Source organism: Lycium barbarum, chromosome 7 (assembly GCF_019175385.1).
Source record: "Lycium barbarum isolate Lr01 chromosome 7, ASM1917538v2, whole genome shotgun sequence".
In the NCBI taxonomy this organism is placed as follows: domain Eukaryota; kingdom Viridiplantae; phylum Streptophyta; class Magnoliopsida; order Solanales; family Solanaceae; genus Lycium; species Lycium barbarum.
The window spans coordinates 1,594,081-1,666,169 of NC_083343.1; the positions used below are offsets into that span (position 1 = coordinate 1,594,081).

The 72,089-nt window shown below is 33.9% G+C and overlaps 2 protein-coding genes across 2 annotated transcripts; both read right to left on the reverse strand.

Annotated features, from left to right (window-relative positions):
- Positions 1 to 12,581: 12,581 nt before the first annotated feature.
- On the reverse strand, positions 12,582 to 15,827 carry LOC132602862 (defensin-like protein). Its single transcript, XM_060315651.1, has 2 exons — positions 15,703 to 15,827; positions 12,582 to 13,025 (listed from the first exon to the last, which is right to left on the reverse strand). The coding sequence occupies exons 1-2, from the start codon at positions 15,764 to 15,766 to the stop codon at positions 12,769 to 12,771; spliced, it is 321 nt and encodes a 106-aa protein (XP_060171634.1). The 5' UTR covers positions 15,767 to 15,827; the 3' UTR covers positions 12,582 to 12,768.
- Positions 15,828 to 33,611: 17,784 nt separating this feature from the next.
- On the reverse strand, positions 33,612 to 34,729 carry LOC132602863 (defensin-like protein). Its single transcript, XM_060315652.1, has 2 exons — positions 34,570 to 34,729; positions 33,612 to 34,081 (listed from the first exon to the last, which is right to left on the reverse strand). Exons 1-2 carry the CDS (start codon positions 34,631 to 34,633, stop codon positions 33,807 to 33,809), a joined length of 339 nt encoding a protein of 112 aa, XP_060171635.1. The 5' UTR covers positions 34,634 to 34,729; the 3' UTR covers positions 33,612 to 33,806.
- Between the last annotated feature and the right edge of the window lie 37,360 nt (positions 34,730 to 72,089).

A 72,089-nucleotide genomic window follows, 5' to 3' on the forward strand; every position in this document is an offset into this window, starting at 1 on the left:
CAGTGTACAGGACTAAACTATTGAGTTAAGCTAAGATGCTAAAAATACAATAGACAAATTCTGAATAGTCAACTAAGACTCAGATAAAAGATTAGAAAGAAAAGGAAAGTTTAAAGCAGAAGCAATAGTAAGAAAGTCCTAGCTTTAATTAGTAACTGCATAACCTAGAGCAAGTAACCGAATAATACTCTAGATACTTAAAACATGAGAGACAACGTGAAATTGTAAATCCAATAAAGTTTTGACTCGACGCACATATAGTATCTCACTTGCTTCAAATATTATCCATTTAATGAGAAACAAACAACCCCTTTCATGTAGAAACTTTAGCCAAATAGAATTGATGTCCAGACAAATCTAAAGGGTGTATGCTACTGCCTTAGTGAACTGGCTAAATCAACTTGAGCTATGACAAAGAAATGGAGTAACCTATTTAGTTATTTACACTTCTACAAGAAGGAGAGAACAAATTTCAACTCTTGTTTTGAGCAGGTGACATAAAGCAACTTCCAGATTCGATATTCAATTTAATTAGATTCAAACCCTTTTTGATCCCTTGGACAACCTCAAATCTTAATCAAACCATATGGGGGGTAATGCAATCTTCATACTAATTAACCCATTTTAAGTATAATTAGCACATGGAATGAGTTTCAACAAATTTAGAGATCAAAAGAGGTAAAACAACCTTTTTCCATCATTTATTAATAAAATAAAAATCAGCCACCTTGATTTAAGCACTGGTTAACACAGCAACTCAACAAATTCATCATCTTCACGTAGTAAAAAAAAAAAACTCAAACAGACTCTTCAGATGAATGCAACTATTCCTAGACTTGTGAAAAAAAGATTACTGATCTTCCTATTTCCAATGATCTGACAGCCATGAGCTACCAGAACATAAAAGCTCAAGTTTATAACATGCTTTAATGCAAATGTAAACCTTTTGCAAAGTAAAACACAATTTGACATGTACTTTAACAAATTCAACCCGAGAGTAAGTCCCTAGTAAAAGGAATTCTAAACGAAAGCATAACAGGACTGTCGTGAGCGTAAGCTCGAATCTGTCCAACCAACTTATTCTAAAGCTCCAGAGCCAACACGAATATCTCTTCGCCAAAATAAATAGAGATGAACTAAACTAGACCAAAAGGTCACACTAAGTTCACAACTACGAAACTCGCAATGGACTCACACAAAACTCTATATGTGTACAACTGGTTCTAACACAACAGGTCTTGATAGTATGCAATAAAACATAGCGATCCCAAAAAAAAGAACTGCCTACTACCTTATAATTTTCAATTCAGTTTTCATATTATAAAATCTCAAATTTGATCATCTGAACTTTATAGGAAGCAAAGTTTTTAGACATAAAGCTCAAAAAATGCTACACAAGCAATCATAGAATGTAAATCCACAACGCGCCTTCACTACTTGGGAGGATTCAGCTAAAGAAATATGTTACTAAGTTAAAAACCTTTCCAAAATCTTATAGTGGTGATTTTAAAACAAGCAGTAACGAGAAGACTAAATTCACAACAAACCTACTCAAAATTTTAACATGAACCAATTACCACATTCCTAACACAAAAAGAAGATTTTAAAACCAATCTTGGGATTCTTACTACTTCGTAACACCATTTATATTTCAATATTGCAATATTTTAGAATCCATGCAAACACCGACTCAGACGCAGTTTTATATCCTAAAGGGTCAACAAGTTGGATTTTGAAAACTCACAACTTACGCCAAAATCTTTATGTACTGTTTCTAGCTAGAATTATGATAAAAATAGTCCATCCAGATTAATGGATGGAGTTTAAAAAGACAACAGGATGTTGGTATGTTTGAGAAGTTAGACTGCCATTTTTACCGAAGTGTTGTTAGCTCATCTCAACCATTCTAATAACAAACAGAAGACAAGCAGGTTCAAACAAACATAACTGAATAAATAATAAGAAACATCACTACGTTTTCTTTTTAGTTTGATAACCCGAAAATGAAATGTAAGATGAGGACGAAGATGATTACTAACTTAGTTAGTCATATAATGAGAGCAACTCGCAAAACAGAGAAATTAGCCAAACGACGAAGTCAAACATAGATTTGGCGAATTTAATCGCCTTACACTAATTTACAACAAACGAGAAGAGAACACATTCCAGCCAACCAAACCAAGTAAACGACGAGAAATACTTGAACGACTACATTTCCACTTCTTATAAAATGAAAGACGAAGAGAGGACGAGTGTGATTACCTTCTCCGTGAAAGCGAACTGAGGCTATTATCGTCGTCGAGTCTTGGAATCCGTTTGAAGTAGTCTTTGCTCAGCCGAGAACTAAAAGAAGGGATTTCGACAATCAAAACTTAGAGTAAAAAATAAGATTTTAAGAGAATCCAAGTTTTTAGCAAAGGGAATTTTATGAGGGAAAACTTGAAAAAATAAAAGGGATTTTTTTTTGTGGTTCTTCAACCTTGTCCCAAAACAGCCCATGGAGGCAGGTATTTATAGCCAAAGTCTTAGGGGATTTCATCAGCTTCTCCAAGAGGTTGAAAAATTCGGAATTCAAAAAAAGAGGGGGAAAAGGTGACTTTCTTTTTTGATGGGAAGTTTTGAAAAAAAAAAAGATTTTTGATAGATAATATCAAGAAAAAGAGGGTGAAAAATCTCACCTTTTCAGTTCGATTTGAGAGGAGAAGAGCCGTTGGGGTCTAATACATGGTAGATTCCTCCATTATCCACTGAATCGAAGGAGAGTTCGAGCTTGAAACTAACGGTTCATTGCACTCCTCTTCTACAGAGGTTGAAACGACCTATATCTGCTCCTTTCGGCTCTACCACCACGTCAATCAAAAGGACAAGAGACGTGGTAGCAGTGGAGGCGACTATGGCTTCAAACCAATGAACATAAGGTTTTTGGGTTAAAGAGAGAGTGGGGTGTTTGGTTCCGTGGTCTGATGGGCGTGGTGGTGGTGAGGTGACTGATACGAATTGGGGATTTGAAGCTTATTAGAGTGGTACGTTGAGCTAAGAGAGTGGGACTTGACCGTTGGGGAAGTTAAAAGAATCAGATGGGTCCCAGAATAAAAGCTAGACAGTTCAGTCCCTTAGTAATTAAATGACAAGTTTCGATAATTACAGATTGCACCCTTAGTTTACTATTTTAGGACACTTTTGGTCCTTGATAGTTAGTTAGAATATGTCAGATGTGTAGTGGGATCCATGCCAGGTATTGTACTGGCATTTCCCTTATATTGTACTGATTTGCTCAGAAGAAGATAAGAAATATTCCCTATCTTAATTTACCCTAGCTAGCTTCTTCTTCTTATTTCATTTTTAGCCTTATTTCTTCTTTTTTTTCTTAGCTGTTTTTGTGCACTGCTATCAGTGGTATCAGAGCAAATCTCTGGCTCTGTGGTGAATCAATGGTAAACGAAATGCAAGAGATGATGAAAGTTCTTCAGAAGCTGTCTCAAGACATGAACAGCTTTGCTAACAGACAAGAACAGCTGGAGGCAAACCAGGAAAAAGCAGCAAGGAATCATGAAAGAGCTCTTAAGGAAATTGGAGATGCTGTACAGGGTAAAAGGAGATCAGATAGGGGTAAAAGTACTATTCCTTTGGGAGAAGAGTTATATTCACCTTCAGATACACCTTTGCAACTAGGAAATTCTTCAGACTCTCATTTGGTAAGACAATCTATTCTTAACAATTATCAAATTTCACAAGGGTTGACATCTCATAGTCAGCAGATTCCTGTTTCATCCACTCCTCTGTCAATCCCTACTCCTCCAGCACCCATATCATCTAGTTTCACTAGTCAAGGAATCTACCCACAAATCTTATCTAACTTGCAAAACCATGCCTACCCTTTCCCAAGTCAACAAGCAACCATTCCCATATTTTCCTCTCAACTCTCACCTATTCTAGGAATGCAATCTCACTTTCAGATCCCTTATTCTCAGTCTGGAAATCCTTCATACACCCAATACCAAACTTATCCATCATATTACCATCAGAATACACAAATTCCTCAACCAATATACCACCATACCCCTTTTGTAGCCAACACTCACCCCTTACCTCAACAATACTTACCAAATCAAACCATTCAGTTCACACCCAACCCAAGCAATTTCCACTCCCACTTACCAATACCCAATTTTACCAAATATACTAAAATAGAGTTTCCTAAGTTTAATGGAGATGACTTAAGAACTTGTCTATATAAGGTGGAATAATTTTTTTCTGTAGAAGAAATCCCCATTCACCAGAGGATGAAACTTGTGGCAATTCATTTTGATGGTGATGCTTTACAGTGGCATCAAGGGTATATGAGGAATAGAGGCCAAACACCATTACCTAATTGGGAGGAATATATCAATGCTTTAGCTGATAGGTTTGGAGCTGAATACTCAGATCCCATGACTGAGATTATGAACATTAAACACACTGGATCTGTCAAGGATTATCAAAAATCTTTTGATAGTGTCATGACTAGGATTAACCTGTCAGCAGAGCATGCTATCAGTATATTCTTGAACAATTTGAAGCCTAAGCTGAGTAATGCTGTTAAAATTGGGAATCCTACTTTTTTACCTCAAGCCTACTATTTGGCTAGACTTCATGAGTCTAACTTTGCTGCCCAAAGCAAGGCCATAAAACTGACCACCTCTACTCACAATTTCACAGCCAAAGGAATTTTCAGAATCACAACACCAGTAACAAAGGAAATGCAGTAAGTTCTAGAAGACCTCCTGTTGCTAATTTCAATAATCCCAAGAAGAAGTGGTTAACACCAACAGAAATGGATGAAAAGAGGGCTCAGGGTCTATGTTTTCTCTGTGATGAGAAGTTCACCCCTGGTCACAAGTGCAAGGCCAAAAGACAATTGTATTATATGGAAATAGAGACAGAGGAACTAAGTTGTTTGGAGGATGAAGGAGCAGATGAAGAGATAATGGAAGAACCAAGGGTGGAAGGGGAGGATCCTATAGTGAATTGTGAGATATCAATTCAAGCTCTTATTGGAACTAAAGGGTACAAGACATTGAGAATCAGAGGTTTTACTGAGCAGAAAGAAATCACCATTCTCATTGATTGTGGCTCTACTCATAATTTCATCAATGAGAAGGCTGCTCAGAAAATGGGTTTTATATTGCATGCTATTGATCCACAAGATGTATCTGTGGCAGATGGTAGAGTCATTAAATCTATGCAGGGTAGTAAAGGGTTCAAATGGCTGATGCAAGGTACTATGTTTCAAGATGATTTCCTAGTTTTACCAATAGGAAGTTGTGATGTGGTTCTAGGAATACAATGGTTATGCAGGTTAGGAGATATACAGATGAATTTTGGGAATTTATTCATGCAATTTATGTATAAAGGGAAAAAGGCGACCTTACAAGGCATATACCCTTCTTTCAAAACTGTAGATGCAAAGGCTCTTAACAAAATCTCAGCTGAATCAACCCAGATATTCATGATCAAAGTGTGTGCAAAGAGGGGTGATGAAGAAGAGAATGACATAAGTGGGAAAGATAAACCAGTGGAGATAATGACTCTTTTAGAGGATTATAAGAGTTTGTTCAAAGAACCAACCAGTTTACCTCCTTCTAGAGGGGTATTTGACCATGGTGTTCCATTAATAGAAGGAAGTCAACCTGTGAACTCAAGACCCTATAGGTACTCACCTGTGCAAAAAGATGTAATTGAAAAAATGGTTCAAGAGATGTTGGACCAAGGAATTATTCAATACAGTTCCAGTTCCTATGCTTCACCTGTGGTTTTAGTGGGAAAGAAGGATGGCACTTGGAGGCTTTGTGTGGACTATAGGGCCCTTAACAAAGTAACCATCAAAGACAAGTTTCCCATACCTATTATATATTGAAGAGTTGTTAGAGGAATTGGGGGGTTCTCAAGTGTACTCTAAAATTGATCTAAAGGCAGGATATCATCAGATCAGAATGGCACCATCTGATGTTCACAAAACCGCTTTCAAAACTCATTCAGGTCACTATGAGTACCTAGTCATGCCATTTGGGCTGACTAATGCACCATCTAGTTTTCAGGGATTAATGAATCACATCTTCCAGAAGCATTTGAGAAAGTTCATTATGGTATTTTTTGATGACATTCTAGTGTTCAGCAAGAACTTAGAGGAACATGTACAACACCTTAAGATTACATTTGACTTGTTGGTGCAACATCAACTACTGGCTAAGATGAGTAAATGTGTATTTGCAGCAAAAAGAGTGGAATATCTTGGTCATTACATTTCTGCTGCTGGAGTAGCAACTGATCCTAAAAAAGTGGAAGCAGTGCAATGTTGGCCTGAACCTACAAACCTTAAACAATTGAGAGGGTTTTTAGGGTTGGCAGGGTATTATAGAAGATTTATAAGGGGGTATGGAATTATTAGCAAACCACTAACAGATTTGCTCAAGAAAGATAATTTCCATTGGACTGACAAAACCACTACAACATTTGAAGAATTAAAAAGAGTATTGACTACAGCACCAGTTTTGCTATTACCTGATTTCACAATTCCATTTGTGGTGGAGACTGATGCTTGCAATGTAGGCATTGGGGCAGTGCTAATGCAAAAGAACCAACCAATTGCTTATCTAAGTAAGGGACTCTCACCTAGCATCAAACACTTTCAGTCTATGATAAAGAGTTATTGGCTTTAGTGACGGCTGTAAACAAATGGAATCAGTACTTGATTATCAGGCCTTTTATTGTCAAGACTGACCAAAAGGCACTTAAGTTCTTATTGGAACAGAAATTACACACCGGATCTCGACTTAAATGGATCACCAAGTTGATGCAATATGACTTTGTTATTGAGTACAAAAAGGGCAAGGAAAATAAGGTGGCTGATGCCCTCTCTAGACTACCTTTAGTGGAGTTGGCTGCTCTTACATTATCCACAGTTAAGACAGATTTGCTGCAGATGATCATGGACAGCTGGTACTTAGATGTTAAATTGGCTGAAATCATTCAGAATTTGAAGAACAATAGTGCTGAAATTCATGGTTACTCATTCATTCATGAGCAACTAAGGAAGAATGGAAAATTGGTAATAGGACCAAATGATAAGCTGAGACAAGAGATGATACAGTTGTGGCATGACTCACCCATGGGGGGTCATTCTGGTGTAGAACCCACCTACAGAAGACTAGCTGCGTTATTTTTTTGGAGGAACATGAGGGAAGATATACAGAATTACATTAAGACTTGTGACATATGCTAGAGACACAAATATGACACCACTGCCTATCCAGGGTTGATACAACCACTCAAGATCCCCACAACTGCTTGGAGTAGCATTAGCATGGATTTTATAGAGGGGTTGCCTAAGTCTAAGGATAAGATTGTTATTTGGGTGGTAGTAGATAGGTTAACCAAGTATGCTCACTTCATTGGTTTGTCTCACCCTTATTCAGCTACTGACATTGCAAAGTTTTTTATGGAGCATGTGTATAAGTTACGAATTAGGGATTTGAAATTAGAGTGGTACGTTAAGCTAAGAGAGTGGGACTTGACCGTTGGGGCAGTTAAAAGAATCAGATGGGTCCCAGAATAAAAGCTAGACAGTTCAGTCCCTTAGTAATTAAATGACAAGTTTCGATAATTATAGATTGCACCCTTAGTTTACTATTTTAGGACACTTTTGGTCCTTGATAGTTAGTTAGAATATGTCAGATGTGTAGTGGGATCCATGCCAGGTATTGTACTGGCATTTCCCTTATATTGTACTGATTTGCTCAGAAGAAGATAAGAAATATTCCCTATCTTAATTTACCCTAGCTAGCTTCTTCTTATTATTTCATTTTTAGCCTTATTTCTTCTTCTTTTTCTTAGCTGTTTTTGTGCACTGCTATCAGTGACGGAAGTGACGTGATGGGGGTGGGGTGGCGGCGATGGTGGAAGAGAGATGAAAGGGGCGTTTGTTTTAGGGCTGTTTGGTTAGAAATGAAAGGGGGCTGTTTGGTTAGAGACTTGATTTAGGTGGATTTGGGCCCGGGTCGAGGGATTTTGTGCTGGGGCGTTTTGGTGTTGGGTTGAACATTTTGGGCTGCTGAATTGTGGAGATTTGAGAATTAGTTTGTCCCAATTCAATAGATGAATTTAATCATCCTAATTCCTTTTCATTTTGAACTAATTAAAATATGCTTCTTTGTCCAAATTAATTCTAAAAAATGTGTACATATGAAAATTATAATACAAGTAATTTAATATACGTATTTAGTTTATAATAGAATAACCGATGATTAACATAGTAATAAACAGGATTAAAGGAAAAATACCAACGCCAATATTGATACAGGAATATCAACACTATTTTTTGAGTGATTTAATTGTAAAGAATGATGTTTAGTAATTTTTATAATTAAAAATATGATGTTTGGTAATTTTTAAGAAACAATAAGAATGTTCTTAACTTTAGAAAAATATATCTCGAAAAATAGCGTAATAATTAATGAAAATACTCCAAGCTCATTCTGGCGAATTTTCAGGACTGAGAGGCATAGTGAAATTAATTAAACGAAAAAGGAGGGCCAAAATTGGGTGTCAACACCTAGTACATGCTTAATTATTAAATTAAAAACAGAAAAGGCTCAAATATGTCATCGAACTATCGAAAATGGCTCGTTTACGCCACTCATCAATAGTTTGGCTCATTTATGCCATCGAACTATCGGAACTGACTCATTTATGTCACTCATCAATAGTTTGGCTCATTTATGCCATTGCCCGTTATCAAAATGACTCATACATGTCATTTTTCAGTAACGCTGGTTTTGCAATATCAGATATGATACGTGACCTCCAACTAGATTATGGTTGTGGGTGGGTCGGGTGTATGGGTGGTATTTTTTATTAATTTGAGATTTAAAATTGGGCTGGTTTAATTAAACGTAGTAGACCTCTAATCATAGGCGGAGCTGGAATTTGAGGTTTGTGTGTTCCGAACTCAAATCTTTAAGTTATTGGGTTCTAAATTACTAATTTATGCATATTACACAAATTTCTTAAAGCAATATAAGGTTTGAACAAAAGCTTGCGGGTTCGACCAAACCTGTCTTTGACATTGTGGCTCCACCACTGCCTCTAATTGGAGGACACGTTTCATACCTGGTATTATAAAATCGGCGTCAATGAAAAATGGCTTGGATAAGTGATTTTGGTAATGGGCGATGGCATAAATGAGCAAAACTATTGATGAGTGGCATAAATGAACCATTTACGATAGTTCGATGGCATAAATAAGCTAAACTGCTGACGAGTGGCATGAATGAAGCCTACGCTGAAAGTGAAACTAAAGAAACCCATGCATGCACAATGCAACTCATTTAGCAAATAGAAAGCAGACAGCAACTGAAAGTACTAAAAATGAAAATTCCCTGAGAAATCATTCTATGCTCGTGTCACAAGAAGCAAAGAACGGTTTTAACTTAACTATTAACATACAAATGCTTGACTCCTCTTGATTCTAGTCCCGTGAAGCCCATGCTAAGCCCGGACCCAAGATCAAAATAGAAACATTTTTTTTGTGAGGATTGCCCTTCAAAAGCACTGATCTTTAATTTTTGCCTCTTAAATTGGTGGTCTTTAAATTTTGCCCTTCGCTAGAAGCCTCTTGCTTCTGGGTTCGAACTCCCAATCTGTCAAAAAAAAAAAAAAAATCGCAGGGCATAAGTTAGGATTCACAGGCAGAGTTTTGCACGCCTCAGCTAGAATTTTGAATGCAAACTCTACTTGCAGGCATACAAAACACTACCTACAGGCAGAGTTTGCAAAACTATGCCTGCAGGCAGAGTTTGAAACTCTGCCTGCAGGTAGAGTTTTGCTACAAACTCTGCCTTTCAATCTTTTATTTATTTTTTTGATTGAGTCGGGATTTGAACCCAAACTTCATGGTATTAGGTGAAGGGCAAATATTAAAGACCACCCCAAAAGAAGGGCATTCCTGCGAATTGCTCAAATAGAAAAGTACTGCACAATGATTTTAGTTAAAAAAGTTATTTATGTCACGTTCTTTCTTGGCACAATTCTTTTAAGATGGCCGTTTCTTAATCGTGTTTTGTTTATTATTTAAGTTTTTTTTATCGCATAGTTGAATAATTTACTAAAAGAATTGTTTATAAGGAAGCAAGTTTACCGGGGAATAAGCAGCTATAATAAAGGCTGAGATAACTTAAATTCAACCTTTTTAAACCTTTATAAAAAAAGGTTGAGAATTTTATAGATTTATGAACATATAATTTCTAGTTAGAGATAGAAATATATTTATAGATTTGCCACTCATATTTTATGTGACAACAATTTATGTTAGAAAATATGGTGACTAAACCCTAGGTCTAGATGAAATTCAAAATAACCTTAATTCAGTTTTAAAAAAATAATCAAGAATTAATTTAGTTGTTCATTGATACTTTATTCTTAAAAAGATTTTCCGTACCCAACCAAAACAATTTCAAGATTATTTGATTTCTCAACAAACTAAGTTGTCAACAATGAAACTGCATTTAGTTCGTCGGAAAAAAGAAGCTAATTAATATTGCGAACAATATCACTTGGTTCAACAATAATACTATAGTACACCATATGTCCATTTTTACTTGTCTTGTATTGACTTGGCACATATCTATAGGAGGCATAAATAGAATGACAACTTTAATATATCACATCTAATTATTACTAAGTCATCTAATTACTAAAAAAAAAATCAAGAGTTATAAAAAAGCAAACGTATTTTCCTTTCAACATGAATGTGAGAAAATGATATTTCTTTTCCTTTTTCTTAGTGTAAGTGAAACATTTTTTTAAAAAAAATATATTATGCTATCAATCCCAAATAAATTAGTATCGGCTAAATTTAAACAATTAAATCATATCCCATGGCAACAATGTAGCTAATAATTTTGTCCTTTCCCCTTTATTTTTTTGAAGGATCAATTTTGAAATCAATGTTTATAAAGTTAGAATGCTTGAATGAGAAAAAGATAAATAATGACATGTGAAATTGTGTTGAAGTGTTTAATGATTCTAATTATTTTAATAGGTCCATTAAACAAAGTCTTGAGTCATTAGTCAAGAGACAAGAGCTAGCTTAAGAACAATAATGGAGGTTTTGGGACTTGTAACCTAATGTTGAGGGTTGTTATTAATCTCAAAAAATTGGAGTTGATGTCGTATGATAATGTTACTGTAGATAATATTAGACATCACAGACTTGCGTTGTAGCTTACTTTGGCTCGAAGGAAGATTTTTAGGTGCGTTGATATGACCCTTTGTTACCTTAGATAAACCATACTTTTAAGGTGTTTGATAAAATGTAACACCTCGTACCTGTAAACTAGGTTACGTTCATATGAGAAGTGTGGAAATAAATTCATCTCAGTTCAGCAAAGTTCCATTTATACGATCAGTTATACGGACCGTATATTATTATATGACCCGTATTTTCAGTTCGTGTTACGCTGGTGGAAAAATTCCAATTTCTGCCAAGTTTTTGAAATGCTTTGATACGGACCGTATAATGATATACGAACCGTATTTTCAGTCCGTGAAACTCTTTTGAGAAATTCCAGTTTCTAGAATTTTATCATTTTTAAATATGGTCAGTTTATACGGACCGTATAACTTTATACGGACCGTATAAGTTGACCGTATAAATTCCCGACTCAGCTAAGTATAAATACGTCATGTTCAGTTCTTTTTCCACTTTTCACATTCACGAAGGTTTTCTCCTCCCAACAATCCAAAACACCAAGGTAAGCCTATTCCAATCACTCCAAGTCAATTCTAACATATATTCATGTAATCTAATAAGGAAATTATTGTTCCTAACCCTAACCTACGGTTTTCATTTAAAGGATTCAAGACCAAGGCTTTAGGGATACTTCTTCAAGTTCAGATTATTGATAAAAGTTGTGGAGCATTACTAGGCATGTAGGGCTTCTATCCACGTGTGGGAACATCTTTGTTCTTCCCCACACCACGTTCCTCCATGATTATATAAGAGTTCACCAAAACTAGGGTTTTAGATATGTTCATGATAATCCTAAGTCTATATACCATGATGTACCATGTTTCTATACGTAGTTCGTTATTGTGTTCTTGATAATCTATTATGGTTATTGAGAATCTGTCTGTAATCCATGAAAAGCCCTTCCTTTGCATTCCATGGGGTCTTACATGCAAGTTAGTAATTACTATGTTTATTTTCATGAAACACTCTACATGTTTACACGTTTTCATGCAAGTATATTATGTAACTACATCCATGTATAATGCAAGTCATGTTTATGAAAAATCATGGGCTCAGATGCCACCTATATTATGTTCATGCTTTTGGGAGTTGCACCGATTACCGAGAAGGCTTTAATAGTCTGAAACTACACAGCCACCGTAGGATAAGGATCGCTCCACCCATGTTTAGGACGATTCCTTCATGCTTTATTGATTGGATCCTTTCATGCCGTGTTTATATCTTATACCACAGTTCGTTTAGAAGACAGTTTGTGATAGAAAGTGCTTAAACGTGTAGAAATACAATGAAAAACTGTACACGATAATTTTTCATTAAAACATACATGAACTTGGTACAAGATTAAAAGAGGGTCAACGTGTCACAACTTATTTAGCGTACTAACGGCTGCTAGACGCCAAGAACACAACATTGTAAGTTACCCTTTAAGAAAGGTAACACTTTATTATTATGTGTGACACTAAATCCTTAATCTCTCTTAATTACTCCTTAATGATCTGTTCTTCAAGCAAAGCTTCAGTTAGAGTTTTTGCTTCTTCAGTGTAAGTTGTTTCAGCTTCATTTGAAATAGTCTCATCAAATACACATGGCTTAGTGCACATGCATCTTCTTTGGAGTTTGCTACAATGTCCATCAGTAAACTTCTCCTTGATGCAAGCTTTTTTGCATGGCGAGTTGGTAATGCATAATCCTGTGAAAGTGTTGCTTTTTGCTTTGCAAATGTTTTTAACTTGTACCTCTACAAATCATTCACAAGTACTTACAAATGTTAGAAGAAAAAAAATCAAAAAAAATATTCACTACTAAAAATAGAAATTAGCGATTGACAAATTTTGTAGTTAAACAACAAAATGCATTTTTAATCCTATTTAGCAACAGATAAACTAAAAGCTATTTAGTGACAGACTAGCGACGAACTTCGTAGCTAAATTTAATGTCCTTAAGAAAAATTGTCCGGAACCAAAATGCCCCGAAAAAAATCATGTGGAACCAAAAATACCCCAACAAAAAAAAAGTGACAAAAGTACCTTTAGCGCAGTAATTTACTGCGCTAAAGCAGTTCACGGAGACGAAGTCGTTAACTGCTTTAGCGCAGTATTTTACTGCGTTATAGAAGCAGTTAAAAAAAATAATCTATAACGCAGTAAAATACTGCGTTATAGAAACAGTACCAAAAAAAAAAATTGGCCAACTTTATTTTTTGCAACACTTAGTGTTTTTTTCCATACTTTGACCAATGATTAGTCGTGTGTCAAGGCTCCGAAACGTCAATATTTTATATAGAACCTGATATTTTTTTCTGCGTACAATAATGTAGGCTCAATACATCAAGGATACGTAAACGTTTGGATCGTCATTTTAGGGGTTGAAAAGGTGCCCGAAGTAAGTTTTGTTTGTAAACTTTAGGTTTAAGTGTTCTATATACATAGACGTCCATTTTTGTTTGAAGACTTGTTGTCATTAGCTTAAAGTTTTTTATTTTTAGGGTTTTGATTTAAGTGTGTTATTTTTTAAAGCATAACTTTATTTCGAATATACGTGGTTTTTTGCGCTCAGACATCCGATTTGCTCGCTTTTTTTTTCCAACATATTCGAAATAAAGTTACGCATTAAAAAATAGCACACTTAAGGAACACTTAGTGTTTTTTTCCATAAAAAGATCGCAACATCTTATTTTAATAAATCTTTTCTTTGCAGCACTTAGTGTTTTTTTTCATACTTTGACCAACGATTAGTCGTGTGTCAAGACTCCGAAACGTCAATATTTTATATAGAACTTGATATTTTTTTTCTGCGTACTATAATGTAGGCTCAATACATTAAGGATACGTAAACGTTCGGATCGTCGTTTTAGGGGATGAAAAGGTACCCGAAGTAAGTTTTGTTTAAGGTTTAAGTGTTTTATTTTTTAAGGTTTTGATTTAAGCGTGTTATTTTTTAATCACGACATAACTTTATTTTGAATGTAAATATAATTCTAAAACATATAGGGAGAAAAACTAGTTGTAAAGTGGTCAAACTTTAGATGGTCATAACTTTGTGCTCGGACATCCGTTTTACGCGTTTTTTTTTTAACTTGCGTATTTTTTTGAGATCTATGCGGACAAACAGCCGCAAGGCGGTTTAGCCGAGCCGATTTTAAAAAAAATATCTTTTATCCCATTCAATTTCAATTTCCCCCCAAATTGGCGTGAAATTTTCAGTTTTATTTACTTATAAGATGATGATACGCAATAGATTTCAATGTAAAAATCCCAGGGTAATGTAGCTATGAATGTCAATTTCACTTCTGCGGTTTTAATTTTTGAAAATAAAGCTGACTAATTTTCTCGACATATAAAGTTGACTAAAATAACCTTACAGTCAAACACTAAGTTTTTCCAAACAAAACTTACATCGGGCACCTTTTCAAACCCTAAAATGACGATCCGAACGTATACGCATCCTTATGTATTGAGCCTACATTATTGTACGCAGAAACAAATATCAGGTTCTATATAAAATATTGACGTTTCGGAGTCTTGACACACGACTAATCGTTAGTCAAAGTATGCAAAAACACACAAAGTGTTGCAAAAAAAAAAGTTGGCCAATTTTTTTTTTTAGTGCGCGCTATTTTACTGCGCTATACAAATAAAAAAAATCTTTAGCGCAGTAAATACTGCGCTAAAGCAGTTAAAAACCTTTTGGCAACGACTTTATTTTCAATAAATCTAACCCTAAAAATAAAAAACCTTAAGCTAATGACAATAAGTCTTCAAACAAAAATGGACGTTTATGTATATAGAACATTTAAACCTAAAGTTTACAAACAAAACTTACTTCGGGCACCTTTTCAACCCCTAAAATGACGATCCGAACGTTTACATATCCTTGATGTATTGAGCCTACATTATTGCACGCAGAAAAAAAATCAGGTTCTATATAAAATATTGACGTTTCGGAGCCTTGACACACGACTAATCATTGGTCAAAGTATGAAAAAAAACACTAAGTGTTGCAAAAAATAAAGTTGGCCAATTTTTTTTTGGTACTGTTTCTATAACGCAGTATTTTACTGCGTTATAGAATTTTTTTTTTAACTGCTTCTATAACGCAGTAAAATACTACGCTAAAGCAGTTAACGGCTCCGTCTCAGTGAACTGCTTTAGCACAATAAATTACTGCGCTAAAGGTACTTCTGTCACTTTTTTTGTTTGTTGGGATATTTTGTATCCACATCATTTTTTTTGGGACATTTTAGTTCCGGACTCAGAAAAATTACTATTGGATATTCTTTCGAGGAATACATAAAAGTTTGGTCATGATTAGTTCCTCAAAGCCAACACAAGAAACCATTGAAATAGAGTAATATTACGCATTATTTTTTATTATTTGTATGAGGATATAATTTAGAGGAATAGATAGAGACAAACCATAGGCAACAAAGAGCATCATTACCAAGACCAGAAATGACGTGAAGCAAACGGAGCGAGCCATTGTCTCTTTGGATGAGCGAAAGAGATAGGAAATATTAATAATAAGAAATATTTCAATTATGAGTTGTGAATAAACACTAACACAATAGAGGTATTTATAGGCAGTGAAATAAGAGTAGATAAGGTTATCTATTGAAAGAAAAAAACAAGAATAGATAAATTTAGTGGGCCAATAAATGTGTGGAGCAAATTATTATTGCACCGTAGTTGTAGGTAATTTTGATGTTTGGAGATATACAGATATAACACAAAAAACGTTTTCCTCATGCATATCAATTTTTTTTTAGCTTCTCACCTGGTGTACTCGATATTCGCTTTGGAGCTCAACGAATTCGATTTGTGTCCGGAAGACTCACTATAGAGAGTAAAGCGCTCTCTATCAAAGAACCTGAAACCTCCGATTAAGGAATAAAGAGTACTTACCACCCCACCACGAGTCCGAAACCAAAATGACCCAAAAAAAGACCTTTTGAACCAAAATACTCTAACAAAAAAAATAGTTACCATAGTACCTTTAACGCAGTAATTTACTGCGTTAAAGGAGTCTACTGCGTTAAAGGAGTCCCTCCTTTCTTTTTTTTTTTTTTTTTTTTTTTTTGTTTTTCATTGGGTTAAATTCCTCTTTTTTTTACATTTTCATACTTTTTACATACTTTAGCCATAGATTAATCATGCTTCGGGACCCCGAAACTTCAATATTTTATATAGAACCCTACTTATTTTTGTGCGATTAATAAGGTTGGGTCAATATATCAAGGATAAGAAAAACTTTGGATTGTCGTTTTAGTGGTTGAAAAGTGCTCGAAGTCTATTTTTGTTTGAAGACTTGTTGTCATTAACTTTAAGTTATCTATGTTTTAGGGTTTAGATTTAAGCGTATTATTGTTTAGTCAAAATTGCATCATTCATACCAATCTCAAAATAATTAAATTGCATAATTCTTAACAATAATATGAAAATACTTAAACTTGTTCATTAATAACAAACCCAAACTTGTAAAAATACAATCAACAAAGAAAGAAAAAACTTAAAATACATGAGCCTACACATGCCCTGAGTTGATCTTCTGCCACCACCGCGAGATGTGCCACTACTACTAGATCTGCCACCACCACGAAAGTTTCCTCCGCCACGAGAGCTACTTAATTCCACCGCGATATGTATTTTGACCACCATGCCGTAAGGGACACTTACGCTTATCATGACCAATATAATTGCAAAATGAGCATTTTTTAGTGTATCTCCCTCGTGGAACATGCACTTGAAAATGCATACTCCTGTATTCCTAATGAAATGGATGTTCTACCAGGGAGATACACTCGAAAATGCTCATTTTACAATTATGTTGGTCATGATAAGCGTAAGTGTCCCTTACGGCATAGTGGTCAAAATACATCTCACGGTGGAAGTACCTCTCTTGGCGGAAGAAACTTTCGTGGTGGTGGCAGATCTAGTGGTGGTGGCACATCTCGCGGTGGTGGCGGAAGATCAACTCAAGGGCATGTGTAGGTTCATGTATTTTAAGTTTTTTCTTTCTTTGATGATTGTATTTTAACAAGTTCGGGTTTGTTATTTAATGAACAAGTTTAAGTATTTTCATATTGTTAAGAATAATGCAATTTAATTATTTTAAGATTGGTATGAATGATGCAATTTTCACTAAAAATAACACGCTTAAATCTAAACCCTAAAACATAAATAACTTAAAGCTAATGACAACAAGTCTTCAAACAAAAATGGACTTCGAGCACTTTTCAACCACTAAAACGACAATCCAAAGTTTTGTTTATCCTTGATGTATTGATCCTACCTTATTAATCGCACAAAAATAAGTAGGGTTCTATATAAAATATTGAAGTTTCGGTGTTCGGAAGCATGATTAATCTATGGCTATAGTACGTAAAAAGTGTGAATGTAAAAGAAAGAGGAGTTTAACCACAAGAAAAAAGTATAAGAAAAGGAGGGACTCCTTCAACGCAGTAAATTACTACGTTAAAGGTACTATGGTAACTTTTTTTTTTTTTTGATATTTTGGTTCAAAAGGTCTTTTCTTAGGTCATTTTGGCTCCGGAACCCCCCCCCCCCCCCACCACAACCTTTAATAATCATGGTCATCAACTATAGAGACCGGAACCAAAATGACTCAATAAAAAAGACTTGAACCAAAATACCCTAGAAAAAAAAGTGGCACAAAAGTACCTTTAACGCAGTAAAATACTGTGTTAAAGGACTTAACTGTAACGGCACAGTTAAGTCTTTTAATGCAGTAGTTTACAACACTAAAGGATATTCCCTCTCTCCTTTAGCGCAGTAAAATACTGCGCAAGGACCTATTTGTTTTGGTTAAACTCTCTTTCTTTTACATTTTCAAACCTTTTCGCGTACTTTAGCCATATATTACTCATGCTTCGGGACTCTGGAACTTCAATATTTTATATAGAACCCTACTTATTTTTGTGCAATCAATATGGTAGGCTCAATACATCAAGGATACACAAAACTTCGAATTGTCATTTTAGTGGTTGAAAAGTGTTCGAAGTCCATTTTTGTTTGAAAACTTGTTGTCATTAGCTTTAAGTTATTTATGTTATAGGGTTTCGTGTTATTTTTAATTAATGCGTAACTTTATTTCAAATATGTCATGATTTTTTTTATTATCAATTTAGGATGTGACACTATAAGCGATAATAAAAACTAAGATAATATTTATAAATATAAATAGATACGCAAAAAATATATAATATTTACTTAAATTGTACAACACTATTGTATGTACACTATCGTGGATGGGTCCCACATGTGGTATGCCTGAGACTATCCTTAGGCCTAAGGCTCATACCATCCCCACCGCCCTCACCATCGTCTCCATCCTCCCTTTTCCTCTTAATAAAAGGGCGCTCTAAGCCATGATCATCCCTCGCCCTTGCGCCCTTCTGCATTACGTGCTTCTTCTTGGGATCTTGCCCCGCTGGTATGCTCGGAATCCGTATAGCACCAGTCCATAATAACTCGGACCTATGATTGTCCTACAAAGAAAGTACTGATCAATCATCGCGCCCCAGGTGAACAGCCAGATCCATGAAAGTGTCGTGTCTGTAGAAACTAAATTATTCATTATTCTAGAAATTAAAGTGAAATTATATTATCTAATTATAATTATTCTCCTAACTGCAATTAAAGAAATAACGAACTAATTTGTTTAACGATTAACATGGGATAAACAAATAATTAACATGGGATAAACATTTCACAAATAAATAACTTAACAATGCCATAATTAACAAATAATAGGAGATTACTATATTTTCTCTAATTAAACAATTAATAAAGAATTAAAAAAAATCATAAACAATTAACAAAATAACAATTCATAATCAACAATTAACAACTAATATATTAACAATGACATAATTAACAAATAATAGTAGATTCCTATATTTTTTCTAATTAAATAAGTCATAAACAATTAACAAATTAACAATTCATAAACAATTAACAAATTAACAATTCATAATCATTTAACAAATAATAAATTAACAAAAAACAAAAAAATTGAAAACAGTAGCAAAGCTACTGCCAGCGATCAAAAACACCAAACAAAATATTCGAAATTCACGGCTACAAAACGTTAAACAGGTTTAGGATATAATGTATTTAATAAAATAATATGAAAGTTCATAGTATGATACCTTGATCGAAGCTTGTTGTAGGGTTATTTTTAATCGAGTTGTACGTCGGTTTTTTTCAAAATTCGACCTTAGAATCTTGCTCCTTGACTTGAATATACCGAGAATCTAAACTTTCCAAACGAAATTTGAATAGAAAATGACGTTTTTTGAAGTGAGCCCAAGGTGTTTTCGACCTTTAATGGAGGTTTTTTATTTTTTTAAGAGTGGGGGAGGGGGGGGGGGGGGGGGGGGGAACAGTGGTGGAACCCGGTGGGTTTTATGTTAGGGTCCCTAGCGCAGTATTTTACTGTGCTAAAGGAGAGATGGAATATCCTTTAGCGCAGTAAAATACTGCGTTAAAGGACTTAACCGTTCCGTTACGGTTAAGTCCTTTAACGCAGCTTTACTGCGTGAAAGGTACTTTTGTGTCACTTTTTTTTCTGAGGTATTTTAGTTCAACTCCTTTTTTATTGAGTAATTTTGGTTCCGGACTCTCAACTATATGAACTAGATTTTTCTCCAAAAAACTAATTAATACATTAAATTCGCCTTATCTTACTTCTAAGATTATTGTAAACAAAAAGGATTCCATACCCTTAGTTATGAGAATGAAGTCAATGAGCCATAGTAATTCTTACTTGTTTAACATAATTTGATTTGGCATACAATTTATTAATTATTAATTTTTTAAAAAAAATATTGATCTTAAGTATGTCATGATATATGTGCGGTAATAAAGATTTTAAAATTTGTGATCTTAAACAACCATAGCATTTTGCGACTATAAAAGCTTCTCATTAAGAAAATATAATGTAACAGCTCAAACTCATGGCATATATTGTTCACTTTGGCTCAACAAATCTTAGGAATTTGTCACTCAAGCTACGCGGAGTCCAAAATACACTTACTATGCATTTAAACTCGTATATATCTTATAAAGCTTTTCAATTTAGTTATTCTCTTATTACGGTGTCATGCATGTGAACCCCTACTGTAGAAAATGATAAAATTATCAGCCTTACTTTCTTCATGAAAGGATTGTTGCCAAATGGCAGAGTAACATGCCTGCATTACCTTGATTTTTGAGTTTCGTACAACCAATAATGGCTTATTAATGGACACGTTTTCCTTTCTAGTACAAAATCATTTACCCTTGTTATACCAACAAAGAACATGAATATACATATATTATAAGAGCCTAGAAGTCAAAAGTTTATAAAGTTAGAATGCTTGAATGAGAAAAACAAAAATAATGACATGTGAAATTTTGTTGAATTTCGTAATGATTCAAATTACAATAATGGAGGTTTGGGACTTCTAACCTAACGTTAATTGATGTTGTATGATAATGTTACTGTAGGATGTAATATTTTGACGTGATAGAATTGCGTTGCAGCTTACTTTGGCTCGACAGAAGATTTTTAGGTGAATTGATACGACCCTTATTACTAAAATAAACCATGTTAGATCGACGTCATGCGAAAACTTATAATTGCAAACCTCAAACGATGATAAATCAGACGATAAGAAAAACTATAAAAATGACTTTATTATTATAGACACATGATTTTTGACTCTCCCGAGGTGTTTCACCTCTTAGTGTCTAAATATTTTTTTTAATTTTAATTTTAATGTGTCGATTTTATACTATATTATTTAGTAGGTTTAATTAAGGAAATTAAAAAAAAGAACAAAAATATTCACTATTTTTAGAGTATAAGTTTTATGTTTTAATGAAGGAAAAATAACAAAAAATAGGTTTCTTTTAATCTAGAATTTTTAGTTAATTACCTTTTAAATTTTTCCTTAGTATAATGATTTTCTTATTTTTTTTAATTTATTTAAAAGTAGTTGATTAATATTTTATCTTGATATTTTTATTTAATCAAAAGAAAAAGAAATCGAACTAATGATAGTCTACCACATGGCAAAATTTCACCATATCCATATTCATATCTATGGCATATTCTATTTTGAAAAAAAGAATATCCAAGCATATTTTGGAAAGGTTAAACTAAAAGTGACACAACATAAATAGAAGCTAGATCTAATTTTCTAACCCAGACTAAAGAAGACAAAAACATAATAGGGACTAACACCTGGGGAACAAAAAAAAAATCATCAGCCGCAGTCACATTTTCACCTTTTTCAAGCTTCACCACTTCATTGAGTCACTGTTGTGAAAACATCAAGACCCATTTTTAGTCTATTTTAATCTCCTCCAACAATAGACAGAAACAGAGTCAAGTTCAATCACATCCCTTTTAATCATTTTCCAGTTCGAGTTTTTTCGGGGAGGTTTCCTGAGTTGCGCATCCGTTCGACTATGAAGGTCCATTGAGGAAATTCTTTTTGCTGCTTCGATTTCTCTGTATCAAAGGTTCGAATTCAACAATAAGGGGTCGTTTGATGTGAGGGATAAGCAAAAATAGTCCCGGGATAAAATTTTAGTGTCTCCTTATCTCATGTTTGGTTGGAATAAAAATCCGGAATTAGTTATCCCGGAATTATAGCCTTATTTTATCCCACCTTAAGGGTGCAATAACTTATCCGGGGATTAGTTATCCCGGGATAAGTTGTTTCCCAACCAAACGAGCCGTAAAAGTTCAATCTTCCATTTCAATTACTACTTCACAAAATATCTCAATGTTTCTTTGCCTTCTCGTAAGTATACTTTTGGATATTTGGAATGTGCATGGTTGTTATTTTGTTTGAATATTTATTTCACGTGGGTCTAGTATGGGTTTTCATTGCGGCCACTAAAATTGGAGTCTTTGGGGTTATGACCATAGATTCCGGGCCAAGATTAATTTAAGGCCTAACTAATTAATGGTGAGATGAGACGCGAATTATTTCAAATCTCGTTCTCAAATATAAAAGAAAAGAGTGGTAAAAAGGGAGCGAGATCGGTTGCGAATTTATTCAAAATTCGTTGTCTAAAGAGTGCAAATTAGTAATAACCAAATAATTTTAAGTCTCGAATTTTAAAGACAAATAATCGTCTTTAACACTAAATGAGATTTAGGCACGTTTCAAGATGTTTGTTTCGATTAAGAATGCGATTACGCATCTTATTTCGAGACGCTTTAAACAAATCAAGGATGTGGGTACGCACCTTAACCAATCTCGGGTTTATATTTTGAGATATTGTTCTAATGATTGATCTTTCAGCATGTAATATGAGCTTTCTTTTTCTATTTTTTCCAAAAAAAAATGAGTCTTGTGATGCTCCATTTAAAAAAAAAAAATAGTTTTATGTCAGTAATCATTTAGGCTATGCTTTCAGCAGGTACTTTGAAATGCTATAAACTCAAATAAATTGGAAAAGAATGTAACATTATGAAGGATCAAGCTCTCTCAGTGTCATCTGTCAAGTTCCTCATTATGCTTCCATAGGAGCTCCTGAATGTTGATGTACTAGTTCAACTGGACTTCTTCGATACACAAAGGATGGAAATTGGATAGACTTGAAGGCTTTGGATTCATTATAGATATGACGGGGGGAAAATGTGGGTGAACTTACTTCTTAGCATAAAGCTGAAAGTTCTAATTCCTTTTAAAAAAATAAATATAAATGTGCTCTTAAGTTTTCCGAGTATTGGAAATATTGTCCAACTTCTACTGCCTTATTCTCCAATAGTTGAAATGTATATTCAACAGGTCTAATATTCTATGTGGTTATGTAAAGGACCAAATGACTCGGGTCTTGCAGAACTGAGAGAATTTTTTGTAAGCTTTTGCAGTTTATAATTTATTTTTTAAAAAAACTAATAAAGCATTGGAAGTCTGATTATAAGCTCACTAAGAAAATTGTTCTTGATCTATAGCTTCAATAGGTATGTACCTTTTTTTCAGTTCTCATGGATCTATGAAAAAATTAAAACTAATTTGCTCTTTACTTACTCCCCTTTTCAATATCAACAGTGAATTTGAAAAGTCACTCTGATAAGTCTTGCTATTCTTGATTTATTTGTAGGATGTGCTTGATACTCCGCTTCAAAGATTCGTGGCTCAAGTGAGTTGTTTTCAAGAAAAAAACCTGGGAGGCATGTGTAAAGGAAATTTAATCAGATCAAGTTTAGGGTTTCTCATTATATAGTTGAACAATATTCTTGTTTGCGAAAGTTGGTTCCTTTTGTGGAAAGTGAAGATAATATCGCTTGCCACAATTTTGTCTCTACACAAACAAAACATTCTGTTGTTTCTCTACTGTGTAAAATAATGTGATACATTTACTTCCAGATGCTATTATTATCAAGTTGTATATATATCAGGACCTTCTAGCACCAAAATGATATTGCTATCTCCAAAGCTTTAAATTTATGTATGTCAGTTCTTGCTGGTGTGTTGTTTTCTATCTTTATTTTAAAGGGATGACATTTCATTTTAGTCGGTTCAGGGGAAAAAATGCACATTTTATCCTAACGTTGTCATCTCAATATCACCCGTCAGTTTATTCAATAGTGCATGCAAACCAATCACTTGAATATAATTTCTGTTCTTTACATTGACTTACACGTTGGCACGGGCATACTTATCTAGTAGGAATAGGTACATCGATTTGAAGGTCGACATAAGACATATGCCTTAGGAGGGCCCTGTGGGGCCGTGGGAGATAGGAAAGGTTAACAATAACTCCAACGTGGTGTCGTTTGATACAAAGACAGTTAATATAGGGATTAATAATGCAGAGATTGTAATGTTGGATTATTTATTATCAAGTGTTTGGTTTTTTGTATTAAAAATTAGATATACAATGTATAATTTAAGCTTGTGTTTGGTTTAAAACTGTACAAAATTTTCTTTACAATTATACCCTTGAATATTTGTGAGATTTACTATTTCATCTCATTGGGAAAAAGGTTTGAGGGGTAGTTTAGTCATTTTAGGGGTCTTTTTTTTCCACCTTCTTTCATTCACTGATTTCTGTAATTCATTTCTCTTTCATGAACAGTTGGTTGTGTTGGATAATTGATGGGTAGTTTGAAGAACGAATGCTGGCGGGCGCTCTGTGCAGTATTTCTGAAGTTTATGTTTGTATTTGTTCTGTAGTTGATCAGCCATTTTCCTTAGTTAGTATGTCGAGGGTGGATTAATGAATGGCTGTTTTAGCTCATATAAGTAATCCCTTGGTTTTCTCGGTATTAGATAAGCTCCCCTATGGTGTATAAGTAATTCATGTATTAAGTATGATTAAATTGAATTGAGTAACCAAACATTGTATTGGATGGACTAAGTTTTATTACAAGGACTATTTTTGATTAGTACAGCCTACCAAACGACCCCTGAAGGTTTCCAAAAATCTGGAGGCTATGCATATAATATTGAGGAAACACCGTTGAAATTAATTTTTTTAAGAAAAGAAAGGTCCACATATGGAATACACTTCTTCCGTCGCAATTTACGTGGCAAGCTTCTCTTTTTAGTTTTTTCAAAAAAAAAATGTCACCTTCCTACCGTTAGAAACAACTTAACCTTAAAATTTTCCTTTTTATTCTTAATGGAATGATTAAAAGTCAAAAGTCTAATGTTTTAAATTTTCCTTCTAAACAATTTTCTTAAGCCGAAAGTTTATCGGAAATAATCTCTCTATCCAACAAAGGTAGGAATAAGGTCTGCGTACACACGATTAATCAATTCAATTTTTTTTTACTATATATAATGGGGTCAATCTAACTTTTATGTAGTCCTTAGTTACAATTCTTGGTTAAATTGCAACCAGGGTTGCCAACTAAAGGCTTCCTCTTCCAAATTTGCTCTTATATTTGTCTTTTATTGTTTCATCTATTATAGGTTATTATAAAATATTAAAGCACTTTCAAGTCTTTTTTGGCTACAAAGGCCAAAGTCATAGATAGTCCCCTAAATTTGTTCACATATTTCTCATGACCACCTAAACTGACGTTTGTTCTAATTTGACACCTAAACCACTTTGAATTTGAACCACTTAGACACTTTTTTAACAATCAGTGGAAAATGTAAGTCTGTGTAGTCCACTCACGGATGATGTGGCAAATGACAAATTAAATGATGACACATGGCATTTAGAACTAAAAAATCATTAAAAAAATGAATTGTGGTTTTTTTTTCAACTATTTTTAAACATATTAATTTACATATTTAACTATCCCCACCACCAGCCGCCCTCCTCCCCCCACCCCCACCCCCACCCCCCACACCCACCATGTTCTTTTCAGATTTGTCATCACCGTCAACACCACGCCATTTCTTCCATCGGAAAACGGCCACCACTATTTTCTTCTCCTTCAAATTTGAAAATCACCACCACTATTTCTCACTGTTACACTTTTAGAATCTGAATTTTCCATTGTTGCTGATTTATGACTTTTTTTTATTAGACTTATGCGTTAGTTTAGTTTGGATTTATGTGTTGATAGATTTCAAGGTTTGAATTGATTTTCACGTTTTCAGTTCGGCGTGGCGGCGTTGCGGAGTTGCTACCATGAGGAAATTAAAAAAAATGAAAAAAGAGAAATTGGAGAAAGGAAAAGAGGAAATGAATTAAGCATTTTGTAGTTGCTGGACGCACTCAAGGAGAGTGGAACCCACCCACTTAGTCATATCATTTAGGTATCAAATTAAAACAAGCGTCAGTTTAACCGGCCATAAGAATTTTGTGGATAAGGGTTATCTAGACTTTGGCTACAAACCACTTAGAGACAAACTCTTTTGGAGGTGATGTGACATATCCTATAACTTTTTCATATGCCTCATTTTTATTCCTATTTTGTTTATGACATATCCTAGAGCCTATTTGGATGGACTTATTTTAAGCAGCTTATAAGCTGCAAACAGCTTATAAGTTAAAAAAAAATAAGTTGGGGTAGCCCAATTTATTTTTTTTGGCTTATAAGTTGTTTTCAACTTATAAGTTGCTTTAGATAAGCTAAGTCAAATGAGCCAAATTATTTTTTTGAGCTTATTTTAAGCACAAAATGACTTTAAGCTGGCTAACAAAACATTCAAAAAAATTGAAAACAGCTTATAAGCAACTTGTAAGCCAATCCAAACGGGCTCCTAGTCATATGCCTCTATTATGACTTTGGCTGCAAACCACTTATAGACTAAGGGCTCGTTTGGTTAGAAAACAAGTTATCCCGGGATAACTAATTTCGGGATTAGTTATCCCGGAATTGTTATTCCACCCTCAATGTGGGATAAAAATAACACTTAATCCCGGGATAACTAATTCTGGGATTAGTTATCTCGGAATTTTATAACAATCAAACATGAGATAAGGTGACACTAAATTTTTATCCCAGGACTATTTTTGCTTATCCACTGTACCAAATAACCCCTAATTCTTTTGGAGATGATGTGACGTATCCTATAACTTTTTCATATGCCTCATTTTTGTTCCTATTTTGTTTCTTTATTGGGAAATAACAACACTGATAGTGTTGTTATAAAAAGCTGAAATAGAATCCCACTTTACCCCCTAACATTTAAAGGTTGGGAAAAGATAACCCCTTCACATATTGAATGGAAACGATAACCCCCCTATCCGATATTTTCCGGTGAGAATCTTTTATTTTTAATAAAGGTCTTTTTTTCTTTTTCTTTCTAGAATTAAATACAATATATAACTCTTGTTATTGTCCCATTCACCTATTCTTTTGAAAATAGGGAAAAGGACACTGTGTGTCCACTCTGCCAATCTAATCCCACATTTAATCACTGTTTGGGCTTAATTCCATTAGGTGTCCGTTCGGCCCAAAATAATGCCAAAAAATGATCGATCGGCCCAAAATAATGTCAAGGCTGGCCGGCCCAACAACCTAGGCGCTTAAAAAAAAGACTTTTTGTGGCGACTAAGTCGCCACTAAAGGCTGCTACAGCATAGATACATATGTTAGAATTATATATACACTTTATATACAAGAATTATACAGTTTATATACATATGATGGAATTAATCATACATTTATTTTACATAAATTATACGTTAATATACATTTATTATACGCATATTATACAATAATGATATGATTTTTTTTTACATATACAATAGTGATACATATTATATACCACAATGATACGGTTTCTATTATACATTTTTTATACGTATGGTACACTTTCTATACAAGACTGATACAGTTTTGGGTTAGAGAGTGGGATTAGTTTCACCCCACCGGCCATTTGTGTCCTTTTCCCTTGAAAATAATGTATAACAACTACTTGAAAAATTCTATTAATAAATTTCAAGCTATATTATTATTATTATTATTATTATTATTATTATTATTATTTATTATTATCATCATTATTATTTATTATTATTATTATTACTATTATTATTATTATTATTATTATTATTATTATTATTATTATTATTATTATTATTATTATTATTATTATTATTATTATTTCGTTTTTGGTTTGGGGGACTAGAGTCGCTTTGAATCTCTTAGCCTTATCTGACCTCTTTTTATGCTTTCTTATTGAGCCGAGGGTCTTTCGGAAATAGCCGTCCTACCTTGGTAGGAGTAAGGTCTGCGTACACTCTACCCTCCCCAGACCCCACGTTGTGGAATTTCACTGGGTTGTTGTTGTTGTTGTTGTTTGGGGGACTAGAGGGCCAAGATCTTAATTATTCAACAATCTAAATACAACCTAGTATTAGTACCCGCGCGAGCTGATGATATTAAAAGACACTAATCTATGTTACATTGTGATGTCGCTTGTTTGAGTGCATTGTGTCATAACAAAATGTCAAGTATCATCTAATTTTCAATATAATATACTCAAATTAACGATATTTCTGTGAAATTAAAGGAAACAAATTAATTTTTTAAAAATATTATTTGATTTAATCTTTAGATTTAATTCATAATGAATACACACACACACACACATTTCTCTAACCCTTTTCTCATTCTGTTTTTTTTACTATGATATTTTAATTGTTTTCTTTTTCATTTAGTATCTTACGTTTAATCAAAATAATATCATATATGATTTTAGTCGTGATTTTGAATTCATCCAAAATATAAATAGAAACTTTTCTTGTTACTTGTCGTAAGATATATTGATAAATTTAATAATTACTACTTAGCACTATTTTACATAAGCAATTGAATTATCTTCTCTTTGGTTTCCAGTCCACCAAATTTTGTGTTTTAATTTTAATTGTTAATATATATATATATATATATATAGACGAAATATTCAAAACTTGGACATATAGAGAAAAATATAGGTAAGATCTAACAAAGATTAAATCTTGTTTCAATGGCTAGTTTAGTGATTTTTTATTATTTTTTTGAAATTAATTATTTATTCTCACCGAAAAATATTGGTTAGAAGGGTTATCGTTCCCATTCAATATGTGAGGGGGGTATCATTTCCCAATCTTTAAATGTTAGGGGGTAAAGTGAGATTCACTCTTCAACTTGTGTTAATTCCCAATCTCTTCTGGTATGACACCTCCAAGACATTGTTGCTCGGGTCTAAGAAAGTGAGCATAGAGGCATTGCCAATATTCGATCGATTCACTGAAGTTGTTGCCATTGAGAATAAAGCTCGTGAGACAGGGAAAGGTACAAGGCCTGCTAGTTCAACAAGATGTGGAGTGATGGCGTGGAAAAGGTGATAGTGACACTTAAAAAAATATTTATTTAATCAAATTTAAAATTGATCCAAAAGTTTGTCTTTCTTTTATGTAGAAATGATTATTAAACTTGTTTTAAATTAGTTTTTTCCTATAAAATTTATTATAGACAAGTAAAAAAATTATAAAATTTATTATAGACAAGTAAAAAAATTATTGTGACATTCTTTTTCTACCTAGTACATGCTTAATTATTAAATTAAAACTATGTTTTATATTCCCCTAAATTTAGTCCAGAGTTTTCAAAGGCGCTTTCGAGGTGAGTCCTAGGGCGGGGAATACCAAAAACGCTCAGGGGCTCAAATGAAAGTCGTAGATTCATAGGCGTATGCCCTAAAATTTGGGGCGTAAGCCTTGGGCGCAAAGTAAGTCCAGGACGCAAAAGTGTACGCCCCGTGCGTTAAATTTGATTTAGTTATTTAAAAAGTATTTTTGCTATAGATGATGTTTATTATTATTGGTGTAATGATATTAGTACTTTATGACATCATATTTTCATGTTGTAGTGATTTTTCCTAAAATATATAAATAAAGAAGCAACTCTCATAGAAAATAACACTACATAAATATTTTTTTAGATAATTATGCCTGAAATTGATAGGAGAGAGATCCATTATTTGTCATTGCTCTTACCTTTTTATCCTTCTCCTATTCTGAAATATATAAACAAAAAATAGTGCAAATAATGGACTGGGGTTAAAGAAAGAACGAATGAAAGAAGGGCAATGGTTACGAAGTCATCGGCAAAAGAGAGATTGCTAAGTTCGACAGTAACCATGAGAACACCAAATAGGGAAGCCTACGCTGAAAGTGAAACTAAAGAAACCCATGCATAATGCAACTCATTTAGCAAATAGAAAGGAGACAGCAACTGAAAGTACTAAAAATTAAAATTCCCTGAGAAATCATTCTATGCTTGTGTCACAAGAAGCAAAGAACGGTCTTAACTTAACTATTAACATACAATTGCTTGACTCCTCTTGATTCTAGTTTCATGAAGCCCATGCTAAGCCTGGGTCCAAGATCAAAATAGAAAAGTACTGTACAACAATTTTAGTTAAAAGAGTTATTTATGTCACGTTCATTCTAGGCACAATTATTTTAAGATGGCCGTTTCTTAATCGTGCATTGTTTAGTATTTGCTTCTTTCTTTTCTATGCAGTTAATGAATTTAGACTCTATGTAGTAGGTCGTCCACGGATAGGCCACTAAGGAGAAGTTGTGTGGGCCTAATCTGATTATTTATCATAGTAGCTTCCTTAATTCATTTATTCCCTTAACCACATTGTCTACTTTAAAATTTACCCACTCCATCAAATAATATATTTACCAACTTATACCTTATATGGGTGCAAATAATATTCCTATGAATAAACTATTCACACACATTAAGTAAGTATATATACAAAATTTTACCCGTCAATTAAATGACCGAGTCACCCATCACCGCAAGCTATAAACACCAAAATAGGGCCACGGAAGGATGTTATAGGAATATTAGGTCTAAAATTTCTAGACGACCAAATGGGTCGTTACATCAGATACCAATCAAGCAATCGCTCGTCCTCGAGCAAACAAACGAAACTTGGTGAGAGGTAATACCTAAACTCCCAAATAACTGAGGGTATCTACTCCGCATATCTGCCTCGGTCTCCCAAGTAGCTTCCTCCACCGGACGATCCTTCCATTGAACTTTCACGGAGGCTATTTCTTTGGTCCGCAACTTTCTAACCTGCCTATCTAATATTGCTATAGGCTCTTCCTCATATAACAGATTCTCATCTAGCAACACCGAATCCCAGTGAATGATATAAGATTCGTCTGAATGGTACATCTTCAACATAAAAACATAAAAAACCGGATGGACACCCGACAGGCCTGGTGGCAAGGCCAACTCATATGCAACCTCGCCAATACGACGAAGGATCTCAAATGGGCCGATATACCTGGGACTCAACTTACCCCTCTTCCCAAATCTCATGACACCCTTCATGGGTGAAGCCTTCAACAAGACTTGCTCCCCCACCATAAACGCCATATCTCAGACCTTCCGATCCGCATACATCTTTTGTCTACTTTGGGCTGCCCAAAGCTTTTCCTGAATAAGCTTCACTTTATCCAATGATTCTCTCAACAGATCTGTACCCCATGGTCGAACCTCAAAAGCATCGAACCACCCGATAGTAGAACGACACCTCCTCCCATATAAGGCCTCAAACGGTGCCATGTTGATACTGGAATGGTAACTATTGTTGTATACGCGGACTCAACCAAAGGCAAATATTGGTCCCAATGACCACCGAAATCGATAACGCAAGCTCTCAACATGTCCTCAAGCACCTGGATAGTCCTTTCGGACTGTCCGTCAGTCTGGGGATGAAATGCAGTACTAAGATCCAACTGAGTACCCAATTCTGCCTGCAAGGTCTGCCAGAAATGGGAAGTAAATTGAGTGCCTCGATCGGAGATAATATAAATAGGAACCCCGTGCAACCGCACTATCTCACGAATGGAGATCTTGGCCAACCTCTCCGCATTATAAGTAACCTGAACCGGGATGAAATGTGCGGACTTGGTCAACCTATCCACAATGACCCATATGGAGTCAAACTTGCCTAAGGTCTTCGGAAGACCCACAACAAAGTCCATGGCTATTCTCTCACACTTCCACTCGGGAATGGGCATCCTCTGAAGCACGCCACCGGGTCTCTGGTGCTCATACTTAACCTGTTGACAATTTTCACATCAAACCATATATATATGTATTCATGTTCATGACCAGGTTTCAGTTTCAGTTTCAGCTCTCATCATGTTATTTCACGTGTCATGTTTATTTCATTCAGTTGCTTTACACACCAGTACATTCAATGTGCTGACGTCCCCTTTTATTGCCCGAGGGCCTTCATTTCACAATGCAGGTACGAATTTACAGGACGACGCATCTGCTCAGTAGGATCATCCACGTATCAGCTTTTGGTGAGCCCCATCTTCTTCTGAGTTTAGTCATTATTTACATTTATATCAGTTATGCAGTTAAGGTATGCTAGAGGCCTTGTCCCAGCAAGTATGTTCTACAGTCCAGATTCATGATAGAGGTTTCATAGACTAGTCAGTTATGGTATGTCGGATATTCGGGGTCGTCTAGCCATTTTGGCTCATTATTATTATGTTTATTCAAACTATTCCACATTATGATATTATGATATTTTCAGACTTATGATTTATGGCACCACACTTTACTCAACTTATGCATGTTCATCGGTTATTTCGCATCAATTCATGCCCATGTTGAGTCAGCAAGCCATGTGATTCGCTCGGTCACAAGCAGTCAGGCATCGAATGTCGTGTTACGCTCAGGCCATGGTTCAGGGCGTGACATAAAAGGTTTAGAATTGTTGATGTGTATGGCAATTGAATCGCGATAGCATTCATTATCCATGAAAGTTTATAAATTTGTTTAGAAGCTGAAATATCATAATATGAGTGTTTTACTCAAAATTTCAGAATTTATTTTCATGATTTGTTATGTTTTAAATCATGATAAGTAGAAGTATGTTCAGGAACTCATGAGAAGCATGTTTTGTTTTACACTATTAAGATTTGAATACTATAATGGTTTGTGAACTGTGTCACATTTTAAAAAAAATCAACTCAAGGGATTAAGAATCATTTTAGGAAAGAGTTTGATCCAAGAGATCATAAAAGGGTTTGTAGCCATAGTCAGATCGTGATTTACCCCAACGGTATTCGTGTTAGAGTAGGAGATTTTAGTGTGCCGTCGGTTCAGACACTTGTCCTAGTGAGATGTAAAACACGAACATGCTAAAATCCTGTACCGAGTGGTACCTCGAGGATGAGTCCAATAGATCGGGTTAGAATCAATCCCATGCTGATCAAATTGTGAGTATTACAGAATATGTCAGTCAAATAATACACTCCATGAAAGAAGAAAGAAAGAAAGAAAGAGCATTTTTTTAAAATATTATGTTCGAGAAAATACTTTTGCGCAAAAGTAATATTATTTGCGCATGCTTGTTGCTTTAGAGAAATCTCAGAATACTTCTATGTACATCATGTTTTTTAAGCACCGCTCCAGCTTTAGTGAGAAAATAGTACCAATAGTTAGTGTACAAGTGTTCTCTTTATGGAACCTACATTGGCCTATGTCCATGTAGGCGGATATATAATAGGAACTAACAAACCACAAGTTAGGTTCTCCCTCACTCCAGAAACAACTGGTGAGCTCTGCATTATTTTGTGGTCAATTAGATTATGGTATTGTATTGCACATATTATTATTTGTCAGTATTCCAGAAGTTATTTTAAAGTTATATTAGAGCTAAACATTCATTCAGATGATAAGTATGGAACACATATTTGTATTTGAAATATATTGTACGTATAGTCGCATAAGAATGACAGAGCTAAAACGGTTCAAATAGAGCAGAAGGTTCGCTTGATCAAGTTAAGGCATGAATGCCAACCATAGTTCGTTTAGAAGACATGTTGTGATAGAAAGTGCTTAAACGTGTGTGATTGAAATACAATGAAAGACAGTACATGATAATTTTTCATTAAAACATACATGAACCTTGTACAAGATTAAACGAGGGTCAACGTGTCACAACTTATTCAGTGTGCTAACGGCTACTAGAGGCCAAGAACACAATATTATAAGCTACCCTTTAAGAAAGGCAACACTTTATTATTTTGTGTGACATTTAATACTTAATCTGTCTTAATTACTCCATCATGACCTCTTCTTCAAGCAAAGCTTCAGTCAGAGTTTTTGCTTCCTCAGGCATAGTCATCTCAGCTTCATTTGAAATATTATCAAATACACATGGCTTAGTGCATAGGCACCTTCTTTGGAGTTTGCTACAATGTCCATCCGTAAACTTCTCCTTGATGCAAGCTTTTCTGCATGGCGAGTCGGTAATGCATAATCCTTCGAAAGTGTTGCTTTTTGCTTTGCAAATGTTCTGGGCTTGCATCTCTATGTTCTGAGCTTGCACCTCTACAAATCATTCACAAGTACTTACAAATGTTAGAAGAAGAAAAAATCGAAAGAAATATTCACCACTAAAAATGGGAATTAGACATAGATAAATTATGTAGTTAAACAACAAAATGCACTATTAATCCTATTTAGCTAAAAATAAACTAAGAGCTATTTAATGACAGACTAGCGACGAGCTTCGTAGCTAAATCCAACTTTTTTATGTAGTGATTGCTTGTATACCATTTAGAGGAATTACAATAAAAAAGTTTTTTCACGATTTTGAAAACCGTCAATCATATATAGTAAACTTTTAAACTGTGAATTCATTTACGATCCTTAAAGAAAAATTACTTGTACACTCTTTGGAGGAATACATACAAGTTTCTTCATCATTAATTCCTCAAAGCCAAACATAACAAACCATTGAAATAGAGTAATATTACGCATTAATTTTTTTATTATTTGTATGAGGATTTAATTTAGAGGAATAGATGGAGACAAACCATAGGCAACAAAGAGCATCATTGCCAAGACTAGAAATGCCATGAAGCAAACGGAGCGAGCCATTGTCTCTTTGGATGAGTGAAAAAGAGAAGAAATATTAATTTTAATAATAAGAAAGATTGCAATTCAGAGTTGTGAATGAACACAAACACAATAGAGGTATTTATAGGCAATGAAAGAATAGTAACTGAGCTTTAACTCATCTGTCGAAGCGAAAAAAAAAAATAGTAGATAAGTTTTGTGGGCCCATAGATATATCAATAACCCAAAAAACATGTTCCTTATGGGCTTCAAGTTTTTTGGTCAATTTATCCGTCATTACATTTTTGAAATCCCACAATGGGAAGTTCGACTAATTAATTCGAATTTGCGCATGGAAATCCTACTATGATATGCAAAATATTTCCTATTAAATGCAATTGCTTTTCCAGGACTCGAACTGGAAATATATGATTAGAATAAACGATTATTTTCCATGTCATTATAACCTTTCATAGTAGTAAAAATTTGGCAATAGACGTACACTTATTAAGGCCACCTACTCTATTGTGAGAATGAAGTCAATGAGCCATAGTAATTGTTACTTTGTTTAGCATAATTTGATTTGGCATACAGTTTATTAATTATTTTTTTTAAAAAGAAAATTATGATCTGAAGTATGTCATGATATACGCGCTGTCATAAAAGTTTTAAAATTATTAAGCATGTCATAACATTTTGCGGCTATAAAAGCTTCTCATTAAGGAAATATAATGTAACAGTTCAAACCTATGTCATATATTGTCCACTTTGGCTCAATAAATCTTAGGGATTTGTCGCTCGAACTACGCAATCATCGAGTCCAAAAATATACTTACCATGCATTTAAACTCGTAGATATCTTACAAAGCTCTTCAATTTAATTATTCTTTTATTTCATTGTGAGATTCTTTTAAGGTGTCATGTGCGCTCCTACTTTAGAGAATGACAAAATTATCAACCTTACTTTCTTTGTGAAAGGATTGTTGTCAAATGGCAGAGTCACATGCTTGCATTACCTTGATTTTTGAGTTTCTTACAACCAATAATGGCTTATCAATGGACACGTTTCCCTTTTCAGTACAAAATCATTTACTCTTGTTATATTAAACATATAAAATATTATTTGGATAAGAACCGAAAAGTAAAAGCTTATAAAGTTAGAATGATTGAATGAGAAAAAGATAAATAATGACGTGAAATTTTGTTGAAGTTAGTAATGATTCAAATTACTTTAATAGGTCCATTAAACTAAGTATTGTCATTACCAAGAGATAAGAGCTAGCTTAAGAACTATAATGGAGGTTTTGGGACTTCTAACCTAATGTTAAGGGTTGTTATTAATCTCAAAAAATTGGAATTGATGTTGTATGATAATGTTATGTAGAATGTAATATTTTGACGTGATAGATTGCGTTGTAGCTTACTTTGATTCGAAGGTTGATAAGTTGATTTTTAGGTGAGTTGCTATGACCCTTGTTACTAGGATAAACCATGATTTTATGGTGTTTGAAAAAATATTTAGAATTGTTGATGTGTATGGCAATAGAATCGTGCGAGCATTCAGTGCCCGTGAAAGTTTATAAACTTGTTTAGAAGCTGAAATATCATAATATGGGTGTTTTACTAGAAATTTCAGAATTTATTTTAATGATTTATTTTGTTTTAAATCATGATAACTAGAAGTATGTTCAAGAACTCATGAGAAGCATGTTTTGCTTTACACTATTAAAATTTGAATACTATAATGGTTTGTGACCCTCCACCTTTTTAATTAAAAAACAAATGTGCGTGAACAAGAAAATGGATGGGACTCAGGTGACTCTGGATGACCTTGAGTCAGTTTGGACATAGCAACAAAGTGGAAATTTTGGTTTCGCCAATATCCACTTTGGGTCCGACTAATCTGGATTCGCGTCGGAAAGGCATCTTTGAGGAGTAAAGTGCTCCCTATCAAAGACGATTCTATAACCAGAGCTCGAACCCGATACCTTTAATTAAGGATGGAGGAGTACTTACAACTCCACGAACCACCTTTACTCGCCACTCTTCCATTTTATTTATTTTAAAATTAAAAAAATCATGTTTTGATGCTTTCTTAGGGATTTACTATCAAAAGTGATTTCATTTCCAAATTTCGAATCCGAGTGTTGGGATCGAAATACAAAGGTGTTATGCGAAGCTAACAATTACAACTTGAACGGCCATAAATTAGAAACAAAGAAAAATATATTAAAATATGCATAAAAATATAGCTTGGCCAATTGGACTACAAAATACATTATTTTGGCATACTAAGTCGGTAAGTCCCTTTGGTAATGAATTATCCGTTTGATTTCTCAATATATATTTCGTTGGGAAATAAGCAAAAAGCCAACAAAGAAAATGACAAAAAGACATCAAACGTGGCCTAAAGTTTAAGGATATCCTAAGCTGTCCTACATGTACAACCTAAAATCTTGTTGCCAAATTTCAGAATCACATGTCTGGAAGTACTTAATTTTATGCTTTTCGTACATCCAACAATGGTTTATCACACACCAGTTTTCCCCATTAAAGAACGAAAATATTTACTCTTGTTATTTTATACTAATAAGAGGCCGTCTGGTCTGGATTTTAGGAGATATAATGTTACATATAATTGGTACAATCAAATTACTCCATAATAACGTCGTTTGTTAGAATATTTTTTAATTATTATATAAAAATATTATTATAAAAAGAATATAAAATAACGTATCAAGAAAATTGGTTCCAAAGAGAATTTGATTGTTATAGTGAAATGTTATATAGAAGACGAATGTTATAGAACCGTTAAGTTTTATTTATTTGGGTGGGATTTAAGGAGATTTATAATCTCCCTATAGGAATCAACATCAGTTGATACAACTTTGGTTACTACAATTTCATGTTCCCCATAAATGATGCATGCGTAAGTTATATGGGAATTCATATATTATATGCAGGAGGATGACCAATAGCAATATGGGTATTTTTATAATTTTTTGTATATAGCGAGTATATAAAAGTTAAAAATTTCAAATAAAATAAGATGAAAATTTGAGAAATAATCCTTAGTTCCAAATAAAGTGTTGCTTCCTCGTTTGGGACAACCATGAAACTTAAGTATACAGGGATAAAAACAAAGGCTTTATTGTTCAAGACACATGGTTCTAGAGCACTCTTATTATTGAGCCTTTTTTTTTCCTCCCGTCTCAAATTATCTGTCATGGTTCGAGTAGGAATATTGCAGTTTTTCTCGTTCCTTCTCTTCGATAAGAATAGGAATTTGAAATGATACAAATTCCTCTTCATTCCGTTGTGCTCAGCGAAAGAATTGCCTAAGCATACTTTTTCGGATCCAAACTTCTAATTATTTGTCGTTTTAAAAGTTCAAAGCATAATTTTGCTTATTTTTGATTTTATCCTTTGTCATTGATGGAGATGATATATAAATAGAGTAAACATTTAATGGATACAAATTATAACTTAGACATAGATAAGGATAAAGTAGTCAAATACCCCTCCTAATTACTCCCTCAGTTCACTTTTACTTTGTCCACTATGGACTTTACACACTTCTTAAGAAATAATAAATGAAGTGCATATTTTACCATGATACCCATATTAATTGATGTATAATTGCATTGGATTTGGAAAATAATTTGGAATGAGTAATTAATGTTAAGGGCAAAACATGAAAATTAAATTATTTTTCTCTTGATATGCGAAAGTGGACAAGTAAAAGAGAAAGTTTATTTATGAAATAGTGAATAAGTAAAAGTGAACGGATGGAATAATATTATTTCTTAATAGATGTGTAAAATAAAAAACGACACACATTTTGAGACGGAGAAATATATATATTTTTTCTTGGGATATAAAGTCATTGAAAGTGATCATGAGATGGATAATGAGATATGGACGAGTTTCTAGGTAATAGATTAATATATTCAATTTCTTTTGGGAGTTTCATTAGATTAGCGTACTCTTGATTTGGGCACTATGACATAATTTCCCTCATAAGACAAAGAATGCGAACATGCTAGAACTTGAACTGAGCGGTACTTTGGGGATGGTGTCCAGTAAAGGTGGCAACCGGTTCCAATCGGAACCGGTTAGGAAACCGGCCGGTTCCAGTTCCAAAACCGGAACCGCCTAACCGGTTAGGAAACCGGCCGGTTTCGGTTCCAAAACCGGAACCGCCTAACCGGTTCCGGTTTACCGGTTTTAAACCTCAAACCGGAACCGGTCCGGTTTGAAGTGGTTAAAATCTATTTTTTTTTATTTTTTGTATTATATATATATATATATATATATATATATATATATATTAGTATTTATTTGTATATTGTAGCTATATTTTCATATGTTATACAACTTTATAATTAAAGTTTAAATATTTACTGACTAACAGCCTAACAGCAAGTCAGCAATACAGAATAGTGTTTTTCGTATACATATATATGTATAACTTAATATATATACTATACATACTTATATATATGTACTATATACTATATATACTTATATATATATATATATATATATATATATAACTTATTATATATACTATATATATGTCTAACTTAATATATATACTAAATATATGTATAACTTAATATATATACTATATATATGTATATATATGTACTATATATACTTATATATATGTATATATATGTACTATATACTATATATACTTATATTTATGTATAACTTAATATATATACTATATATACATATCTACTATATATACTATATATACTTAATATATATACTATATATATATTTATATACTATATATACTTATATACTATATATATTTATATATGTGTATAACTTAATATATATACTATATATACTTATATATATGTACTATATACTATATATACTTAATATATGTACTATATACTATCTATACTTACTTATATACTTTAGTTTTTTTTTTTTTTAATTGTTTACCGGTTAAACCGGTTTAACCGGTCCGGTTCCGATTTTACCGGTTTAACCGGTTCCGGTTTCCAAAATATTGGAACCGGACCGGTAAACCATTAAACGGTTAACCGGTTCTACCGGTTCCGGTTCCGATTTCGGTTTAACCGGTCCGGTTACCGGTTAAAACCGGTAAGGCCAAACCGGTTGCCACCTCTAGTGTCCAGTCAATCGGGGTAGGATGACTATTACGGAATATCTAAAAGTCGAGTGGTAAGAATATTTATTTTAATATTACTCTCAGGTTGATAATAAGTATTCAGTTAATCTTTTTATTTGGTTCTACATATGTGTTCACTTACACAATAAAAAAGTAATTAACTTTATTTTTTCAAATTTACCTTTATTAAGTGCTATGTAACCAGATCTCAATGTGTCAAGTTAATAATAATATGTAAATTTTAATTAAGAGTAGTTTAGTCAACATACCTGTATTTTAGAAGTTAATATTTTCTTAAGGGGTGTGATAAAAGTTAAGTGGACACTTATTTTCAACCGGAGGAAGTATTTTGAAAAAGTACTGTAGACACGTGATTTTTGACTCTCTCCGAGTTTTTACACGATTTTTAGCGTTAAATATTTCTTTTAGGCTTAATTTTGAAGTTTTGACTTTTATTTTATTTTAGTAGGTTTTGTTTGTGGAAATGTAAAAAGACAAAGAATATTCACCATTTTTATATTACAAGTTTTGTGCTTCAAATGAAGGAAAATTACAAAAATAGGTTTTTCTAATCTATATTTTTAGTTAATTACTTTTGAATTATTTTTGGCTAGTTATTTAATTTTTCATTTTTTGTTTAAAAATAGTCAATACTAGTATTTATTTTTATAGCTTTATTTAATCAAAAGAAAATCAAAAATTGAATCAATAGCATGTTATCACATGTCAAAAATTCATCTCTATTCATATCCATGACATATTCCATTTGGGGATTAGAATATCTAAAAACTTTTTGGAAAAGTTACCAAAAATAGAAACACAATAAAAGAGAAGCTAGACCTAACTTTCTAGAGGACCAAAGACTAAAAACACCAACCTGTAGCCTCAAGATTGTTTTCCATTTTTATTTTTTCTAAACGCATCCAAATGATCCTAAAAACCATACACTCTACACACATCAATCATCCACTACACCTATGTCCTATAGACACAAATGGTTTTCCGTTCATACGATGTTGTCGGAGTTTTGTTTTTGCTAAGTAAATGGTTCATGGAATCATTTGAGATTGTCCGTATGTTTGTTTAGATGACAATTCTATTGATTCCATGTCCAATATTTTATTTATAAATCTTTTGTTATCATGTCAACCTCTATTATTAGCTCAGTTGTTTGTTTATTTGTTTCCCTTTAAAGGCTTTCATGTTATAATTGTTGTAATTTTCATAGCATACTGGGTATGTTGTATTTGCTGTTTCTAAACGTATACAGCTTGCTATTTTCAGTTTATTATCTTCATCACATATTTTTCAACCAATTGGGGTGCAAGTTTAAATTGATATATTCAAGATTTGGAACATGGACTAAATGGGATGCCAATTACATGCACCGTTTTTAAGTTAAAATTTCAAAAGGGTAATTTAGATTGAGTTGGTTCAGACAATCAATTGCTGAGGAAATTTAGTCCATTTGATATTAGCTTGCATATTGTGTGGATTAGTCCATTGTACCTTTTCGTTTAAATGCTATGTACATTCGGATCTTGGTATTTAGGGACAATCAGTCGAATGTCTATGGGTTTTTAATTGCATATTGTGTGGTTTGCTCCAACTGATTCTTAAAACAAGAAGAAGAAAACAAAAGTCTCCGGGCCGTAGACCAATGTTTAATGCCGAATTAGTTAATTAAATATTAGTGTGCGATGAGTTAGATAGACGTGAAATTATTTCAAATATCGCTGTCAAGTATAAAAGAAAAGAGTGGTAAAACCAATTATAAGGGAGCGAGATGAGTCGCAAATACGTTTCAAAATTCGTTGTCAAAAGAGTGAAAGTTTAACCAAATAATAATTTTTTTTTTTGTGCAGAGTGCCCTTCAAATGCAGTGGTCTTTAATTTTTGCCCCTCAAATTGTTGGTCTTTAATTTTTGCCCTACACCTAAAACTTTTAGGTTCCGTGTTCAAGCCCCCGCTCAGTCAAAAATTTTAAAAAAAATCGCCAGGTAGAACTTGGATTCACAAGGTAGAGTTTTGCCTGCGAAACTATGTCTTAAGGCAAAATTCTGCCTGAAGGTAAAATTCTGTATTGCCATTTATTTTTACTGAGACGGGGTTCGAACCCCAAACCTCATGGTATTAGGCGAAGGACAAAAATTAAATACCACCAATTTGAGGGGTAAAAATTAAAGACCACCCCAAAATAAGGGCATTCCTGTGAATTGACTGCTTTAGGAACGTTTTAAAATGTTTGTTTCGATTAAGAATGTGGTTACGCTTCTTATTTTGAGATGCTTAAACAACTCAAGGATGCAGTTACGCACCTTGGCCAAATTCGTTTTAATAATTAATTTCGTTTCGATTAAGAATGCGGTTATGCATCTTATTTTGAGACGCTTAAAAGAAACTCAAGGATGCGGTTACGCATCTTAGTTAAATTGTTCTAATAATTGATTTTCATTAATTCAAATCAAGACGTGTAGACAGAGACAATTTAGGTGCGATACATAAGAGTGAAGAAAGCAGTTACGCTTCTAAGCTGATGTATGCCAAGATCCATAATGCGGTTACTCATCTGGGTTGAGACCAATAAGAGTTCAACAATAAAAGGCACGAGAAAATCAAGGCATGTAACATAATTTATTCAAAAAACAAGATTAAGCTAAGTATAAATCGATAAAGCGACCGTGCTAGAACTACGAGACTCGGGAATGCCTAATACCTTCTCCCCGATCAACAAAATTCCTTACCCGGTCTTTTGTTTTCGCAGACCAATAATAAAAGAGTCATTTCCTTTTGATTAGGATTCATAAGGTGACTTCGAACACCAAAACTCAACTCCAAGTGTTGACTCTATAAAATAATTAATACCTATTAAAAACCGTTACTTCAATTGAAAAAACACTTTAATAATAAAAACCCATGTGTTTTGTCACGGGGGCGGAAAAAATGGGCGTGACAAGTATTTTAGTGAAGAAATTATATATTGTTCTACAGATGCTTTGTTGCTTTAAAAAATTTTCAGAATGATTTTATGATTATCATGTTTTTCAAGTCTCATTTAAGTTTTTGTAAGGGAGTCATTGATACTCACTGAGTACCGATAGTTGGTGTACTAACATTCTCTTTCTGTAAATCTACATTGACCTATGTCAATGTAAGCGCAGGACTTATAGATGAGCAGACAACATGTTAAGTCCTTTCTAAATCCAACAGCTATTAGTTAGATCTACGTTGTTTCATGGAGTCTTTTTTTCTTCATAGTAAGTCGTTTATTATTTCTTATGGAGATTTGACAACGAGTCAGGGAACTCATGTTGTTACACCCCTCGTGTTCGTAGTAGTAGAACCTATGGTTTTCTAGTCGGGTATGCTCTTGGAATAGAGACCCGAGCCCGAGTTTGGAGGAAGAAAATGTCTTACCCCGTGTACGAGGGTACCGGCAGATATTCCTGTCAATTTACAGAGTTAGAAGTTGATCGAATCGAATCGACGCGATCTGAATTGAATCAGAAAATCTACACGACACTAGTCATCGTCGATGGGTCGTCGACATGTTAGACGGACTGTCGACGTGCGGCGTTGACGGGATCGGGCAGCCATGCATCTGCAGGCGCAGGTCAACGGGGCAAGTCGACGGACCATCGACCCGCTCATCAAACCGAGCACTGTAGCCTTTTTGGCTTCCAAGTATAAATAGGTCCACGACCCTATTTCATATTTTACCTCCTCTCCAAATCAGAAAAACCCTAAGATATTCTCTCCCAATAATTTTCTTCATATTAGTGAAGATTTGACAAGACCCGGACCCCGTAAACCCGAGATGGTGAAGAAGAAGGTTGCCTCTAGGGTTTCTTCAAGTTGTGGAGTTTAGAGAGTTGAAGTTGAAGTTGAAGTGATTCTTGGGATTCTTGACCCCTCAAGGTGTGTAAATGATTTCTACCCTTAAATTTAAGTTGAGTATCAAGAGTTTTAGTGATTCTAAGTAAAGGGGGGATAGTTGTGGAGGTGATGAGTTGATAAAAGACAAGATAGTGACTTAGGGTTATTTTAAGAGATGATTGGAAACGGGTTTACGTATCTTGATATATATATATATATATATATATATATATATATATATATATATATATATATATATATATATATATATATATATATATATATATATGTGTGTGTTGTCATTGTTGATGTGAGTATTATAGTTGATGTGGGATCGAATGAGAAGTTGGAAAGTTGTAAGCTTACAAAGGGAATTATTGTCTATGGTTCGTTGACTTTATACGTATTTGAGAATGGTTAGTAAGTGAAGTAAATAGCCAAATTAAGCCCTATGTTACCTTAATTGTAGATTTACAAGTTCAAGAGGTAGAGGTTGGGAGATACTCCAAGGTATGTTAAGGTCATTCCTTTATTCTTTTGGCATGATCCTATGATATGATCCAACAAGCGAGTAAGCGAGCTTCCATATTTACTCTACTCTTAGAAGCATTAGAAGTACTTTAGTCTTTGATGTTCATACACCCCATTTATGAGTAATCCCATCTGTTCATGGGTCCAGTCTTATGTAGCCAGTTCTGTGCATACAGTTTATTCATGCATTACATCCATTATATATTATGTATATTAACCCGTGACTAGAAGGCGTATATATGCACACATATTAGGATATACGCGACTATTAGATATATGTAAAGTATGAGAAGAGATATAGGCGTTATATACGCATTACTACTATGATGATGATATTGATTATGGCCACAGAGGAGCCAATATGATATGACGAGATGCCATAGAGGCTTATAGGCGTTATATACACACATACATCAGGCGCTATATACGCACTCATATAGATTCACGACCATCATTGATAGGTATGAGCATCCATATTATGTGCCCATAGAGGCATTGTCAATTACGCAAATTTATGCAGATTTAGGCAGATACTAGTTCATACAAGTATATGCAGTTAGTCATTTCAGTTATGAGTTCATATTTTATTCATGATTCTTATTTTTATATGTTGTTCTTATGCCTTATATACTTGGTACATTATCTGTACTGACTCCCCGTTGCTCGGGGGGCTGCGTTCATGCCCGCAGGTACAGGGAGACAGACAGGTGGTCCAGCTTAGTAGGACCTCTAGATCTAGCAGTGGTCAGTACGATCCATTTGATCCGGAGCTACAGTCAGTTTGGGTATGCCATACATATGGGTACGATGGGGCCCTGTCCCGTCCTTTCTACAGCTTTTATTCCAGTAGAGGTCTTAGACAGTTGTATGTAGTAGTCAGATGATGTAGCCTTGTCGGCTTCTATTCTTTTGTGTACAGTATATGTTGCCTAGTGGGCTTGCACTGTTCTTCCGCATGTAGTGTATATATATATATGCATATTGTATAGAGTTCTGATGTTTCTCTCTTATGAGATCAGTGTATTCCATTTATGGTCTTTGATGTTCAGTATGTTTCAGATACGTGTTTAGGGGTGTTTGGTTGCTAGAGGTCAGACTCCCGTCACGGCTCATCAGTTTGGGTCGTGACACATGTTTTGAGCAGTACACCAATTTTATTAGTATAGAGGCTCTATAAATAATGTATGTTTGGTTATGGTATCATATTACACATTTATCAATATTTCAGAAGTTATTCACAGTTAATTTCAGAGTTAAACTTCCATTCTAATGAAGAGTTCTGAACATATATTTGTAATTTGAAATGTATTGTGTTGTTGCATAAGCATGATAGAGTTAAAATAATAAGTATCATTTGATCAAGTTAAGGCAAACAATGCCAATCGCTGCTTATTCAGAAAACAGATCGTGATAGAAAGTGATTAGATAACTTAGTACAAAGACCATTAGAGGTCATTTTTCATTAAAACATATATAAACTTGGTACAAGATTAAAAGAGGGACAACGTGTCACAACTTATTTAGTGTGCTAACGGCTACTAGAGGCCAAGAACATAACATTATAAGCTACCCTTTAAGAAAGGCAACACTTTATTATTATGCGTGACCCTAAACCCTTAATCTCTCTTTATTACTCCATAATGATCTCTTCTTCAAGCAAAGCTTCAGTTAGAGTTTTTTTTTCCTCACATGGCTCACTGCATAACAAACCATTGAAAAGAGTATATTACGCATTATTTTTTATTATTTATAGGAGGATTTAATTCAGAGGAATAGATGGCGACAAACCATAGGCAACAAAGAGCATCATTGCGAGACCAGAAATGCCATGAAGCAAACGGAGCGAGCCATGTCTCTTTGGATGAGTGAAATAGAGAAGAAATATTAATTTTAATAATAAGAAAGATTGCAATTCAAAGTTGTGAATGAACACTAACACAATAGAGGTATTTATAGGCAGTGAAAGAATAGTAACTCAGCTTTAACTCATCCGTCGAAGCGAAAAAAAAATACTACTAGTAGATGAGTTTATTGGGCCCATAGATATATCAATAACACAAAAACATGTTTGATGTTAGACTAAAAATGTATATATTTAGCCATTTTTATCTCACATTTTAGTACATTTATTCATCTTTTGAGTATTATTATATACATTTGTACTTAGTATTATATTTTATTGTGTAGAAATAAAGAAGTGTAAATTAAAGAAATTCGGAGCGAAACTAAAAAAAATACGAATGAAAGGTAAAGCAGAAAATTGAAGGGAGACAAAGGGGGGGACCACTTGGAGACATCATTATTGCGGGGTCCAGAACCAAAATGACTCAATAAAAAATCAAGTGAACTAAAATACCCCAACAAAAAAAATGTTACAAAACTACCTTTTACGGAGACAGAGCTGTTAACTATTTTAGCGCAGTATTTTACTGTGCTAAAGTTTTTTTTTTTTTTGTATAGCGCAATATTTTACTGTGCTATAGCGAGCACTAAAAAAAATGGTAAACGTTTTTTTTGCAACACTTAGTGTGTTTTTTCATACTTTGACCACCGATTAGTCGTGTGTCAAGACTCCGAAACGTCAATATTTTATATAGAACCTGATATTTTTTTTCTGCGTACAATAATGTAGGCTCAATACGTCAAGGATATGTAGACGTTCAGATCGTCATTTTAGGGGTTGAAAAGGTGCCCAAAGTAAGTTTTGTTTGAAAAATCTTCGTGTTTGACTGTTAGGTTATTTTAGTCAACTTTATATGTCGAGAAAATTAGTCAGCTTTATTTTCAAAAATTGAAACCACAGAAGTGAAATTGACATTCACAGCTACATTATCCCGGGATTTTTACGTTGAAATCTATTGTGTATCATCATATTATAAGTAAATAAAACTGAAAATTTCACGTCAATTTGGGAGAAAATAGAAATTGAATGGGATAAAAGGTGTTTTTTTAAAAATGGGCTCGGCCAAACCGTCCGCATAGATCTCGGAAAAATACCCAAAAACAAATAAAAACAAATCGCGTAAATCGGACGTCCGAGCGCAAAGTTATGACAATCTAAAGTTTGACCACTTTACAATTAGCTTTTCTCCCTATATTTTTTAAATACTTTTTTATCAAATTGAATTAGATTTATATTCAAAATAAAGTTATGTCTTGATTAAAAAATAACACGCTTAAATCAAAATCTTAAAAAATAAAATACTTAAACCTAAAGTTTCCAAACAAAACTTACTTCGGATACCTTTTCAACCCCTAAAACGACGATCCGAACGCTTATGTATCCTTGATGTATTGAGCCTACATTATAGTACGCAGAAAAAAAAAATCAGGTTCTAAGTCTTGATACACGACTAATCGTTGGTCAAAGTATGCAAAAGAGAACTCTAAGTGTTGCAAAAAAAGATTTATTAAAATAAGATGTTGCGATCTTTTTATGGAAAAAGACATTAAGTGTTTCTTAAGTGTGTTATTTTTTAATGCGTAACTTTTTTTCGAATATGTTGTAAAAAGAAATCGCGTAAATCGTACGTTCGAGCGCAAAAAATTGCGTATATTCGAAATAAAGTTACGCATTAAAAAATAACACATTTAAATCTAAACCCTAAAAATAAAAAAATTTAAGCTAATGACAACAAGTCTTCAAATAAAAATGGACGTCTATGTATACAGAACACTCAAACCTAAAGTTTTCAAACAAAACTTACTTCGGGCACCTTTTTAGCCCCTAAAATGACGTTCCGAACGTCTACGTATCCTTGATGTATTGGGCCTACATTATTGTACGCAGAAAAAAATATCAAGCTCTATATAAAATATTGACTTTCGGAGTCTTGATACACGACTAATCATGGGTCAAAATATGGAAAAAACACTAAGTGTTACAAAAAACAAAAAAAAAGTTGGCAAAAAAATACTAAGTTTTTTCAAACAAAACTTACTTCGGGCACCTTTTCAGCCCCTAAAATGACGATCCGAACGTCTACGTATCCTTGATGTATTGGGCCTACATTATTGTACGCAGAACAAAATATCAAGTTTTATATAAAATATTGACTTTTCGGAGTCTTTACACACGACTAATCATTGGTCAAAGTATGGAAAAAACACTAAGTGTTACAAAAAACAAAAAAAAAGTTGGCCAAAAAATACTAAGTTTTTTCAAACAAAACTTACTTCGGGCACCTTTTCAGCCCCTAAAATGACGATCCGAACGTCTACGTATCCTTGATGTATTAAGCCTATATTATTGTACGCAGAAAAAAATATCAGGTTCTATATAAAATATTGACGTTTCAGAATCTTGACACACGACTAATCATTGATCAAAGTATGGAAAAAACACTAAGTGTTACGAAAAACAAAAAACAAAAAAAGTTGGCCAAAAAACACTAATTTTTTTCAAACAAAACTTACTTTGGACACCTTTTCAGCCCCTAAAATGACTATCCGAACGTCCACGTATCCTTGATGTGTTGAGCCTATATTATTGTACGCAGAAAAAAATATCAGGTTCTATGTAAAATATTGACGTTTCGGAGTCTTGACACACGACTAATTGTTGGTCAAAGTATGAAAAAACATACTAAGTGTTGCAAAAACAAAAAAAGTTAGCCAAAAACACTAATTGTTTTTCAAACAAAACTTACTTCGGGCACCTTTTCAGCCCCTAAAATGACGATCCGAACATCTACGTATCTTTGATGTATTGAGCCTATATTATTGTACGCAGAAAAAAATATCAGATTCTATATAAAATATTGACGTTTCGGAGTCTTGACACACGACTATTGTTGGTCAAAGTTTGAAAACACACACTAAGTGTTGCAAAAAAAAAAAAAAAAGTTGGCCAAAAAACACTAAGTTTTTTCAAACAAAACTTACTTCGGGCACCTTTTCAGCCCCTAAAATGACAATCCGAACGTCTACGTATCCTTGATGTATTGAGCCTATATTGTTGTACGCAGAAAAAAATATCATGTTCTATATAAATTATTGACGTTTCGGAGTCTTGACACACGACTAATCGTTGGTCAAAGTATGAAAAAAACACACTAAGTGTTGCAAAAAAAAAAAGGTTTACCAAATTTTTGTTTTATTTAGTGCTCGATATAGCGCAGTATTTTACTGCGCTATACCAAAAAAAAAAAAAAAATTTAGCGCAGTAAAATGCTGCGCTAAAGCAGTTAATGGCTCCTTCACCGTAAACTGCTTTAGCGCAGTATTTTATTGCGCTAAACGTAGCTTTGTAACTTTTTTTTTTTTTTTGGATATTTTGGTTCACTTAGTTTTTTATTAAGTCATTTTGCTTCTGGACTCATTATTGCTTGATGATTGATTGACAAAGAAAATATGGAATTGACCAAAGCTGAATGTATTAGGACAGAATATGCAAAAGAAGGAAAAGAAGAGGAAAACGTACCTGGCAGCGTGTGGACGCGTAGAAGGGATTTTCGTAATTCTAATTCTTCCTATTTTATTTTGGACAATGTTATTTTTTTTTTGTTCTTTTCCTATACCTATGAATGGTCCATAAGACAAGATTTTTACATAATTTTGGATAACTTGAAATCTTTAGTTCCGAACTTTGGACCCAGAGAGAGCTTGGAGCCGCCGTGAAGACTGGAGTTACAGGGTTTTATCTTCTCTTCTCTGTAGTACTGGTTTTTACGTTTTTATTCGGATGATTTGTTATTTTTCTTCCATGTCTATGTGGAGCTAAACTCTTTAGTTCTAGGCTTTGGCTCATCTATGAAAGCTGACGTTTGATTATCGTTTCTATCTATTAAATTTCCATATTTTTGAGTTGCTTATTTATTTTTGTTCTTAATTGTTTAATTACTTGATCACTAATTGAACACTATATGTGGTGCGTCAATTGGACTTGAGAGAGGGAATTCACGTACGTAATAAGAATAAATAGAGTTTGTTCGATTAAATAGTTTCGCTACTGAGAATAGAGATATACCCTTTAGCCATACAGGCTTATGAGTAGTTCGAGAGAATATCATAAAGTTAAAATTAACCCATCAACTAGTAACCCATAGGTAGAACGATTTGAAGATTCAACTAGATTGTTAGTGGTCATAGCCCTAGATCTATCTCTTCTCCGATAAAAATCCGCTCTTTCTTGGTTGAAGTTCATTATTTATTTTCTTTTATTTTTATTTAGTTTATAAATATAAATTTGGATTTTATTTCTTGTTTAGATAATTAGCATTAGTTTAACTTAATTAACGGTTGGGAGGGATGTTTTCTCTCTCTAGGCGTACGTATTGCAAGGACTTCTAACGTGCACCTTCCTACTGAAAACATCGACCCAACCCTGATTTCTCACCGGAAAACCCTGAAACTGATGTCGACTATTACACCACGTGATAATTACCTCTCACGACCCCCTTCTCTGACCTTTGGGAGCTTCCTCCCCCCAAAGTTTCAGTCGATTGTTGAGGAACAAGAGGGTATTGGTTTGGACTCTGACTCCCAGAAATCCTTTCACTTAGATCCTTATGGGGAGGCTAAAGCTGCTACCACACCGGCGGTAAGACGCCTCCAATTTTCAGATGCGACTATGTCGGCGCAAACTACACCGCCGGAGATGACTGAGTTCAAGGAAAAATGATCTGCACAAAGGGGTAAGCCTCTCACTTATGTTCCTCCTACTACGAAAGATGGAAAAGTCTATGTTAGTATTGTCGAAGATGACTTAAAACCCCAACGGGAATATATGAAATTTGCTTTAATCGGCTATATTGTGGGTGATACACCGTATGTGAAATCGTTAGAAGCCTTCATTGCTATTGCTTGGAACTTTGTGAAGAAACCCCAAATTCGGGCTCATAACGATGGGTACTATATATTTAGATTTGAGTCTGTGGAGGATTGTGAAAAAGTTAAAGATGTTGGTCCGTATACCTTTCATAATAAGCCCTTCATCATCCAACAATGGGAGATAGATTTTGATTTCAATCCAGACTTCATAACTACGATTCCCCTTTGGGTGATGTTCCCAGGACTTCCGGTGGGATACTGGGCTACAGAAGCACTGAGCAAAGTTGCTAGTACATTGGGGAGGCCCATGTACACGAATAAATTTACAGCCAATATGAATAAAATCTCGTATGCCAAGATCCTTGTGGAAATAGATGTGTCTCAACCCCTACATGACTCTATTGAACTGCTCACACTGCAAGGTCCTATCCATCAGATTGTGGAGTACGACTGGAAACCCAAGTTCTGCACAAGTTGCATGAAATTTGGCCATATAGGTGAAGAATGCTGGAACACTGCCACTGAACATAGGGAAATTGATTACCAGGACAGACCAAAAAAGAGGGAGAAGAAGAAGGAATAGGAGGACTAGACAGCCTGAAAAAGACTGCATCCCAAAGAAGAACAACTTCATAGCACTGCTGAGGATCCTCAGGCAGAATCTACAGCAATAAACGGAGATGCTAGTGATGTTCAGCCACAAATGCCAGCCAGGTCTGTGCCACCCAGGGTATAGGAGTACAAACTACAAACAGGTTTGATATATTGGGTGAGAATGGAGCTCAAGCTAGCTCTTCTCAACCCCAGAATAATGATCAGGGGAGTCCCCAACCCCCATGATTATAACTACTTGGAATGTGAGGGGCCTAAATAGGCCCCATAAACAGAAGGAATTGAACAACTTTCTGCTAAAGAATAAGATAGATGTTATGGCATGCTTAGAAACAAGAGCAAAAGAACCTAAATCTAAGGGCATTCTGGCCAAAATTGCTATGAGGTGGAACTATTGCTACAACTATCCCATGGCGTATAATGGAAGAATATGTCTCTTGTGGAAACAAAGTATACAATTGCAGGTGATTTCTATTACTGAACAGCTGATTCATTGTAAGGTGGAGAATAATGCTCATTTCTCTGCCTTTCTAACAGTAGTTTATGCAAAAAATGAGGCCCACCAAAGACAATCCCTGTGGACAGACTTAAATCAAATTGGGAGTAGCACTCAAGGAGCTTGGCTCATTACTGGGGATTTCAATGCTATGCTCTCATCTGATGACAGGCTGGGGTCCCCTGTTTTACCTGCTGAAACCCAGGATTTCAGAGATTGTGTAGATCAGCTGCAGTTAACCCCATTAAAGTCAAAGGGATGGCACTTTACCTTCTGTAACAAACAACATGCTACAAGTAGGGTCTACTCTAAAATTGACTGGGCTTTTGGTAATATCCAATGGCTTCAATCTTATGGCCATATGGAAGCTGACTTCCTAAACCCAGGAATGTCAGATTATTCACCTATTTTGATACAATATTGGACCCAAATTCATACACACCCCAAGCATTTCAAGCTATTCACCACAGTTCTAAACCATCCAGATTTCCCTAGAATCCTTGCAACTGCTTGGGGTTAGCCTGTTAGGGGAACGAAAATGTATATCTTGTGGAGAAAATTGATGTTATTGAAAGAGAATCTGAAGGGGCTAAATACCTACCTAGCTTCATACAGTCAAAGGCTCCAAGAGGCTAGACAATCACTTGAAATCACTCAAGCTTCACTGAGTGTTCAGCCTATGAATCAAGCCCTGATAGACCAGGAAAGGATTACTCTAATGGAAATTGCAAAGTGGATTAAGGTGGAAGAGCTAGCCCTACGACAAAAATCAAGAGCTATATGGATCAAATGTGGAGATTCTAACACTAAATATTTTCATGCTCAATGCAATATCAGGGCTAGTAGAAACACCATCAATTCTGTGTATAATAACACTGGCACAAAAGTGACTGACCTTACCCAAGTTGAGGCTGAATTCATCTCTTTCTTTACCAAGATAATGGGTACTGATACTGCTGTAATGCCCTATCCCAACTCAGAAATTATTAGAAAAGGGCCATACCTCTCTTACCAACAGAAATGTGACCTGATCAGAGCTGTGTCAGAGGTGGAAATCTTAGCTGCAATAAAAAGGTATGCCTTCTGATAAATCTCCTGGTATAGATGGTTATCCCATTGAGTTTTTCACTAGAAATTGGGATGTGGTAAAAGGGGATATACTAGGGGCAGTGGCAGAGTTCTTCCAGTCTGGTAAAATGCTTAAATCTTTTAGTGGCACTGCAGTCACCTTGATTCCAAAGATTTCTAACCCTACCTTAGTCAAGGATTACAGACCTATCGCCTGCTGCACTACCTTCTATAAAATTATCACTAAAGTATTGACTAATAGGATTAAAACAGTTATCGGTACTATCATCAGTCCCTCTCAGTCTGCCTTTATGGAAGGGAGAAGTATCACAGACAATATATTATTTAGTCATGAACTCTTTAAGTGGTATACTAGGAAATGTCTATCCCCAAGGTGTGTAATGAAAGTAGATCTAAGGAAAGCCTATGATTCCATCGGATGGTGTTTTTTAAAGAGCATGATGGCTGAATTGGGATTCCACTACAAATTCATAATGGGGATCATGGAATGCATTTCAACAGAGTCTTATTCTTTGGTTTTAAATGGTGGATTGGCCAAGCCTTTTCCTGGTAAGAGAGGCATTAGACAAGGTGATCCTATGTCACCTTATCTATTTGTCATGGCCATGGAATATCTACAAAGGGAGCTGAATCAATTAATCACAAATAAGGTCTTCAAATTTCATCCTAAATGCAAAAGACTGGGGGTGATACACATATGCTTTGCTGATGACTTATTGCTGTTTTGAAAAGCTGATATTCCATCCATCAAACTGGTTCAAGAAGCTTTTAATAGGTTCTCAGCTGCTTCAGGACTTCAAGCCAATGTGGATAAAAGCTCCATATACTTATCAAGAGTAAAACCAGAGCTTAAACAGGAAATTCTGCGTACTCTTGGGTATTCAGAGGGTACTCTCCCATTCAGATATCTAGGAGTACCCCTGTCATCCAAGGAGCTGACTGTAGCACAATGTATGCCCCTGGTAGAAAAGATAACAGCAAGAATTCAATGCTGGTCGGCGAAACTCCTATCCTATGCTGGCAGATTGCAGTTAATTAAATCAGTTTTATTTGGGGTTCAAACATATTGGGCCTAGATCTTTATATTGCCTAAAAGAGTTATGAAGCTGGTTGATGCAGTATGCAGATCCTTTTTATGGTCTGGTAAAGCAGAGGTCACAAAGAAAGCACTTGTTTCATGGGCGAGAACCTGCCTTCCAAAGTCAGCTGGTGGACAAAATGTGATGAATATATGTCTATGGAACAAAGCAACAGTGATTAAGCAGTTATGGGCAATTGCTGATAAAAAAGACAGTTTATGGATCAGATGGGTAAATATTTACTAATTAAAAAATGACTCTGTTGATACTTACAATATCCCGGGTAATGCTACCTGGGTCATAAGGAAGGTGATAGAGACAAGAAAATTCATTCTCCAATCCAATCTACTACAGGGATACTTCAATGCTCGACTGCCCTCTATGGTCAAGAACAACAAGTTTTCCATTAAAAACATGTATGTTTCTCTAATTCCAATCCACCCCAAAGTCCCATGGAAATCCCGCACTATGCAGCTTAGCATACACCCAAGACAGAGATTCATACTATGGCTGGCAGTGCATAAGAGACTGGCAACAGCAGAAAGGTTGCTCAAGTTCAGAATCAAGGTGCCGTTAAACTGTGTATATTGTAACTCTCCGGTGGAGTCTTTTGACCATTTGTTCTTCTCTTGTGTAATCACTAAGGCATTATGGCAGAGACTCCTAGTATGGCTTGGCTTTCAGAGAGCCATAGGGAATTGGCAAGATGAATTACAATGGGTGTGCAGCTGCGCGAAAAAGAAAACTAGTAGAGGTGAGATCATCAGTTGTGTGTGTGCACTGGTTGTGGAATCAATTTGGAAGGTGAGAAATGGCATCAGATTTCAAAGAACCATCTTTCAAGGTGACAGGATTTGCAGGGAGATTGCAGTACACATACATATTCAGGGCAGAGATATCACTAAATGGCAAGCTCCTTTGGCACTTCTAGACTCCATTCCATGATGCTGCTAGAATTCTTTAGCTGTGTAATAGATAGCTTAATACTTTGTTTGTGATAGTGACTATAATGGAATAGATTGTAATTAGGCTCTCTGTAATTGTGAGTCATTGTCTTTACTGTTGAGAGACAGGTGGTCAGCCCTGTCTAGGTCTGTAACTATTACTTTTGGTATTAATAAATCATTTATTTACCAAAAAAAAAAAAAACTTAGTTGACGGTTAATCATAAGTCACTGTGGGTACGATATCTAGATTTTAAATCCTATATTACTTGTACGACCGCGTATACTTGCGTGTGCGTTTGGGAGCAACAATATTCCTCATAGTCTTCAAGTTTTTCGGTCAATTTATCCTTCATTACATTTTTAAAATCCCACAATGGGAAGTTCGACTAATTAATTCGAATTTGCGTGTGGAAACCTATTATGGTATGTAAAATACTTCCTATCAAATGCAAGACATACTCTTATTAACCCCCCCCCCCCCCCCCCCCCCCCACACTCTATTGTGAGAATGGAGTCAATGAGCCATAGTAATTGTTACTTTGTTTAGCATAATTTAATTTGGCATAAAGTTTATTAATTAATTTTTTTTTAAAATGTGATCTTATGTATGTCATGATATATGTGCGGTCATAAAGGTTTTAAAATTTGTGATCTTAAACATGCCGTAGCATTTTGCGGATATAAATATAATGTACCAGCTCAAACCCATGACATATAGTGTCCATTTTGGCTCAATAAACCTTAGAGATTTGTCACTCGAGCTACGCCATCATCGAGTCCAAAAATACACTTACCGTGCATTTAAACTCGTATATATATCTTACAAAGCTCTTCAGTTCAGTTATTCTCTTATTCCAATGTGAGATTCTTCGTGTCATGCATGTGCACCGCTACTTTAGAAAATGACAAAAATATCAGCCTTACTTTCTTCGTGAAAGGAGTGTTGCCAAATGACAGAGTTACATGCTTGCATTACCCTGATTTTTGAGTTTCGTACAACCATTAATGGCTTATCAATGAACACGTTTCCCTTTCCAGTACAAAATCATTTACTCTAGTTATACCAATATAGAACATTAATAAACATATATTTGGATAAGTGAAGTGATAACTAGAAGTGAAGTATGTTTTCATGATTTAAATCATGATAACTAGAAGTATGTTCAAGAACTCATGAGAAGCATGTTTTGCTTCACACGTATACTAAGCTTTGATACAATAATTGTCTGTGTCACTTTAGAAAGAAAAAAAAATCAACTCAAGACAATACTTAGTTTAATAGACACAGTTCACAAACCATTATAGTATTCAAATGTTAATACTGTAAAAGAAAACATGCTTTCTCATGAGTTCTTGAACATACTTTTAGTTATCATGATTTAAAACATAATAAATCATGAAAATAAAGTCCGAAATTTTGAGCAAAACGGCCGTTTATAAACTTTCACGGATAATGAATGCTCGCGCGATTCTATTGCCATACACATCAACAATTCTAAATATTTTTTCAAACACCATAAAAGCTTGGTTTATCTTACATTTGTGAGATTACATTTGGTATGTTGTTTTTGTTTATTTAAATTTTCCATTTAGCTAGAAGAAATTGCACAAATTCCCCTTCAAATGGGCTGGTCTTTAATTTTTGGGGTCATTGGCACTTATAACCCTATTTTATGCCTGGTCTTTGATTTTGTCCCTCATAACAAACTACTTTTTTGCGGGGCTTAGATTTATATTTTGACATCATAATATTTCACAAGGTATACCTCGCATCATAAAGAATTTATGCCCCATTAGACATACATTCAATTGCTAAAGGGTAAAAATTAAAGTTCAGCCCATTTGAATGGTAAAAATTAAATACTTGCACATTTGAAGGGAAAAATGTGCAATTTCTTCTAATTTTTACCCTTCAAATGGCTGGTCTATTATTTTTGTCCTTTTGTAATTGAATTAGCCATAAGTTCCTTATGGGCGCAGAACATAACTTGTGAAATATTATGATGCGAATATATAAATGTATGTCCCACGAAAAAGTTGCTTGTGTATGAGTGGTAAAAATTAAAAACCAACACAAAATATGGGCGTAAGCGCCAATGACTTCTTTAGCTATTGTCGTCCCATACTTGCAAAATTGAACCACTTTGGTAATGCCAGGAGTAGGAAAGAAACAGTTTTAAACGAAAAGCTAAATAAATCATGTCGTATAGTCTAGGAATTTGACCCTTCACCTTTTTAATTAAAAAAAAAATTGTGCTTGAACAAGAAAATGGATGGGAACCAGGTGACCGTGGACGACCTTGAATCAGTTTGGACATAGCACAAACCAAGTGGAAATTTTGGGCTAAATATCCAGCAAACTGCAAATTATAGATAAGGACCACTGCTTTTGCCAAATAAAATGGAATCAATCTCTTCTCCTTTCTTTTTTTCTTTTTTTCCATCCGGTTTTAGCCGGTATCCATTTTGGGGTTAATTTGAATTCGCGTTGGAAAGTCCCCTTTGAGGGGTAAAATGCTCCATATCAAAGGCGATTCTATACCCAAAGCTCGAACCCGACATCTTTGAAAAATATGGAGGCGTACTTATAACTCCATGAACAACCTTTACTAGTCACTCTTCCATTTTGTCTATTTTAAAATTAAAAAAAATCATGTTCTGATGTTTTCTTAGAGATCTATCAAAAGTGATTTCATTTCCCGAGTTCGGGCCCAAATGTTGAAATCGAAATAAAACGGTGTCAAGCAAAGCTAACAATTACAACTTTGAACGGCCATATATTAAACAAAGAAAAGTATATTAAAATATGCATAAAAATATAATTTGGCCAATTGGACTACAAAAGACATAATTTTGCATGCTAAGTCGGTAAGTCCCTTTAGTAATGAATTATCCGTTTGATTTCTCATATATATTTCGTTGGGAAATAAGCAAAAAGTCAACAGAGAAAATGACAAAAAGACATCAAACTTGGCATAAAGTTTAAGGATATCCTAAATGGTCCGAACAGTCCGAAATGTACAACCTAAAATCTTGTTTCCAAATGTCAGAATCACATGTCTGGCAGTACTTAATTTTTTGCTTTTCATACATCCAATAATGATTTATCACATAGACGTACATCTATAATAAACAACTACCGCTCATTTTATTTTTTTCATTATAAAATATAACACCGCTGGGGTAAAGATCGTACGCCACTGTTCGTGTGTGATGCTTAAATGCATTTATTTGAAGCTATGGCATTGTATTATTATGTGAAGCTTGTTCGATCCACACTGCAATTCAATATTTCTCTATATTTTTTTTCTTTTCTATGTTTCGATTTATTTATCTGCTTTTTTCGTGTTCATTATAGTTCGTTTCATGCTTAAATTCATCTATTTGAAGCTATTGCGTTGTAAAAATTCAACAATTTTCATTTCCTTCATTAAAGAACAAAAATATTTACTCTTGTTATTTATACCAATAAGAGGCCGCCTGCTCTGGATTTTAGGAAATATAATCGTCACATATAATTGGTCCAATCAAATTTCTCCATAACAATGTCGTTTGTTCGAATATTTTTTAATTGTTATATAAAAATATCATTATAAAGAGAATATAAAATAACATAACATGAAATTAGTTCCAAAGAGAACTTGATTGTTATCGTGAAATGTTATATAGAAGACGAATGTTATAGAACAGTCTGACTGTTAAGTTTTATATAATATTTGGTTGGGATTTAAGGAGATTTATAATCTCCCTATAGGGATCAACATCAGGTGATACAACTTTGGTTACTACAATTTGATTTTCCTCATAAATGATGTATGCATAAGTTATACGGGAATTCATATATTATATGCAGGAGGATGACGGATGACGAATAGCAATATGAGTATTTTTATAGTTTTTGTGCATAGCGAGTATATAGAAGTTAAAAATTTCAAATAAAATAAGATGAAAATTTGAGAAATAATCCTTAGTTCCAAACAAAGTGTTGCATCCTCGTTTGGGGAAACCATGAAAGTATAGGTGATAAAAACAAAGGCTTTATTCTTATTTCCAACATTATGTTGGACTTGCTCTAAGACACATGGTTTTAGAGCACTCTTATTATTGAGCTTTGTTTTTTTCATCTAATATTAATCCCTCTGTCTCAAATTATTTGTCATGGTACATTCCTAAAAATAATTTTCTCAAATGATTTGTCGTTTTAAAAGTTCTAGTGGATTCCTTCCTACACCTTGACTCCTATCATTTTTTTATACTATATTAGAAGAGTGGGTTGGATCGTCGTCCACCCACTCTTCTAATATAGTTAATTAAAAAAAAAGTTAAGGTGGACCCACTCTTCTACAATAGTAATTAAAAAAAAATTAAGGGGGGTCCACGTGAAGAAATAGGAGATAAATGCAAATAATAATAATAATATTAATAAGGTGGGTCCACGTGAAGATGTAGGAGACAATTGCAAAAAAAAAAAAGACATTTAAATAATGATAATAAGTTCAGAAAATGGTAAAGGTACACTTAGAGAAAATTTAAAGAAGAGAAATTCATGAAAAAAGAAATAACGATTTAAATTGAACACAAAAACCGCTAAAGAAGTCATAAAACCAAAAGATTTAAAACTTATACTTTTGGGTATAAGTTTAGACACATACGTCTCACACAAATAATGAGGAATAACATCAACAAGACGAAATATAAACAGTCAAGAAACGTATACACATATCTATATTGTATTAAAAGCATGTACTCCCTAACTTGAAAGTTAAACTACATAACTACCCCCGGCTCATTTAGTTAAAAATAATAAATTAATTTGACAGGATGCAATCATTCTGATTAGTTACTAATGCAATAATTAGTTTCTAACTAAAGGTACCAATTTTTCTTTCCAACCGTTGGTGCCTTCTCAAATATTAATTATTGTCTGCCTTTTCAAAATGAGAACAAAACCTTAATTACTGTTTGGTGCCTTTACACTGTGATTTTTCATGTTGGATGGAGATAAAGAGAGAAGCATCGTTTGAAATGTGACACCATTAGGTAAACTAGACAGTCGAGATATTTTCTTTTTTGATGCTGGAAAGAGATATGACTTCATTTTGGTATGTTTTTTGTTAGACACTTTGACGTTTGACATTTCTGGTATGTTTATTTGCATACTTCATTTGTTTTGAAAGGTAATTATAACATATTGCCCCAAGAAAGTATGAGAGATATATTTATATGAGGATGCCACATGATTTTTCACAGATATAAAATATAGCAAACAGTTGAATGTACGTTGCATTTTGTCTGCAGAACATTCATACACTTAGACACTACTCATAATCATTTTTTTTTTTTTGTGCTGTCATTGTTAGCATTCCTATGATGGAGAGCAAATCCCAAAAAATAATGAAGTTGGTTTTGAGTACTAGATTTGTATTTGGAACATATAAAATAATTACCAATGTTAGATGAATGTTGGATTCGATTGTTACTACTTCTATGGGTTGAATTTATACCATGAAATGCTCTTTCTTCTCTATTCTCTAAACAGCCAATTTACTCGCGATTGATTTTTCTAATGAAAAGTTTTTCTTGGCATTTTGCAAACTGTAATTCTTAATAATACCAAAAAAGGCTCATGAATGTGTTAATACGTTCAAAAAGTTATAATTTTCTTACTTTTCTCTACATTCTCAAAAAAATGTTTTAGATTCTTGCTATTTTGCTATTATTATAATACAATCACTTTTCTACTTCATTCATATTTTAATTTATGCGCCTTTAGTCTTTTATTCTTAAATTTTGAACCCAATCGACCTGTACCAAACAAACTGTGGCAATGAAGTTCTATTTTACTTTTTATTTATTATTCAAATAAGTATTTTCTTTAACAAGAACAAAACCTTAATTACTGTTTGGTGCCTTTTCACTGTGGTTTTTCATTTTGGACGGAGATAAAGAGAGAAGCGTCTTTTGAAATGTGACACCATTAGGTAAACTAGAAAGTCAAGATATTTTCTTTTTTGATGTTGGAAAGAGATATGACTTCATTTTGGTATGTTTTTTTTGTTAGACACTTTGACGTTTGACAGTTCTGGTATGTTTATTTGCATACTTCATTTGTTTTGAAGGTAATTATAACATATTGCCCCAAGAAAATAAGAGAGATATATTTATACGAGGATGCCACATGATTTTTCATATACATAAACAATATAGCAAATAGTTGAATGTACTTTTCATTTTATCTGCAGAAACTTCATACACTTGATTTGTTATCAATATTAATTACTGATACACTACTCATAATCGTTTTTTTTTTTTTTTGCCGTCATTATTAGCATTCCTATGATGGAGAGAAAATCCCAAAAAATAATACTCTTTAGAACATTAAATTGTATCGGGAAATGCATCAGCAAACAATGTGATTAATTACCCTATACATCGATTCATTTAGTCAATTCTATTCCCAGTACAAACACTTTGTTTGTTCTATAATTTTCACCCGGGTTTTGCTGTTCTAATTTTCTGTTTAACTAAGTTGGGTTTATTAAGCACAACACATGTTGCTTTGTTTCATAGTTCGAACTGCTTATTGAGATCTAACCTAATAGTAGTTGCATTCGTTTGAGGAATGAAGAGAATATTTGGACGAAAAGCCTGCATTAGTTATCGAGAAAAGGATCAAAATCATCCATAATGTTTGGGTTTGGATCAAAATCATACATATTCTTTCACATGGTGCAATAATAGTACATTATGTTTGCATAAGTGGTGCACTTTTAGTCACAATCCCAAATAAATTTAACGGAAAAGAACAAAAATGCCCCTGAACTTTTAGAAAAGGTATAAAAATACCCTTTATTCTTCTATTTTGCTAAAACTACCCCTCAATTCAACTTTTTGGCTCATTTATTCTCCTTGACTAACAGACAACACTATTTTTTTTTTAAAAAAAATAAATAAATTGCACATGACATTTTATTACTGAAAAATTGATTTATTCTTTTAAAAAGAAATCTGAAACCTTGGAATTTTTTTAAATTTGGAAAACTTTTTTTTAACGAGTAAAACCTTGACTAACGGACAACACTAATTTTTTTTCTTTTCAAAATGTGAAAAATTGGATTTTTATAAAAATCTGAAAAAATTAATTTTTTTATGGAAAAACTGTGTTTAAAAAAAAAATCAGAAAACTATCTTTTTTTAAATCTAGAAGAAAATTATGGAGTATTAGTTTTGCACATTTTACTTAAAAAAACAATCAGTTTTTCAGATTTAAAAATTGAATTTTCTAAAAAAAAAAATGGGGTTTCCACCCGTTAAATTATTTTTTCCAAACTTAAAAAAATTCCACATGTTTTAATGAAAATCCAATTCTGTTTTATATATATATATATATATATATATATATATATATATATATATATATATATAAAAGGCTTACTACATTTGTTTTTTTAAAGAAATGGATGTTGAAAAATTATTTTTCCTTATTCTACAAATAACGATTTTTCAGATTTCTTTTAAAAGAATAAATCAATTTTTCAATAATAAAATGTCATGTGCAATTTTTTTTTTTTTTAAAAAATAAATTAGTGTTGTCCGTTAGTCAAGGGGAATAAATGAGCCAAAAAGTTGAATTGAGGGGTAGTTTTAGCAAAATAGATGAATAAAGGGTATTTTTATACCTTTTCTAAAAGTTCAGGGGCATTTTTGTTCTTTTCCGTTAAATTTATTTGGGATTGTGACTAAAAGTGCACCACTTATGCAAACATAATGTACTATTAGTGCACCATGTGAAAGAATATGTATGATTTTGATCCAAACCCAAACATTATGGATGATTTTGGTCCTTTTCTCATTAGTTATCAGTTGTAGAATTAAGAAACATATATTCACTATTAATCTTTTTTTTAAAACTACGTCTTCTGAAATTAAATCCAAACCCATTAATAATGCCTTCAAAAGACACATGGTCGAGTTATTTCAACTTTAAGTATTTACATTTGTTTGAATAGCATTTGAGAACTGAACCTGTTGTGTTGGGCTACGATGAGGATGAAGTTAGTTTTGGAGTACTAGATTTGTATTTGGGACATGTAAAATAATTACCAGTGTTAGATGAATGTTGGCTTCGGTTGTTACTACTTCTATTGGTTGAATTGATACCATGAAATGCTCTTTCTTCTCTATTCTCTAAACCGCCAATTACTCGCGATTGTTTTTTCTAATGAAAAGTTTCTCTTGGCATTTTGCTAATAGTAATTCTTACTAATACCAAAGAAGGCTCATGAATGTGTTGATATGTTCAAAAAGTTATAAGTTTCTTACTTTTCTCTAAATTCTCAAGAAAACACAATCGTTTGAATATTTACGAGTTATTTATGTTTTAGATTCTTACTATTTTGCTATTATTATAATACAATCACTTTTCTACTTCATTCATATTTTAATTTATGCGCCTTTAGTCTTTTATTCTTAAATTTTGAGTCCAATCGACCTGATCTAAACAAACTGCGGCGATGAAGTTCTATTTTACTTTTTGTTTTTGTCAAATAAGTATTTTCTTTAACAATAATTATTTAATAAAGTTTTAAGTATGTAACTTTTCTTTTAAATTTAGAAAAATTAATATTTATATTCAACACCGAAATTATGTATTCAAAACTTTGTATTTTCAAGCTATGTTTAGTTTTCTGTGTGGCGGGGTTAAACTCATTTTGTATTTCATTGAACAAAAAATGGATTGTGAAGGGTGGAAAAATATGGTGAACCGACATTGACAAGTAAACATTGTAACTATTAAGTTTTCTCACAAATAATCATTACTTTTATGCATCCACACTACGAAATTGACAATGATTTACTAGGCATTCTAATAAGCAAGATTTATCTTAATCAAATTTATGTACAACTTCTATAAAACATTTTCATCCGACAACAATTTTTTTATATGTATTCAATGGTAGAAAGAGAGAGGCTATAAAATCTTAAAGAAAATGTTAAAACTTCAAGATGCGAAACTTTTGTAAGGTAGATGATGTTACTCATGCTCACATTTAAACTGTGTTGTGAAATATCTAAAAACTAGGAAACAATCTAGATGAGTTTTATATTATTCATTTTGATATCGTTACTTTGTTGCGTTGAGTGTTATCTTCAACACTATATTAACGATACATATATACGACACATAGCGGGTAAACAAAAAAATGGATATTAACTAAGTGACCAAAGTTGATACCAACTCAAATGATTGGGTACAAGTAAGAAATATATTAGTAACCGAAGTAGAAAAAGGTACAAATAAAAAAATGTCTCTTTCTCTCCAGATTTAAACTTTGTTGTTCATCTTTGTAGTATTGATAAATAAGGTACGATATAATGATTCACATAATTAACTTTTACTTTATTATTCCGTATATAATTATTTACTTAAAGTTTTATTTTTATAATATTAGTATTAATTTTTCAACAACTTTTATTACGAGACTCGGCATTCACGTGTGACGCAAGTGCAGAGAAACTAGTTTTCTTAAAATGATGAAGTTGATCTATATTTAAAAATTTAAGACTACAACAGATGCTAACACATGAAAGCGCTTTTCAGTGTTGTTAAGTAGAAAAAGATGATGGCATGAAAACTTAAAGTTTTATTTTTATAATATTAGTATTAATTTTTCAACAACTTTTATTACGAGACTCGACATTCACGTGTGACGCACGTGCAGAGAAACTAGTTTTCTTAAAATGATGAAGTTGGTCTATATTTAAAAATTTAAGACTACAACAGATGCTAACACATGAAAGCGCTTTTCAGTGTTGTTAAGTAGAAAAAGATGATGGCATGAAAACTTAAAGTTTTATTTTTATAATATTAGTATTAATTTTTCAACAACTTTTATTACGAGACTCGACATTCACGTGTGACGCACGTGCAGAGAAACTAGTTTTCTTAAAATGATGAAGTTGGTCTATATTTAAAAATTTAAGACTACAACAGATGCTAACACATGAAAGCGCTTTTCAGTGTTGTTGAATAGAAAAAGATGATGGCATGAAATTCGGCAGGAGAAGGTGTATTTCAAATCTTTCAATTGGAGAACCAAACTAGGAAAGTCATATATGGGAGAAGCGGACTAAGTAAAATAATTTATTGATATTTTCAATTAATTAAATTATAATATTTTCTATAATAAAAATTCCATGATTATATTACTAAAAGGTACTCTCTCTGTCCTAATTTATGTGACATAGTTTGATTAGGCACGAAGTTTAAAAAAAAAAAGAAAAATCTTTGAAACTTGCGATCTAAAACAAGTCATAAATATTTATATGGATTTAAATCATTTCATTAAAGGTAAAAGAGAAAGTTTCAAGTTAAATGATTTCTAAATATAAAAATATATTATTTTTTTAAGACAAACTAAAAAAAAAATGTCATACTATTTTTTGTGTTGGGCCCGTGTCAGCACGGGCTTTCATCATCTAGTAACAGACTAAAGGATAACAATTCAGCATTGGTAAACATCGGTCTATTCCTTGGCTTCAAGTTTGCTCTATAGAATACCTCCTGTGCAACTTGTTTTAAAACATCATCAATACTTCTAGTCCTCTTTTAAAATAGCCTGTTGTTTCTTTCTTTCCATACATAATATACAGCTAGCACTATTTTGTATGCCTCAACCCTGCTGCTTCTTCCTTTGCACCAAGTCTCATTAGATTTCTTAAAAGGGTTTGTAGCCACAGTTGGGTTGCAATGACATTAGTGTACTCTTGATTTGGGTACTATGACACAATTGCCCTCATAAGGCACAAAATGCGAACATGCTAGAACTTGAACCGAGCGGTACTTTGGGGAAAGGGTCCAGTCAATCGGGGTGGGATCGACTATTACGGAATGTGTGAAAGTTGAGTGGTGCTCCACAGACAAAAAGAAAGAATATTTATTCAGTATTACTCTCTCAGGTTCATAATAAGACACTTAACCTTTTTATTTGCTTCTAAATAAGTGTTCACTTACACAATCAAGAAAGAATTAATTTTATTTTTTCAGATTTACCTTTATTAAGTGTTATGTAACCAGGTCTCAATGGGTCAAGTTAATAGTAATATGCAAATTTTAATTAAGGGTAGTTTAATCAAAATACTTATTTTTTTAGAAGTTAGTATTTTCTTAAGGAGTATGCCAAAAGTTAAGTGGACACTTATTTTCAACCGGAGAAAAATTTAAATCACACTCAAATAAATCACAAGAAAATAAATTATAACAAATTAAATTGCGTAAATTAAATTGCGAAAAATAAAGATAGAGTTGGAACGAAGGTACCAAATTGTCGGACTAATTTCCAACAAAGTGAAGGCGGCTAGAATTGCAAATTCACCAAAGTTACTTCGGATTGTTGCAAAATCACCAACTCCACCGGCAATATTATAATTGCAAAATTAATAATTGAAACTAGAATAAAACTTTATAATATTTAATTGAGAGAAATTTAAAGTGGCTAATTGTTGCAAAGTAACTATAATTGAGAGAAAGAGAAGAGTGAATTTGTGTGGATTAAAATGAAAATGGAGAGGAGTTTATATAGGGGTGGGGGATGAGTTAAAGTGTTAAAAAAAAGTTTGGGAGGGTTGGGGGGCCAAAAGGGGAGTTTGGAACCGTTTGCCAACGACCATTTTTGCAAATGGATCGTCGGCCAACGTTCCAGCCCATTTATCCGGTTGAAAATAAGTGTCCACTTAACTTTTAGCATACCCCTTAAGAAAATACTAATTTTTAAAAAAATAAGTATTTTGACTAAACTATCCTTAATTAAAATTTGCATATTACTATTAACTTGACACATTGAGACCTGGTTACATAACACTTAATAAAGGTAAATCTGAAAAAATAAAATTAATTCCTTCTTGATTGTGTAAGTGAACACTTATTTAGAAGCAAATAAAAAGATTAAGTGGATACTTATTATGAACCGGAGAGAGTAATACTGAATAAATATTCTTTCTTTTTGTTTGTGGAGCACCACTCAACTTTCACACATTCCGTAATAGTCGATCCCACCCCGATTGACAGGACCCTATCCCCAAAGTACCGCTCGGTTCAAGTTCTAGCATGTTCGGATTCTGTGCCATATGAGGGCAATTATGTCATAGTGCCCAAATCAAGAGGGCACTAACCTCATTGCAACCCAACTATGGCTACAAACCCTTTTAAGAAATCTAATGAAACATGGTGCAAAGGAAGAAGAAGCAGGGCTGAGGTATACAAAATAATGCTAGTAGCAGCTGTGTATTATGTATTATATTTCCTAAAATCCAGACCAGACGGCCTCTTATTGGAATATGAATAACAAGAGTAAATATTTTTGTTCTTTAATGGGGAAAAATTTGTATGTGATAAACCATTATTGGTGTACATTTAGGACCGTTTGGACCATTTAGTACTGCCAGACATGTGATTCTGACATTTGATAACAAGATTTTTGGTTGTACATTTAGGACCGTTTGGACCATTTAGAATATCCTCAAACTTTAGGCCACGTTTGATGTCTTTTTGTCATTTTCTTTGTTGGCTTTTTGCTTATTTCCCAACGAAATATATATTGAGAAATCAAACAGATAATTCATTACTAAAGGGACTTACCGACTTATGGCCGTTCGTAATTGTTATGACACCTTTTTATTTCGACTCCAACACTCGGGCCCGAATTCTGAAAATGGAATCACTTTGATAGTAAATTCCTAAGAAAACACCAAAACATGATTTTTTTAAAAATTTAAAATAGATAAAAATGAAAGAGTGACCAATAAAGGTTGTAGACAGGTGATTTTTGATCCTCCCTAGGTTGTTTCACCTTCTAGAGTCCAAATATTTCTTTTAATTTTAATGTGTCGATTATTCTATTTTATTTAGTAGGTTTATTTACGGAAATGAAAATCGAGGAAAAGGAATCAAAAACTATTTACTATTTTAGAGTGTAAGTTTTGTGTATTACGAAAGAAAAAAATAGGTTTCTTTTAATCAAGTTTTTTTAGTTAATTACCTTTTAACTACAGGGGCGTAAAATAAATATTACACACTTAGACATTCATTAGAAAGAAATGGAGAAACGTTTAAGAAAGTTCTCAACTCAATCTTCAAATCTTCAACCCCAAAGTGTGGTACAAAAACCCTAAGCTCTCCAAGACTTGTATGAAATGACCAAAGATGAAAGATATTACTCCCAAGTCTTTCTTTTATCCATATTTTCAGATTTGCAGCTCTGTCCCGTTTTTGGACATATAGACAATTTTTTCGTTTTCTTTAATTTGGCCTTTTGTGACTTGTTTTCACTTGATTTCTTTTCCGATCACTTCTACATCACATAAACCTGAATAGTGCACCAATATTATACAAAAATACCCCTGCGTGCGCAGCGTCCGTCTCGCAGGTTGTATGGCATGTTCAACTTGCGAATCGCAGGTTGCACAAAACTCTTGCAGGTCTTGCAATGTAGTGTCTCGCAGGGGGTACCTGCGTCTCGCAAGTGATGCTCGCAGATGCTGCATCCAATTTCTTCAAATTTCCAAAATCTCTGTGCAAACTTGCTGCAGAACATGCGGCTCGCATGTGTGACTTGCGACTCGCAGGTCAAGCTTCTTCTATTTTGGCTCGTTTTGCTCCATTTTGCTCTGTTATGCTCTCCAGACATCTTATCTTATAAAATTGCATAAACACACGAAAAGTAACACAAAAAGTGCTTGAAGAGTTACAAAAGCTTAAGAAATTAGCATCGAATATCCCGTAATTTCACGGCACATCAGTAAGCTAAAAGTGACACACCATAAATAGAAATTTAGACCTAATTTTCTAACCTATACCTAACACTACAATGACACACACACCCTACCGCCGCACCTCCCTTATGGATTCCATTTTTTAGCTCCTCAACGAGCGCAGTCGCAATTTTTCGTAAGAAAAGATTTTCTCTTGAGTTGTCTCTTCTTTGAAGGAAAATATTTTATTAATAGACTCTATGAATCTCTACAATATCTCTTGTTCTCTCTTGTTTTCACTTGCTATGAAAATAGCTAGCAGCATCTAGGGCTGGGCATAAAACACCGAAAACCGAATTACCGAACCGAACCGAGGGTTTCGGTATTTCGGTATTCGGTATTTCGGTTTTCGGTTCGGTTTTCGATAATAAAATTAAAAAAGTTCGGTATTCGGTTTCGGTATTCGGTATTCGGTAATTATAAGTTCGGTAATTCGGTATTTCCCGAATACCGAAATTCTATGGATTCGTTTGTACCGGTACTTGTAGGACTGCTCAATAACGAGAACAATCCTGATATTATGCTTCTTGCTGCCCGGGCTCTTACGCACTTGGTTGATGTTTTGCCCTCTTCGTGTGCTGCTGTTGTCCATTATGGAGCTATTTCATGCTTTGTAACGCGGTTGCTTACAATTGAATACATGGACTTGGCTGAACAGGTGAGTGAATTAGTTTGTACATGTGTCCAACAAGGAAAAAAATGATCTTGGAAATTATACTCCCAATATAACTAATCCATAACTATTATTTGCGGTCTCTATATTATCATCCTTGCATAAATATGCCTTGAACCAAATAACCCTGAAGTGCTGTTTCTAATGTAGAACCATCATTATCATTTGCTAAGTATTGGTTTTTTAAAGCTGTGATGCTAATGTTTTACCTTTTAACAAGCTCTAAAAAAGATATCTCAGGAACACCCAATTGCTTGTTTGAGGGCTGGTGCACAGTGAACTCGACTTAATATGGTATTACCGAATACCGTACCGAACCGAAGTTTGATTTACCGATTACCGAATTACCAAACCGAAGTTCGAAAGTTCGGTATTTGGTATCTACTTTCAATAACCGATTACCGAATTACCGAACCCGAACTTTAAAAATACCGAACCGAATACCGAACGCCCACCCCTAGCAGCATCCCTATTTATAATAGTATAAAACCTACTTTAAGTCAAAATAGGAAAACCTATTCCTATACTAATTTGACTATAAATCCTAATTGGACATGGATTAAAATATCAAATCCTAACCAATTTTTGTTTCCTACAATTTTGAATTATTATTTCCAACATTCTCCCATAATTCAAAATTGTATATCTGATTCTTGATGCACTTGTCACCATCTTCCAATTGTTGAAGCACTTGTTTCCAACCTATCAATTGTTGAAGCACTTTCTCTTCAACCGTCACTCACTATCTTCCACTTTGTTGAAGCACTTTCTCTTCAACCTTCACAATCGTTGGAGCACTTTTTCTCCAACATTCCAATTTGTTGATGCACTTTCTCACCAACCTTCAATTGTTGAAGCACTTTCTCTTCAACCTTCACAATCGTTGGAGCACTTTCTCTCCAACATTCCAATTTGTTCATGCGCTTTCTCACCAACTTTCAATTGTTGAAGTACTTTCTCTTCAATCTTCGCAATCGTTGGAGCACTTTCTCTCCAACATTCCAATTTTGTTGATGCACTTTTTTATCAACCTTCAATTGTTGAAGCACTTTATCTTCAACCTTCACAATCGTTGGAGCACTTTCTCTCCAACATTCCAATTTTGTTGATGCACTTTCTCATCAACCTCCAATTGTTGAAGCACTTTCTCTTCAGCCTTCACAATCATTGGAGCACTTTCTCTCCAACATTCCAACTTGTTGATGCACTTTTTCATCAACACCCTTTTTTTTTTTAAATCGACTTCTAGAGTAGACAGTTCTTTCCTCTTGTGCATATCTTCTTGCACCTCTTTAAACTTGCAATAGTTTGTTAGTCCTTCTCAGCATGATTGTTTTTCATGCATATCATTTGCCCGACATTTGCCAACATCATCATCATTGGCCAGACAGGCTGCATATATGAGTCATAGCCGCCCGCCGGCAGCGCAAGCTCTTTGATTTTCTACCGGGATCGTAGAAGTTCTTATATGAATTTGAAGGAAAATATTTTATTAATAGACTCTATGACTCTCTACAATATCTCTTATTCTCTCTTGTTTTCACTTGCTCAAGTGAAACCAACCATGGAAGAGCCATGAAAATGTAGCTGAACCTTAAACCTTCGTCCGAAACACCAGAGCACCACCATAGAAACTATACGTTCACCTTGAAAACCAGCTCTGAACCATCACACTCGTTCACTGTCACTAAGAGATTTCATCGGTCTCTTTTACGCAACTTCGAGATCCTTCTTTTGCTGAGCTGTATCGGAGTCGGGGTCCAGTTCAAGTCGCGTTTTCCTGTCGGGTTTCAGATCTGTCGAGGATGTAATCTAACGCTTTGAGGTCCATTTCTGTTCTTATTTCTATTTTGAGTCGTGGTTTAGTTGATCTTTGTTATAGTTGCTTATGTGGTTGAATCCATGTATGTATTTTGTGTGTTTAGTTGATCTTTGTTATAGTTGCTTATGTGGTTGAATCCATGTATGTATTTTGTGTCACCTGTTAAGTTTGGTCCTTATTTTTGGACACTGCTATGAAGTGAGGCATTCATTTACATGGAAGTATTAAGTTACATGAAAGGTTAAGTGTTCAAGGATTAAGGACGTTGAGTAAATTAGGCCATGATTTTGAGATAACCTTGAAAGAAAATTGGGTTTAAGTTGAGTTAATAGTGGAAAGTTTTACACGTTAAAGGTCCTCTCTTTTCCCACTTTATTTATTATTACATGAGTTTTTATTGTTCAACTTTGTTGTGTATTTACTGTTTTTGATAAATTGCTTATTAAGTTCTCGTTGGTTTGATGATTATGTTGGGTTACGGAAGACCTAATTTTTATAAGGTAACTGATTGTGCATGGATGTGTCTTGATGGGTTAGCTGTTAGTTTTTTTTGGTAAGCTCATGCTTTAGTGGTAATCCATTGAGATGAAATTGCTTATTAATAAATCCATTTTATCCATTATTAGACTGAATATTTTGCT

What these genes read in the sequence shown, in the direction of transcription:
- LOC132602863 (XM_060315652.1), bottom strand. Translation starts at nt 34,633, where the DNA reads ATGGCTCGCTCCGTTTGCTTCATGGCATTTCTAGTCTTGGCAATGATG. An exon ending in GATGCTCTTTGTTGCCTATG is followed by an intron (nt 34,082 to 34,569) that starts GTTTGTCTCCAT and finishes AATGATTTGTAG; the next exon opens with AGGTGCAAGCTCAGAACATA.
- LOC132602862 (XM_060315651.1), bottom strand. Translation starts at nt 15,766, where the DNA reads ATGGCTCGCTCCGTTTGCTTCACGTCATTTCTGGTCTTGGTAATGATG. An exon ending in GATGCTCTTTGTTGCCTATG is followed by an intron (nt 13,026 to 15,702) that starts GTTTGTCTCTAT and finishes AATGATTTGTAG; the next exon opens with AGGTACAAGTTAAAAACATT.